Source organism: Heterodontus francisci, chromosome 8 (genome assembly GCF_036365525.1).
Source record: "Heterodontus francisci isolate sHetFra1 chromosome 8, sHetFra1.hap1, whole genome shotgun sequence".
NCBI classification, from domain to species: domain Eukaryota; kingdom Metazoa; phylum Chordata; class Chondrichthyes; order Heterodontiformes; family Heterodontidae; genus Heterodontus; species Heterodontus francisci.
The window spans coordinates 70,358,711-70,430,799 of NC_090378.1; the positions used below are offsets into that span (position 1 = coordinate 70,358,711).

Consider the following 72,089-nt stretch of genomic DNA (forward strand, 5'->3'; position numbering starts at 1 on the left):
GTGAATTAGCTGGGGCCCAAACACTGATCCCTGCGGTACCCCACTAGTCACTGCCTGCCACCCGGAAAAAGACCCCTTTATTCCTACTCTCTGTTTCCTGTCTGTCAACCAATTCTCAATACATGCCAGTATATTACCTCTAATCCCATGTGCTTTAATTTTGCACACTAACCTCTTATGTTGGACCTTATCAAAAGCTTTCTGAAAATCCAAATGTACCACATCCACTGGTTCTCCCTTATCTATTCAAATAGTTACATCCTCAAAAAACTCCAGTAGGTTTGTTAAGCATGACTTCCCTTTCGTAAACCCATGCTGACTTTGCCCAATCCCATTTATGCTTTCTAGGTGTTCTGCTATCACATCCTTTATAATATACTCTAGCATTTTCCCCACTACTGATGTAAGGCTAACTGGTCTGTAGTTGTCTGTTTTTACTCTCCCTCCTTTTTTAAATAGTGGGGTTACATTTGCCACCTTGCAATCTGTAGGAACTGCTCCAGAGTCTATAGAATTTTGGAAGATGACCACCAATGCATCCACTATTTCCAGGGCCACTTCCTTTAGTACTCTGGGATGTAGATTATCAGGCCCTGGGATTTGTCAGCCTTTAACCCCATCAATTTCCCTTGCACTATTTTTTTGCTAATACTGATTTCCTTCAGTTCCTCCCTCTCATTAGACCTTTGGTTCCCTAACATTTCTGGAAGGTTATTTGTGTCCTCCTTTGTGAAGACAGAACCAAAGTATGTGTTTAATTGTTCTGCCATTTCTTTGTCCCCCATTATAATTTCCCCCATTTCTGACTGTAAGGGACCTACATTTGTCTTCACTAATCTTTTTCTCTTTGCATATTTATAGAAGCTTTTACAGTCAGTTTTTATGTTCCCCACAAGTTTACTCTCATACTCTATTTTCCCCCGCTTAATCAACCTCTTTGCCCACCTTTGCTGAATTCTAAACTGCTCCCAATCCTCAGACTTGCTGCGTTTTCTGGCAATTTTATATGCCTCCTCTTTGGATCTAATACTATCCCTAATTTCATTTGTAAGCTAGGGTTGAGCCACCTTTCTGGTTTTATTTTTGCGCCAGACAGGAATGAATAATTGTTGTAATTCCTGCACACGTTCTTTAAATATTATCCATTGCCTATCCACCGTTAATCCTTTTAGTAAAGTCCCCCAATCTACCATAGCCAACTCGTGCCTCACACCTCCGCAGTTTCCTTTATTTAGATTCGGGACCCTAGTTTCGGATTCAACTACTTCACTCTCCATCTTAATGAAGAATTCTATCATGTTATGGTCGCTCCTCCCCAAGGGACCCTGCACAAGATTGTTAATTATTCCTCTCTCATTGCACAATACCCAGTCTAGGATAGCCTAGTTGGTTCCTCAACGTGTTGGACTAAAAAACTGTCACATACACAGTCCAGGAAATCCTCCTCCACAGTAGTATTGCTAATTTGGTTTGACCAATCTATATATAGATTAAAGTCACCCATGATTACAGTTGTACCCTTATTGCATGCATCTCTAATTTCCTGATTAATGCCATCTCTTACATCTGGGCTACTGTTTGGGAGTCTATCAACAACCCCCACCAACGTTTTCTGCCCCTTGGTGTTTCTTAGCTCCATCCATACAGATTCCACATCATGATTTTCCAAGCCAATATCCTTCCTCACTATTGCATTGATTTCTTCCTTTACTAACAATGCTACCCCTCCTCCTTTCCCTTTTTGCCTGTCCTTCCTAAATATTGAATACCCCTGGATGTTCAGTTCCCATCCTTGGTCACCTTGCAGCCATGTCTCCGTAATCGCGACTATATCATAACCATTTATATCTATTTGTGCTGTTAATTCATCTACCTTATTGCGAATGCTCCGTGCATTAAGACACAATGCCTTTAGACTTGTCTTTTTAACATTGTTAGTCATCTTATCTTTATTTTGCACGACGGCTCCATTTGCTTCTTGCCCTTGTTTTTTCCGCCTTCCACTTTTGCTTCTTACCTTTCTGTTTTTCATTTCTATCCTTGTTTCCTTCTTCTCTGTCCCCCTGCTCAGATTCCCAACCCCTTGCCATTCTAGTTTTCACCCTGCCCGGCAGCACTAGCAAACACCCCCTCCCCAGAGGAAATTGGTCCCGGTCCGGTCCAGATGCAACCCATCCAGCTTGTACCTGTCCCACCTTCCCCAAAACGGGTCCCAATGTCCCAGGAGTATATGGCTTCCACAGTAGAGAGTTTGGCGAGCTGCGTGGCGAGTCTGGTTGACCACTCGAGCCATATGCGATCTGACCTGCACTCCATCACTGTTGCCGTGGGCTCCATACAGCAGAGTCTAAGCAAGAGGGGGATGAGGAACCTGGACCTCCCTCCAGGTGCTCCTTTCCCTCAGGGAGACAGGCAAATGCCATCATGCACCCAGATGGAGAAGCGCGTGCCAGCTGTCCTGAGGTCATCTGCTCAGGACACCCCCAGGGTAAGCGGTGTCTTGTCCTTCCCCCTGACATTGACCCCCTTACCTCCAGCAGGTGAGCACACGGGGGATACTCAAGCACCATTGCTGCAGACCCCCAGTAAGATGGAGCCATCAAGGCCCTGTTTCGCCAGAGGACACTCACCACGGGTCATCCACAGCAATGGGACAGTGCACTGAGCAGACTGCCTCCATCTCAGCTGCTAATGTCAGGGTAGCAACGAGATGTAGTGGCAGAAAAAGGAATTTGAAACAATTTGATGACGAAGGTGGCACAGGTGCTGTACAAATTGTCACAATTGAAAAGATTTATACATTTTTATTTCATGCAAAATTTGATCCACTCTCAGTAATGTTTCTCGCCCTTGTTTTTTCCGCCTTCCACTTTTGCTTCTTACCTTTCTGTTTTTCATTTCTATCCTTGTTTCCTTCTCCTCTGTCTCCCTGCTCAGATTCCCATCCCCTTGCCATTCTAGTTTTCACCCTGCCCAGCAGCACTAGCAAACACCCCCTCCCCAGAGGAAATTGGTCCCGGTCCTGTCCAGATGCAACCCATCCAGCTTGCACCTGTCCCACCTTCCCCAAAACGGGTTGCAATGTCCCAGGAGTATATAGCTTCCTCAGTAGAGAGTTTGGCGAGTTGCGCGGTGAGTCTGGTTGACCACTCGAGCCATATGCGATCTGACCTTGGTTACAGATGGATACAAAAAGGTTTTGTGGTGGCCTATGGCAGGAACACAATTATGTTTGCAAAGCATCTCAGGAAATGTCCAGTGTTCATATCTCATTGGAATTTGAACCTTCAATCTTCAATGATGGCTGTTTTCCTATTGATGATTAATAACTTTTTCCAATACAGTCATGCCTTACTTTTGTTTTCTACAGTCAGAACTTAACACTGCTTGCAGTGGTGTGCAGTCACATTCATCGTAGCCCATGGGTGATTTCAAATGCCAATCACATGAATGGGCAGCCACACTTGGTTAAGATTGCAGCGATGAAAATGACCACAGGCGTATGTGAATTTCTGTGGGGAATTGTTATGTTTCTCCTCCCAACGTTCCTTGATGATGTGGCTTATTGTTGGCTGAAATGTGCATTAATTAGGTTCTCCCTGATGTCCCTTGCATGTCTCTCCATGGCCCTCATATCGATGACGGCATCATTATCATTGTTGTCCTCCTCCTCACCCTCTTCATAATCTTCCTCATCTGAGGAGGACAGGTTCCTCCGCCTACAGAATGTTGCCGCGTTTAACTGCAAGGTTGTGCAAGGCACAGCAGACAACGATTATTCCTGACATGCTCTGTGACACATACTGAAGAGCCCTTCCAGACGAGTCAAGGCAATGAAATCTCATTTTCAGCATGCCAATGGTGTGCTCAACGATGGCTCTGGTGGATGTGTGAACAACACTGTACCGCTCTTCAGCAGCACTTTGGGGATGACGTACTGATGTCATCAACCATGTACAAAGGGGGTAACCTCCTCCCATTACCATGCACAGTGTAACCATCAATGTATTCATGCCACCCCTTTCCCCTATTTCTATTCCCAGTACTATTGACATGCTGACTCCTATCCTTGAACCTCCTCACATCAAAATGATAATTGTTGCCAAGTCCCACTCCCCTCCATATGAAGCTATTTAATATCCACCCATTAGTCTTGAACATCTCCCCAAAGAATCTATTTGCTTCCATTTACTGTGGCCATTCCCTCTGCTGGCCAGTACCCTCAATTTTCCCCACAGCTCCCCGACATTGACATAACTCATCCTTCTCTTTAGGCCCTTGCAAAATATCCTTACACATTACTGATCTAATCTACATCCCCGCAGCCGATAAAATAAAACCTCGCCATCAACATCAACGATTCAACACACTGGATGCTCCACTCCACCCTGCCCTGCTCCTCCATGCACCCGATCAACCCCACCCTTTCCTTCCCAACTACCCTGCCCTGCTCCTCCAAGTAGCCCCCACCCATGCTATTGCCGCCATCCCCTGAGATGATTCACTCTTACTGATGCCGAGCCTGGAGGCAAGCATCCATTCCAGTGCTGGTGTTAGTTTAGTGGAAGTGTGAAAGAGAGAAGAGCGCAGTCCTGAGACTCAACTGCACATATCCGACTGCTGCACACCATGTTGAAACATTCGTGAACTGGGTGGCACTGGAATAGCACACGCCGTTCACTTAATCTGGCAGGTAGGACTAAATTGCAACCATGCATAGGGTAATGAGGATTCATGTTATTTAAATGAATGCAAAACTGCAATCTGCCACCATGCTGGGGAAAGTGTGCTTCTCAACACTAAGCAAATGGATTCTGTCCTTGCTCCTTCAGAGACATCCCCTCATTCCAACACTACAATGTCTTCCCTAATCAGTACTGCCACCCCACCTCCATTTTTTCTTCTCTATCTTTTCTGAACGCTTTATATCCTTGTATATTAAGCACCCAGTCCTCACCATTTTTTAGCCACGTTTCTGTTATTGCCACTACTACATATTCCTGCTATTTGTGCTTGGAGCTCACCAATCTTATTCACCACACTTTGCCTTTACATACATGCATTGTAATCCGGTCTTTGCATTCCTTGTATAATCCTTCTCAATCCACTCCTATCTATTATGGAACTATTCCATTCTCTAGTACAGTCCAAAACGCTCACATTATGCACCTTATTCCTCTTTTCTACTTCTATATGCTGGTGCCCACCCCCTGCCAATTTAGTTTACACCCTCTGCAACCCCACAAGTGTACCTTCCCTCGAGGACATTGGTCCCAGTCCTGTTGAAGTGCAACCTGTCCCTTTTGAATGGGTGCCTTCTGGCCCAGAACTGGTCAAAATACCCCAAGAATCTGAAGCCTTCCCTCCTGCACCATGCTTCAAGCCACGCATTAATCCTCCCTATCTTCCTATTTCTACTCTCGCTAGCACGTGGCACTGGGAGTAATCCAGAGAAATACTACCTTCGAGGTCCTACTTTTTAATTTCCTCCCTAGCTCCTGAAAGTCTGACTGTAGGACCTCAATACCTACCCTTTCTCTGTTATTGGTACCAACATGCACCACAACATCTAGCTCACTCCCTCTCCCCTGCAGAATATTCTGCACCCTCTCAGTGATCTCCTTTACCCTGGCACCAGGGAGGCAACACACCATGTGGGACTCACGATAATGGTTACAGAAATGCCTATCTGTCCCCCTGACTATGGAATCACCTATAACAGCTGCATTTCTGTACTTTGCTGCTCCCTCCTGTCCCATGCCCTTTGGTGCCATGGTCTGGACTGCACTCCTTCAAGGTGTCATCACTCCCAGTCTCCAAAGCTGAGTACCAGTTTTGGGAGTGGCACACACCCCGAAGACTCCTGTATCTCCTGCCTCTTCGTAATCTTCTGGATGGCTACCCACCTATTATTCTGAACTCTTACTGCCTTTCGGGTGACTATCTCCTGGAATGTACGATCCAGGAAACTCTCCTGCTCCCTGTTGCTCCGCAATGATTCCAGCTGCCCTTCAAGCTCGGAAATCCTGAGATCCAGCTGAAGCAGCTGGAGACACTTCCTACATAAATGGTCACCCAAGATAGGTGAGGTGTCCTGATGTTCCCACATGGTGCAGGAATTGCAAGCAACAGGCCGCAACTGCCCATCCATGATTTAAAATGAAAACTCTCTATTCCCTTTTAAACTATTTAATACCCTGTTTAAACTATTAATTTTAATATTTCTAGTCCTGCTCTGTGTTTATGCTCTTACTACAACACTTACTGTTACACTACCCAATAGAATATTTTTTAATTTCTCAGCTCCTCATTTGAACCAATACCCTTCCTGCTGGTTTTGCTCTCTCTCTATGATAAATTATAAAATCTGTCTCAGTTTTTAGTTTTGATACTAATGAATCAATCAAGTCTTATTTTATATTTGATTAACTTAGATTACATTAAAAGTTTATTAGTATAGTCACAATGGCCTTACTTTCTGTTTCCCCGAACTCTCTGTTGATTGTCACATCATCTGATGTCCCTTTTCAATTTTTGATTTGGCTCCCCAGCTTAGCTTCTCTCCCGCAGCTTCTCTCCAGCCTCCAAGCTTTTGGCGTGTTTTTTAAATCCTTTCCTCTCCTGTTGTTTCTCTCTGATAATACATGCTTAGAGGCACAGGACGAGGCTAAAATACTTATTGAGTATTTTGTATCAGTCTTTACTAAGGAAGAAGAATCTGACAAAATATCAGTGGAAGCGGAGAGAGTAGAGCCAATGGTTAGGGTAAAAATTGAGAGGGAGGAGGTACTGGAAAGGCTGGCTATGCTTAGGGCAGATAAGTCACCTGGTCCAGATGGCTTGCATCCCAGGTTGCTAAAGGAAGTGGGGGTGGAGATAGCAGAAGGACTTGCTGTAATCTTTCAATCTTCCCTAGATATGGGGGAGGTGCCAGAGGATTGGAGAGTGGTAAATGTGACACCCTTACTCAAGAACAGGTGTAAGGACAGTCCTAGCAACTACAGGCCAGTTAGTTTAACATCAGTGGTGGGCAAGGTTTTAGGAACGATAATCAGGGGGAAAAAAATCAACAGGCACTTGGAGTGGTTTGAGTTAATTAAGGATAGCCAGCATGGATTTATAAAAGGCAGATCATGCTTGAATAATCTAATTGAAATTTTTGATGAAGTAGCAGAGATGGTTGATGAAGAGAATGCGGTGGATGTAGTCGATATGGATTTTAAGAAATCGTTTGATAAAGTACCACATAAAAGGCTGGTTAACAAAATTGAAGCTCATGGAATAGGAGGGTCAGTGTCCAATTGGATAAAAAAAATTGGCTTAAGGATGGAAAACAGCAAGTCATGGCAAATAGTTGTTTTTCAGACTGGAGGATAGTAGATAGTGGTGTTCCCCAAGAGTCTGTGCTAGGACCACTGCTTTTTGTTATATATAGAATGGATCTTGGACTATAGAGTAGAACTTCAAAATTTTCTGATGATACCAAACTTGGAGGAGTGGCAAACAGTGAGGATGATACTGTTATGAATGCTGGACTTTGTGGTATAGTTGTGTTTAAAAACTGTGGTCTGTAATGCAGTGTAAAATGGATTTGGAGGAAACATGTGACTTCACACCAAGTCTGCCCAGAGATAAGCCAGGGATCTTGCTTACCATAAACACAAGGAACCCAGATCAAAGACCCTTTTGAAAGCAGGGTGCAACATTGTAACACCTGAAGGACAATGGGTTTCACTCTCCCAGACTGTCGGATTGTAAACAGGGAGTCAGGGGCTCTGAAAATGCAAATTCGAGTTGCAATTGTTAACACCTGGAAACAAAGGAAGGCCCAGGTGGTTTTGCTATGGTCAGACTAATGGACTCTGAAAACTGTAAAAGGAAAACAACTATTGACTTTTTGTTTTGTATAAATTCAACAGGCTTTCCTAGATAAGGCTCGCTGTAAGGAAGGACCAGCAGTTATGCAGCCTCAAAAGAGAGAGAGAGAGAAACAACTGCTCTCAGATTACCATACAGGGAAAAGGCTGCTGGGCTGTATCCAGAAAATATTTGTTTGCTGCAAAAAGTACATGGTAGGTAAAATGAAATGGAAGGGTTGTGAGGCAACTCACTCCTGTATTGAAGGAAACTGATCTTCTTTGTATTGTTGACTTGGTGCTGTTTTTGAACTGTTTTGTAATGTATTTTTTTACAGTTTTTTACGAATAAAGTATATTTTGGAAATAAAAAAAAGACTTGAACCTGATGCGAAAGTTGAGGTTTGTGGAGGAGAAAAGACCAACAGGGTCACCAGAGATTGCCTTATCAACGTAAGGCCAGTCGTACGTGCTCGGGTAAAGTGAGCGAAGAGGCTATTGGTTTTGAGAAGGACTGAGAGATCCAAGCCATTGAAACTAGGAGGAGTTTGGGATTTTTAACTGCAAAGATACCGATTCAATGAGGACTGTGTAATGTATATAGTGTGGGGTTTTCAAGTGTTTTAATAAGTTAGTGGACAATATCTTTCTCTGTGATTTAGTGCATTAGCTACCTATTAAGTACTGTTCAGTTAATGTTGATTTTTAGTTTAGTTATTATAGTAAAAGTCTTAAAATGTGAAATCTTCTGTAATTCTTTAAACAGTCTGGGAAGCTCATACCTTTTGTTTTAAAGTTAATGGTCTCTACTGAAGTCGTCACAGATATGAACTGCCTGCAACAGGCCATGGATAGCTAGCAGAATGGGCAGACAAGTAACAGATGGAATTTAATACAGACAAGTATGAGGTGATACATTTTGGCAGAAGGGATAGGGTGAGGCAATACAGACTGAATGGCACAGTTCTAAAGAGTGTGCAGGAACAGAGGGACCTGGGAATGCATGCACATAGATCTTTAAAGGTAGCAGGACCTATTGAGAGAGTGGTTAGTAAAGCATATGGGATCATGGTCTACATAAATAGAGGCACTGAGTGCAGGGAAGCAGGGAAGTTATACTGAACATTTATAAAGCTCCTGGTTGGCCCCAGTTGTAGTCAGCACACTTTAAGAGGGACGTGAGGGTCCTTGAGAGGGGTCAGAGGAGATTTACCAGAATGGTTCCAGGGTTGGGGGATTTTAGTTACAAGATTAGCTTGGAAAAGCTGGAGTTGTTCTCCTAGGAGCAAAGGAGATTGAGGGGAGATTTGATAGAGGTATATGAAATTATGACAGGCTTTGATAAATTAGACAAGAAAAAACTGTTCCCATTAACTGGTGGCACAAGAACTAGGGGACACAGATTAAAAGGTTCTGGGCAAGAGATGCAGGGGGAATGTGAGGAAGAACTCTTTTACGCAGCAAGTGGTAATGACCTGGAACTCGCTGCCCACAAGTGTGGTGGAAGCGGAGACAATCAATGATTTCAAAAGGATTTTGGATGGTCACCTGAAGGAAATAAACTTGCAGGGGTACGGGGATTGAGTGGGGAAGTGGGACTGATGGGATTGCTCCATGGAGAGCTGGCATGGACTCAATGAGCCGAATGGCATCCTTCTATGCCATAAATGACTCTACGACCTCACACCTTGCAGCACTGCTCGCTATGCCCTGCCAGTAGCTGTCAAAGTCACTGTGGCCTTGAACTTTACCTCTGGCTCCTTCCAAGGATCAGCTGCAGACCTTCGTGGCATCTCACAAGTGGCTGCGCACCACTGCACCTCGCAGGTCACTGATGCCCTATTTGCAGAAGCTGGACATTACATCCAATTTCAGACAGATGGGCCCTCACAGGCACAATGGTTTTGGATCCATCACTGGATTCCCCCAGGTGCAGGGCATCATCACCCATGTGGCCATCAAGGCACCAAGTGACCGGCCAGTGAGATCCATCAACAGTAAGGGCTTCCACTCCCTCAATGTTCAACTGGTCTTCAACAACAAGAGCTTCAGGCATATGTGTGCTCACTTTCCTGGCAGCTGCCATGACTCCTTCATCATCTGGCAGTCCAGGCTTCCTTCATTCCACCCCACAACATATGTGGATGGTTTCTGGGGGACAAAGGTTGCCCCTTTAAGAGATGGCCACTCACCCCTTTACGTGACCCTGAGATGAAGCCACAGAAGCACTACAACCAAAGCCGTCTGCTCACAAGGACCACCATCGAGCAGGCCACTGGGCTTCTGAAGATGCGGTTCTGGTGCCTGGACCGGTTGGCTGGCACCCTGCAGTACACTCCTGCAAGAGTCTCGCACAGTGGTGGTTTGCTGCACTGTCCATAACATGGCCCTCCAGAGAGGTGTGGACCTTGAAGAGATTGATGCACTGAAATGATACAGCTCATCAGAGGAGCAGGAGGCGGAGGAAGAGAAGGAGGATGAGGAGGAAGATGCAGAACACAGAGTAGCCCTGGCTGCACAGGGAGGTGGCTAGGTCCGGATCAGGACTCGAGGGTCTCATGAGGATGCTGTCAATGTCAAGGATCATCTGATCTAGGCACATTTCAGCTGAACCTTTCTAACCCAGGAGGATGGCATGCTCTGGAAACCACTTTGAGATGTCCATGAGAGCACTTCCATTGAAGATGCAGCCTTGAATAGATACACTTTTACTGACAATGAATGATGTAGATCTGTCCAGGGGTCTCACTGCCCCCCTTCAAAAACCTTTGTTTCCCATCACCATTTCTCCCCCCTTTTCCAGTCTCACCATTCAAGAATGGAAGCTCACACGTCTGGCGACATTTATAGTGTGTTCATAAAGTGAAAAAGTGCACATTTACATGTGAGGCAAACCCCAGTGAACCACTCAGTGCTCTGCCCGATGAGGTGGCCTCTGCTCTTGGCCACTTCTATGCAGTGCTCCCCTTGTAGCCTCAGATGAAGTGCAGACAGCCTGTGCTCGTGTCTTTGCTTGCAGCTGAGATTCAAGTGGCGGTCGTTTTCGTCATGCCAGTGGGAGCATCTCCAGAGGCTATTACACTGGTGTCAATGCAGGGGCAGCTTCCGTTACAGGGTCCTGCTCCATAGATGGTCCCTCAGTCAGAGGGGCCAAGGACGCAAATGATGATGATGATGGTGCCCCTTGTGGGGTCACCCTCATCCTCTTCGGTGACTGCCTCAGCCTTTGGCTGGCACTCTGGATGACTGGAGGGGAGCACCAGTTGGGGCGCAACTGGCATCCACTTCAAACATCTATGCACCAACAGTGCCACTGACCGATCAATGCTACAGAGCGTGGCATGCATTCTGTACATATCAATGAGCTGCTTCTGCCTCATATGGCTCTTCAAGAGGTTACCCACTCTGTCAATGGAGGAACTTATTCATTCAAAGCCCTGAGCCATGGTGGCGCACGAGCTAAACGGACTCCTCCATTCTCAGCCTATGACTCTGCCTCAGGGAACTCTGACATGTGGGTAAACATCTGTTCTGCTGGTCTAAGTACAGCCTCCTTTCCTGTGACTCCTTAGGTCTTGCATCTGTGCCCAGTTGAGCATTGCTCTGTCTGTCCTCCAACCTCTGAGGGGGATTACACACAGCTGCCTCTGCCTCTCTCACCGTCTCCTGCCCACTAATGCCATGCTCTTCACCCAGAGCCATCCAATTTAATGGCACACAATGTGTGTGTATCTGTGCTGGAGGAGGGTGCGCTTGTAAGATGTGATGCTGCTGCCTCTGCTATCTCGGTTTCTTGTAAGTGCCCCGGTGCCTTCACAGGACTCTGGCATTCCCCCTCCATGTTGGAAGCTCTGGGAGATGAAAGAGATAATGAGAACCATACTTTGAGAGCAGAAGCCTCTGCAGTGCTGAGGCTTCTCAATGCAGCTGAGTCTTTGGCATGCTGTTGGATGTGGAGGAGTGCACTCCACCCACTTCATCTATAGATATCAATATCTTTTCACCGTCTCTACCAGGAATGCCCATCTGACTTGCTCCTGTGGGGCCACCATTGCAATTTCCATGGCTCCCTCCTCCATGGTAGCGACCATGTGGAGATGGGGCACTCCTCCGCCAGTCAGAGTCCTCTCCATGGCATTGTGAGCCTTTTTCTCCCCCAAGGACAAAAGAGAGCTAAGGCATTGATGGCCTTACTGACCTATGTCAGTGGCTCATATACATAGGAAGCTGCATGTATCAGTGCTGGCAAGTCCTCCATAGTGCTAGGGCTCTGAGCCTTGCTGAGGTGTCAGTAAATACCCTGCATGTACCTTATTCCCATGTTCAGAAGCAGCATGCATCCTCAGGCTCCTCAGCTGGAGTGTCTGCTGGAGGTTGAATAAGAGGCCTGTCATCTCACTCAGTTTGCCAGAGTGAAGAAAGTAATTAAACGTTTTACGGCATTGGATCCAGTTCCTACGGACCACACTTCTGCTGCTGACGGTCTCAGTCACCTGCAGCCATGTCAGCTTTGTTTGGGTGGGCGGCCTTCTCCGTCCACTCTCGGGAAAGCAGACAGCCCTCCTTTCCCTCACAGCCTCCAGAAGGAGCTTGAGGCCAGCATCCTATCCTCGGTGTCAAAACTGGGATTTTCCTAGCCTGATACAAAAACAAAATATCCCACGCTAGAAATATGAAAATAGAAAATTCTGGAAATACTCAGCAGGTCAGGCAGCATCTGCAGAGTAAGAAACAGAATTAATGGGTGGAATTTTGTGCAGGCAGCAGGGGTCTCAACGTCAGGGAAACTGACGCTGAGATCCCTGCATCAGCTCTTGTACGGAAGGCCTGTTGAATTTAGTGTCAATCAGACACTTAACTGGACAGCAGCGAGCCTTCCGTATGATTTAGGACCACGCCATCGGAAGCCCCAACCTTGCAGAGCTGCTGGCCAATCAAAGGCCGGCAGCGGCAGCGCCACCGCAGAGGCAATGGTTGGTGCTGTAACTGCTTACACCAGACACCGAGGAGCAGTGGTGGAACCAGACTCAAGGTTGTTCAGAGCATGAGGGGTTTCGCGGGTGGGGGTCACGGGAGGAGGGTGGAGAGGCGAGTCGGCAGCAAGGGCCTTTGAATGAGGGGACCCCCCCCCCCCCCCCGCAGCTGGGAAGCAGCCCGCACGGTTTGTTATGCCATGCTTCCTTTGTGCCGACAGGCCTGCCCACCACATCAGTAATTGCAGCTGTGGCAGGAAAAGACCCTTAATTAGGGGTTAATTACTCAGTTAAGGGCCTCAATTGGCAGACTAAATTTTGGTGGAGGCGGGATGGTGGTGGGGTCCCCCAGTCACCAACCCACCCGATTTTATGCTCTCCCCACCTCCAAACCCACCTCGGGTAAGAGCATAAAATTCCATCCAATGTTTCTGTTCTAACTGAAGGTCAAAGGACTTGAGAAAGATATACAGAGGGTTTCACCAGGGGTCGGTCCAGTGCAATCACATCCTTTCTATAGTGTGGTAACCAGAACTGCACACAGTACTCCAGCTGTGGACTAACTAGCATTTTATGCAGCTCAATCATAACCTCCCTGCTCATATTCTATGTCTCGGCTAATAAAGGCAAGCATCCCATATGCCTTCCTAACCACCTTATCTACCTGTGCTGCTGCCTTCAGTGATCTATGGACAAGTACACCATGGTCCCTCTGTACTTCCTAGGGTCCTACCATCCACTGTACATTCCCTTGCCTTGTTAGTCCTCCCAAAATGCATCACCTCACACTTCACGATTAAATTGCATTTACCACTGCTCCGCCCATCTCACCAGCCCATCTATATTGTCCTCTAATCTAAAGCCTTCCTCTTCACTATTTACAACACCACCAATTTTCATGTCATCTGCAAACTTACTGTTCATACCTCCTATATTCACGTCTAAATCATTAACGGACACTACAAACAGCAACAGTCCCAGCACCGACCCCTGCGGTGCACCACCTGTCACAGGCTTTCACTCGCAAAAACAACCCTCGACCATCACCCTCTGCCTCCTGGCACTAAGCCAATTTTGGATTCAATTTGCCAAATTGCCCTGGATCCTGATGGGCTTTTACCTTAACCAATCTCCCATGCGGGATTTTATCAAAAGCCTTAGTGAAGTCCATGTCGACTACATCAACTGCCTTACCCTCATCTACACATCTAGTCACCTCCTCGAAAATTTCAATCAGGTTTGTTAGATACAATCTCGCCCTGACAAAGCTATGCTTACTATCCCTGATTAATCCCTGCTTCTCCAAGTGGAGATTAATCCTGTCTCTTAGAATTTTTTCCAATAATTTCCCTACCACTGATGTTAGACTCACCGGCCTGTAATTACCTGGTTTATCCCTGCAACCCTTCTTGAATAATGGTACCACATTCGCTGTTCTCCAGTCCTCTGGGACCTCTCCCGTGGCCAGAGAGGATTTGAAAATTTGTGTCAGAGCTCCTGCTATCTCCTCCCTCGCCTCACATAACAGCCTGGCATGCATCTCATCTGAGCCTGGGGATTTATCCACTTTTAAGCCTGCTAAAACAGCTAATACTTCCTCCTTTTCAATGCTAATTTGTTCAAGTATATCACAATCTCCCTCCCTGATCTCTACACCTAGATCGTCCTTCTCCATAGAGAACACAGATGAAAAGTAATCATTTAAAACCTCACCTACGTCCTCCAGCTCCACACACAGATTGCCACTTTGGTCACTAATGGGCCCTGCTCTTTCCTTAGTTATCTTCTTGCCCTTAATAAAACACCTTGGGATTTTCCTTTATCTTGCCCGCCAGTGTTTTTTCATCTCCCCTCTTCGCTCTCCTAATTACGTTTTTAAGTATTCCCCTACACTTTCTATACTCCTCTAGGGCCTCTGCTGTTTTCAGCACTCTGAATCTGCCATAAGCCTCCTTTTTTTTCCCCTTATCCAATCCTCTACATCCCTTGACATCCAGGGTTCTCTGAACTTGTTGGTCCTACCCTTCACCTTTACGGGAACATGTTGGCTCTGAACTCTCACTATTTCCTTTTTGAATGACTCCCACTGGACTGATGTAGACTTTCCTACAAGTAGCTGCTCCCAGTCCACTTTGGCCAGATCCTGTTTTATCATATTGAAATTGGCCTTCCCCCAATTCTGTACTTTTATTTCCAGTCCCTCTTTGTCCTTTTCCATAACTACCTTAAATCTTACAAAGTTATGGTCGCTATCCCCGAAATGCTCCCCCACTGACACTTCTACCACTTGTCCAGCTTCATTCCCTAGGATTAGGTCCAGTATCGCCCCTTCTCTTGTAGGACTTTCTACGTGCTGGCTCAAAAAGCTCTCCTGTATGCACTTTAAGAACTCTGCCCCCTTTAAGCCTTTTGCACCAAGACTATCCCAGTTGATATTGGGGAAGTTGAAATCCCCTATTATTACCCTATTATTTTTACACCTCTCTGAGATTTTCTGACATATCTGCTCCTCTATCTCTCCCTGTTTGGAGACCTGTAGTACACTCCCAGCCAAGTGGTTTCCCCCTTTTTGTTTTTAAGTTGTACCCATGTGGCCTCATTTGAGGAACCTTCTAAGATATCGTCCCTCCTTACTACAGTAATTGACTCCTTGATCAGCAGTGCAATGCCACCTCCTCTTTTACACCCTCCCCTATCACGCCTGAAGATTCTCTACCCTGGAATATTGAGCTGCCAGTCCTGCCCTTCCCTCAACCTCTCAGACACAGCCTGCAAAAGCCAGAAAATTAAAGGCATAGACTGCAAAGAAAATTAAAGACACAGTCTGAACAAATAGCAAAAAAAACTGCCTTCCGCTAGCTTCCTCTCCATCTAAGAAAAAGGTGACCAGCAAAATTAAGCTACCTCCATTTATATCTAAGAGTGCAAAGAAGAAATTTGTAAGAGAAATTTCCAACAGGCCCTCCCCTATTCGGCATTTCTAATCCGCGATCTCCAATTTTGCGACTTTTTTTTTCTAAATTAAACTGACATTAGTTTTAACTGAAATTCATGTTAGTTTATAGTGCTATTTAGTAATTTCCTTGCCTTTTTATGCCTTTGACCTTTCCCTGAATGTTTGTAAAGTTGCGTGAAGTTAAACCCCTCCCTGAGTTTAAGAGAGTGCAAATAAATCCTAATTCTGGGTTTAAGAGAGGGAAAGAAATTCAATCACTAATCTATTTATGGACAGGCAGCTGGAAAAACAGGGAAATTTGTTCAGAGGAAAAAAAGATTAACTACCTCGTAACAATGAGAATTAGTTAATTGATAGTCAATTAGGTTGCTTTTAAGCCCTTTCTTATGCATCTTTTGTAATGAATCATTTGACAAACAGCAAGAAGTGAAACTATTTTGTGTTAAAGATTGTGAGCAAAAGATTCAATCTGATTCAAGTTAAAGCTTGCGATACAAGTGACCTTTTTCCACCCTCAAAACCCTCTCTATAGCATTTTTTCTTTTTTTCTATTGATACTATTATGGTCATTACTCCTCTGAACTTTACACTTGTTTCTCCTTCGCTCAGACATACTGTCCTACCCTTTTGCCTTATGGATTATGGAAGTTTAGGCTGAGCTAGCATACCTTGAGAATCTGGGTTTAAATAATCTAGACTGATGTAATGCAAATCTTGTCACTATTGATACAAAGGGTCCAAGTAAACAGAGTTTGGGTCAATGTGAATTCAGCTCCTACTGAGCAAGAACCCACAGCATGGAAATAGCAATGAATTGATACAACAGTAAATAATGTGGGAAATGGAAATGCCGCACTGGTAACAGGGCAGTTGAGGTTAAGGCACATTGTTAGAACAGAATAAATGGGGTTTTAATCTGCATCCAACCACATACCTGACTTTGGAATGCTTGATATCTCAGTGTTGAAATGGGAAGATGCTCCATTTCCCACAATTAACATCCCTTATTTAGATATACAAACAATTCACCAAATAAAAAAAAATCTATGTTTGCATTTTATTCACATACATTTAAATTCAAACACAACTATATAGGAATCAACTACAGACATCAACCTAGTTCATAGTTTTACAATTAGCTTGTTAATTTACATTGTATACAGTGAAAAAGTATTGAAAACTTATTGACAATAACATTCAGTAAACAGTTCACATACAAAAGTTTAAAAGTAGTTTGTGATGTTTGAAGCTTACAATGTTCCCACAGATATAATAAACTTCAACCAAAGGAACCCTATTTAACAAAAAAAACCTCCTCCCATAAGTTTTCAACTTTTTTTTTTTAAAAACTTAATTTGTCAAATAAGCCATAAATTTGAAAAGATCAGTAATCAATAGGCCATTCTTGAATGCTTTATTTATATCAACTGCATAATGGGAAAGTTAATTAAACAGGTTTGTTTCTAACAGTGCAATATTTAGTTAAAGCAATCTGAAGGCGAGGGAGTGATTAGAGATCTGTGCTGTCAGCATACCAATTAACAGTGCCAATTATTTTGCTCACTATATTTGAGATTTAGTTTTTATATAATAACAGAAGGCCAACATTATTTAAGATATGCAAACTCTTCATTCCCAAATGTACTGTACAATTGACATTAATATCTGATAATAATTCAACTATCCCAGAAAACAGGACTATGATTTAAGACATTAAATAGACAAAAGTTATAGTATTATCGAAAAGATAATTCACTTCAGAATGTTTTACCCCAATTAGATTTTGGTTGTATTTTGAAGGCAAGGCCAGAAATTACTGTTGGCAATATTAATACATGAACACAATGTGTATACTTTGATCACAGTCCTGTTATTTTAATAGAGACATCAATTCATTTTAAAATGGGTAATGCCTACATTAAAAGTACATATCATGCAAACATATTAGGCATTCACCTAATATCACCAAACTCTAGCCTTTAATAATTGGATGCATGTCATACTGTATTGTGAAAAATGTGTAGTCAAAGCTTCCTTGTAGAAAGAATACATTGCATGGCTTTGGCTACAAGTTACCAGGTCACTCCGGAAGTGGAGAAAGCAAATGCAGAAATTGGCGAGATGCCCACATGATCTAAATTTTTTTTTCTTTTGTTCCATGTTAAAAGGCAAAGTTGAAAAAAACACAGCAAATGTTATTTCATCTATACCAATTGGCAAAGCATGGTGGCAATGCTTTGAGCGAATATGCAATACTACAAGCATGGCATTCAAAGTCACATCTGTAAGTCGTTCTTTGGGCTTGGCTTAATGCTGAAATTAAATCATTTGTCAAGGGTACACAGTAACCAAACGCTGAGGCAACTACCATCCATAATTCATTGCCAAATTATCACTGTTTGCAAGCAACACACAATGCAGTATGTCCATTTTTCATCATCCCTTCACATAAATTTCAGATGCTTAAGTACGTACACCTGTATGAGCTGAACAGCACATTCCTAGTGCAGAGATTCCCCTCACATAACATTTAATGTAGATACACTGATGAAATGATACATGTCTGTACTTATTCAAATAATCTCTTCAAAATATGAGTCAGTATCAGAAAGGGTAGAACATTCTATTAATACGTTACTAAAAGTGTCCAGAAGTTTTTTTTCTTGAGTAGTGCTTCCATTACTTAACATTTCAAACCCTTTGACTGGCATATAAACACTAAAGAAAAAAATCCTGGGGATTTAAGATGCACTGCATTTTGTTTAATAATACAATCTGGCTCTTGAAGCATTACAGATCTTTACACAAGCATCTCAAAATGGCACAGACTGAAGTTTCTAAAGGTGTAAACACTAGCATTCTATTCACTGGAAAGGATGTATATGGTCACACAAGATGCATTGAAAAGGTTTTGACACCAGGATACATGTTAAGGTTAATAGGTGGATCTGTGCAAAGTGTATTACCAGGTCAACACTATTCAATGTATGCTCCTTTTCCTAAATGGAGGCAGCACAAATAACTGTCTCATGGGAGTTATATCTCTGTATACCTCCAGAGTGGGCCAGTCGGATAAATCACAAGTCAGTTACAATCAGTATGAGTAAGATACAGATCACATATCACAACTCATCAGGTTTTTTATTTATACAATGCATTAAGTAAATTTTAATTTTAATTTTAAAAAGGGAATTGAAATGGCGCAAAGATTTAAAAATGGCCCTAGGGACTTTTCTCTCCTCTCAATTGTAGCTTTGTTGCCACAAAATACAAAAATAACATTTTGCGAAGTTGATGGCATCAAACACCATGTAAATAATTTTGTTCACTGGTCTATACAAATAACTATTTGCATATTCCCATTTTCAGTTCAAGTAAAATTGCCATTTTGGAGATGTGACAGCTTAGTAAAGACCTAGGTAATGAAATCATTAAAATACAGTAACAAACCTTGGGTTTTAATGCTTAGTTAACTGTAAATGCAGCATTGTAAAATAGTGTGTTGTATACTGCACTTTAAGGTTGGAGTTTTAGTAATACAATTCAGTTTCAATGCCAATCAAAGGGTCGTCATATCCATGTTCCTTCACAACACTACCACTGCTCCCAGCTAAAGTCATCACCTCTACCAAATACTAGGAAAAAGCCCAAGATGGTGAGGAAGATTACTGCATTGCCGGCCAAAACAAGTCCACAAGCTCCCCATTGGATCTGAAACATGAAACACAGGATAGAAATCTTAACATAGTAGTCTTATTAAAAAAAACAGAACATTGTTTGCCCCGTTCTACAATGTGCACATTCAGTTAGACCGAAGTATTTTACTTGCTGCCCACAAGGCTGTCATTATATGCTAGCTGGGGTCAGTCCTCTTACGCTCCCTGTATGGCTCTCCATAATGAAGGAAACAACTCCAATGAAGCAACATTGAAATGACTGACAGATTAAATAAACTGTGATTTTTAAGCCAATCAAAAAGGGCTGCCCAGATGGAACATATTACCTAATTGATAACCCATGGATCCAAAGAAAGAACGAACATTGTTGGATAGTTACAGTTTGTATCAACATATGAATTAAAGTACATAGCAATCCAAACAACTGGTTATGCATGTTCAATTTTTTCTCCTTAATCCAGAGGGTGGGGGCTTCAATCCTTCATTTTTTCTTTTGTCTTTTGCAAGTGATGTTCATGAGACTTTAGCCAAATTTTCTTTTTGCAAAATGGAGGTGTACAAGACATGAGCAAAGGGAAATACACCTAATGTTGGGGCTGCATGATCTATAAAATATAGGATTGGGTACTTAAATCACCCACTCTTCAGAGTCCCCAGTTTTCAACAATGCTGCCATAGGGATGGTACAGCCAGAGGGCATGATGGAAGAATAAAACAAATAGAATTCTTTATCAGGCTTCCATCACATTTCTCTGGTGGTCCAGCCAAGGGGCACATATATTTATTTTGTTTGTGCAAAGTTATTTTTGTACGTGTATTAATTAGTAGACCTGCCCCATATTAGAAACTGTTTCAGTGAAAGATAATTGAACGATAAATTGCAAACTATAAAACAAACATTATTACAAAACTCACATGAACATTCAACAAATATTTCCTTTAGTGGACATACGCTGAATAAAATGTTAAAAATGCATTCTACTTTGTAGAAAAGATTAGTTAAGTTACGGTACTGTTACTTCTGGAGTCCCTTAAGCAACTACCCTTGGCCCCTTCCTATTTCTCATCTACATGCTGCTCCACATTATCATCTGAAAACACATCAGATTTTGCATGTACGCTGACAATACCCAGCTCTGCCTCAACCACCCCTTCACTGTTGCTAAATTATCAGACTGCTTGTTCAACATCCAATACTAGATGAGCAGAAATTTCCTCCAGCTAAATATTGCGAAGACTGAAGCGACTGCCTTCAACTCCTGTCACAAACACTATCCCCAACCACCAACTCATCTCTCGCCCTGGCCACTGTCTGAGGCTGAGCCAGGCTGTTCACAACCTTGGTGCTGCCTCTGACCCACAGATGAGCTTCTGACCATATATCCAAGTTATCATTAAGGCTATCTACTGCCTCTTCATAACACTGTCTGGTTCTACACCTGCCTCAGCTCATCTGCTGCTGAAACTCTCGGCCATGCTTTGTAACCTCTAGACTTGACTATTCCAGCACACTCCTGGTCAGACTCCTATCTTCCACCTATCATAAACATCAGCTCATCCAAAATTCTGCTGCCTGTATCCTAACTTGCAACAAGCCCTATTCACTCATCACCCCGTGTGCTCACTGACCTATACTGGGCCTGTATTAAGCATGGTCTCGATTTCAAAATTCTTATTTCTGTTTTTAAATCCCACCACGACTTTGCCCCTATCTCTGTAACCACCTCCAGCCCTACAACGATCCAAGGTATCAGTGTTCCTCCAATTCCGGCCTCTTGCACATCCCCTATATTAATCTCTCCAACATTGGCAGCCGCGCCTTCAGCTGCTAAGGACGGAAGCTCTGAAATTCCGTCTAAACCTCCCAGTTCTTTGTTCCTCCTTTAAGATGCTCCTTAAAACCTACCTCATCTGCCCTAATATCTTATGTTGCTCGGTGTCAAATTTTGTTTGATAATGCTCCTGTGAAGCACCTGGAGATGTTTTACTGCATTAAAGCAGCTATATAAACAAAAGTTGCTTTAAATTTGATTTTTAATGGATAAGAGGAAAAATTATGAATGATACAGATCAGGAATAAAATCAATAAAAAGCTTTGGAAAAATGTGCAATTTTAGTTAGAATCTTATAGGAAAAGATAGGTTAACGTTTTGGGTGAGTTCAGATTAAGCATGCCACCCCAAAGGTTGAACCATCTTTCTTAATGACTAAAGGGTGAATGAACCTGCATATATCGCACCTTTCAATATCTCAGGATACTTTACAGTCCCAACATACTTTACAGCCAATGAAGTACTTTTGAAGCGTAGTCATTGTTGAATATGCCATGCATTTCCAGCATTTTCTGAGTATTCTTTAACTTTGTGTTCAGAAGGTTTACAGATATATATTGGGCAAATTAAAAATTCTGTAAACCACCAACTGCAAGGATCATGTCCTGTAAAGCTACACAGACATGGAAATGAATGATGTAATGGAATTAGTCAATCAGAAATTAAAAACAGTAAAGCTTTATGCAAATGAATTAAAACCAGGAAAAAACATAGCTGGCCAAATTGTTCCTGCTGGAAAACTCCACAAACAGTGGCCACCCTCCAATATTTTGACAACTTGGCCATTCTTCAAGCGTAAGCTTAGACAGAGAGTGTGGGTCTGTCATGACTATATTAACTCACATGTCAATTTGCCAGTCTCAATTGAAAAAGAAGAATCTATCTCGTGGGGACGTAAAACAAAAACACAAACCCAAAGGTGGCAAGCAAGCTTTTCCATAAAATCGTGACAGCACAGGCGGCCATTTGGCCCGTCAAGTCTGTGCCAGCTCTCTGCAGCAGCAACTCAGCTAGTCTGACACCCATGCCCTTTCCCCATAGCCCTGCAAATTTTCTCTCTTCCGTTGCTTTTTTAATTTCCTTTTGAAAGTCCCGATTGTATCTGCCTCCACCACAGTCTCGGGTAGTGCATTCCAGATCCTAAACACTTGCTGAGAAAAGAAGATTTTCCTCATGTCGCCATTGGTTATTTTGCCAATCACCTTAAATTGGTGCCCGCTGGTCCTCGACCCTTCCACCAATGGGAACAGTTCTCTCTATCTACTGTGTATACCCCTCAAGACTTTTAACACCTCTATCAAATCTCCTCTCAACCTTCGCTTTAAGGAGACAACCCCAGCTTCTCCAATCTACCCACATTACTGAAGTCCCTCATTGCTGGAACCATTCTTGTAAATCTTTTCTGCACCACTCTAAAGCCTTCATGTCCTTTCCAAAGGGGGTACTCCAGTTGAGTTCTATAAAGGTTCATCAGAACTTCCTTGCTTTTGTACTCTGTCTTTATTTATAAAGCCCAGGATTCAGTATGTCTTTTTAACCACTTTCTCAACCTGCCCTGCCAACTTAAATGATTTATGCTCATATTCCCCAGGTTTCTCTGTTCCTGCACCCCCTTTAGAATTGTGGCCTTTATTTTATATTGCCTCTCCTCGTTCTTCAAACCACTTCACGCTTCTCTGCATTAAATTTCATCTGTCACGTCTGCCCATTCCACCAGCCTGTATGCCCTCGAAGTCTCTCACTATCCTCCTCAGAGTTCACAATACTTCCAAGTTTTGTGTCTTCCGCAAATTTTGAAATTGTGTCCTGTACCCCCAAATCTTAGTCATTAATATAGATCAAGAAAAGCAGCGGTCCTGGTTCTGACCCCTGGGGAACACCTTGCTCGCTCCTGTCCAAAAAACAATCGTTCGCCACTACTCTGTTTCTGGTCACTCAGCCAACTTCACATCCATCTTGCCACTGTCCCTTTTATTCGATGGGCTTTAACTTTGCTGACAAGCCTGTTATGTAGCGGTTTATCTACCACCTTTGGAAGTCCATGTACACCACATCAACCTCATCACCCTCATCAACGAACTAGGTTGCCTCATCAAGAAACTCAATCAAGAAATATGTGCTGGCTTTCTTTAAATAATTCAGAATTGTCTAAGTAACTGTTAATTTTAACCCAGATTATCATTTCTAAAAGCTTTCCCACCACTGAGGTTAAAATGACCAGCCTACAGCTGATGGGCTTATCCTTACAACCTTTTTTGGACAAGGGTGTAACATTTGCAATTCTCCAATCCTGTGGCACCACCCCCACATCTAATGAAGATTGGAAGACTATGCCTGATAACTCCACAATTTCTACCCTTACTTTCCTCAGTATCTTCAGATGCATTCCATCCAGTCTTGGTGACTGATCAACTTTAAGGACAGACAGCCTTTCTAGTGTATCCTCCATCAATTTTTAGCCCATCCAGTATCTCAACTGTGTCCTCTTTCCGTATGATTTTGGCAGCATCTTCTTCCTTAATAAAGACAGATGCAGAGTACTCATTTAGTACCTCAGCCAGGCCCTCTGCCTCCATGTGTAGATCCGCTTTTTGGTCCTTAATTGGCCCCTCCTCTTACTACCCTTTGACTATGCATATGCTCCTAGATAACATCACTATTGTACAGTTCTTGCACCCCTCTGAAATTTCTCTGCACATTTGATTCTCTATATCTTTCCCAGTCAGTGGCCTATAGAATACACCCAGTAGTGTAACTGACCCTCTATTGTTTCTTAACTCTAACCAAACAGATTCAGTCCTTGACACCTCCAGGACCTCTCCTCTCTCCAACACCGTAATATTCTCCTTAATCATTACAGCCACCCCTCTTCCTTTCTTTCCTTCCCTATATTTTGAACAACTTGCATCCAAGAATATTTAGTACCTGATCTTGCCCTTTTGAATCAGGTCTCCATTATTGCCATGACATCAAATTCCCATGTGGCTATTTGCAGCTGGGTGCTCATGAATTAGCAAAGGCCTGTGAATAATTAATCTGTCTTCCCATTCCTCAGCTGGGGAAATGGTTTATCATTTGGGATAAGAGGATGAACTAGGTAGGATTTTGGTCAACTAGTTATTGGTGTATCCTTGAACTCTCTTTACTATGCATCAATTATTTATTTTTCCCCCTTTGGTATTGCTGGTAGAAATTCAAGCACAAACTTTTTTTAAGTTCTAAATTTAAATTATTTAACACCTCAAATACCCTACTTTTGACATACAGAAAATTACTAGGTGGTGATAAAACTGAATAAGAAGGCATTTGCTGGTTGGTGTTTGAAGTAAAACTTACCACTGAAACTCGAGCAAGAATTATTGGGAGCCCAAAAGCAGAAACAACGATCCCTGTGGTGAAGAAATATGCAAGTTCACGACAGGCGCTGCTCGCTGCATCAGTGTCATCCCCCAATCTTCGTGCAATAAAGCTCGGGATAGGTGACAGGAAGTAAAATATCAGCACAAACAATGGCCAGTAAACACTGCGGTGGGATTAAAAATAAGAGAAAAATAATTAAAATGGTAAGATGATTGTTAAAGGCCTATAATAAATTCTACTGGAACAATCATTTGTATTTGTTTTTGATGAAAGCAGGAATTGATGTTTACACAACTCCCATTTCATAAAACTGTTAAACTTCCAAAGCTTTTTAACAGAAGGACCCAAGTTAACAGCCATAATGTTACTGAAGTTGAAAAGTAGTAAAACGCGATGAGACATTTAAGCAACAAGCTTGGGATTTAAAACCTGCAAACTGTAGGAAAAAGGCACTCTAGTGAGGAAGATGGAATACTGAAATAAATTTTCATTTTGTGACAATGCAAAAATGCGTCAACAAGAAATTCTGGGAATGATAATGTTTCACTTTCTAATTGGTGGTGTCCTAACATCTGTTTATTTAATCATAATTTCCACTCCATCCGTCTGGAATGCCAATTCTTTGACAGCAGAAGTCTCTTGTGTAATGTAACTTATAATGCTCAGACAACCTCTGAATTATTTTTTGTTTAGACTTAAAAGGGATGTCGTGAAATTATAAACTCAGAAAAATGGAAGGAGGGGAGAGTCATGTAGCAGGGCGATGGAGAGGATGTGGGAATGAGAACAGAAATGAGCTCAAACAAAAGGACGTGCAAACCAAAGGGAGTGAGGAAGAGCACAACAGGAACTGACTAACAATGGGGAAAGCAATAGGAGCTATGGACTGGTCACGGAAGAACTTAATAGTTTGAAAAGTGGTAAAGCAGTGGCAGTTTGGGTTCCATTCTCCTGGAACCCCCTCAAAACTGATAGAGCTTGACCACACCCCCTCCACCTTCCACATAATGCCAACTCCCAGGAACCCGTTAATATTTCCAGACTCCATCCCCTCCAATGATCCCAACCCCTCTCCCCAGTTCTGTAGGACCCCTAGAATAGTCTGCCCAAAACTCCAAGATGCCAGAACATTCACAGTGTTCTCTGATCTCAACATTGCCAGACCCTTGGATCGCCCTTCCCAATGGCCACAGGTCTAATACCCCTCTCGCATTGTCCCAGCTACTGCTCTGTTCCTAGAATTTCCTCCTTCTACGCTCCCAGACCGTGGACCTCCCCTCAAGGTATTGCTAGGTTCAAAAAGGCTATCTGAGTACTACCAAAATCTAGACCACATTTCCAGTGCTCCAATATCCTGGGATTGCCCCCAGTAATGAAAATCAGTCTCCCGAATACTACTGCTCAACATTGCTATTGAATAATCAGGAACTCTGGCTGGTTTTTCTCTTTCCTAACCTCTGGGTGCTAAAGTCAGGGAAATCATGGGCCTTCAGCACCACATTGATCCACTTGGGAAACTGTACTTGTATTTGAGTTTTTTTTTTATGTTTAAAAAATCAACATTAAGTTTATGAGGATTTCATCATTAGGATGTTTTTGGGCCTGTTTCCTGTGCAAATTTGATAGCAAAAGAGCAGCAGAGTGATAACTGATCAAGCAGTATGACTGGTTAGAAATAGTCCTGTAAAAGTGCTCAACTACTCTCAGAGACATGACTAAACAATGTATTAAAGAAGATATTTTTTTGTGCAAATTGTGGTTTTTATCAATGCAGAAGTGAAAGTCAGAATCTTACCCATATTGTTCGAGAGCACAGCCTAACATGAGGAAGGTCAGGCCGATGGCACCACTGAAAGATAAGCCGACCAGAGCTGCAACAAAAATGAGAAAAGAGAAAATTATAGTAATGTACCCAGTATAGTATTTACATTCAAAATTATTTACATAATAATGGGATACTTGATCTTGTTCCTTGCACTTGACCGGATGCAGAAAGTAGTTACTGATAGTTAATTCCTCTCTCAACTTTAACCGCTCTCTCCTTCAGAGTTTTTGCCATCCCATTTTATTTTATTAATAGCACAATAGTTTGCATTACTTTCCTTCCTTTTCTGCTCCTCCTGCGCACCATTCCTCCTCCTCGTTGTATTGAATAGAGGCTAACTAACCATCTCCTGTTCTAACTCAATTTTTGTCAATTTCTTAAAACTGTATTCTGCATTCTGCAATCCACAGGCTCTTGAACCTAAGCTAGTATTAGCTAACTTTTTTGATTTCTTTCCTCTTTCCAACCTTGCTGTGGCCTACACTATGAGACTTGGCCTTTCACTGAGGTTCACAGTGTATGCTGCTATGCCATTGAACATTTTTCAAAATATTGTGGTTTTACTTAATGAAACAGCTCCTATGTTAACTGTATTAGCAATATTCCAGAATAAATGTCTTCTTATATCAACCTGCATTATTAAAATACATGCCTCTGAAGCAGTGTCACTTTCTGGTTGGTCCACAGGAAACATGTTATCCATCCTTCCCTTCATTAATTAATGGGAACTGCATGCTAACTCTTCCAATCAGACAGTTCCTCAGAAACCACGCAAGCCCTGTGTGCGCGACTCAGCTTACTTCTTTTACAGTAATGGCTGCTCTTCTGCTTCTTTGCCATCTCTACCTCACTGATCTGAAGCGACCGGATCTCTATGTGCCAATGATCTGATTTTCCCTGGCCTTTTGCCCCTCACTTTGAGTCCCCTTTGACTCTGTGCTCAACACAACACTCATCCCCAGCAAGTTGCAAAAGGACCGTAATTCAATCAATCTCTGCTCACCCTTCCCTAAGTCAGCAATGTCAAGATCAACTGCAGCACCCATCTCACATCAGCTAATTCAGCATGCTTGAGACAGAAGGTGTGGTACTAAGCCCCCTCCAGAACTTGAACATAGAGTGGATATTTCAGTACAGCACTAAGGAAGAGTTGCATTGTTGGAGGTCAGAACATGAGAAAAGATCATTCAGCACTTAGCTTGTTCTACCATTCAGCTTGATCTTAGCTGATCGATCCTTCAACTCCATTTACAACCATATGGCCCATCACGTCTATGCTGGCTGAGGGATAAACACTGGCCAGGCCACTGGTGATAACTCCCCTGCTTTTCTTCGAAATAGTGCCATGTTCAACAAGCATATGGACTCTCGGTTTAACGTCTCATCTAAAAGAGGGCAGCTCGAACAGATTAGCACTCTCTCAGTATTGAACTGGAATGTCAGCCTTGATTTTTGTGCTCAAGTCTGGCTCAGAGGCAGGAGTGTTACCAACTGAGCCCGGCTGACACTAATCAGACAGGTGATCAAAAGCTTGGTCAAAGAGATAGGTTTTAAGCAGCGTCTTAAAGGGGGAGAGGTAGCGAGGTTTGGGGAAGAAATTTCAGAGCTTAGGGCCTCGACAGCTGACAGCACGGTCACCAATGAAGGAGTGTAAAATTGGATGCGCAAGAGACGAAAATTGGTAGGCAGTTGGGCTGGTGAAGGTTAGAGACAGAGAGGCCATGGAGCAGTTAGAAAACAAGGATGAGTCATTTAAAATCGAGCTGTTGCTTGACTGGGAGTCAATGCAGGCTAGCAATCACAGAGATGACGGTTGAACAGGACTTGGTGCGAGTTAAGATACGAGCAGCAGAATTTTGGATGGAGTTGAGTTTATGGAAGATGGGAGGCCAACCAGAAGTGTGTTGGAATAATCAAGTCTAGATGTCACAAAGGCATTGCTAAGGGTTACATCAACATAGGCAGTAGTAGATTTAGGCTGAGGTGGAACTAGACAGTGATGCTGCGGATGTGTGATATATTAATTATATCTGGGGGTATGGACAGTTTTATGGGCAGGGCTAGCTCCAGCTCAATTTTGTTTTAAAACTAACATAAAAGATCACAGAAATTCAATTTGCACTGGGTCTAATTTGTGCTTAAAATTCTGTGATGCTTTGCACTGCTTGTGTCAATTTTGGGCAAATTACACAAAAAATACCAGTGTAACCAAGCAGAAAGGCCAGGCCCTGATAGTCGCACTCGAGGCTTACAGATAAAGCACGGTCACTTGAGCGAAATGCAGGAAGTTCTCTGGTTATAGTGGGACTGTACCTCAGCATGCTTCAGTACACAAGTGAGAAAAGTGTGAGGAGGGAAGAAATATGAAAGTCAGAAAATGCCACTTTATCAGCCTGCACCCATTTCCCTTCAAGAAACATCTTGAATCTGACAAATCCCCAGGACCTGAAGGCCTACATTCTAGGGTTCTAAAAGAGGTATCTGCAGATAATGGATGCCTGGTTATGATTTTCAAAAATTTCATGGATTCTGGCACAGTTCCAGCAGATTGGAAGTTAGCAAACACAGCTATTCAAGAGAGCAGGGAGAGAGAACACAGGGAACTACAGGCCCGTTAACCTGACATCAGTTGTCGGGAAAGTCCTGGAATCTATTATTAAGGAAGACTCAACAATGTACTTAGAAAATCATAGTATGCTCAGGCAAAGTCAACATGGTTTTACAAAAGGAAAGTCATGCTTGACAAATTTTCTGGAGGATCTAACTAGTACGGTAGATAAAGGGGAACCAGTAGATTTAGTATACCTGGATTTCCAAAAGGTTTTTGATAAGGTACCACACAAAAGGTTACTATGCAAGATAAGAACTCATGGAGTACATATTAGCATGGATAGAGGATTGGTTAAAGGACAGGAAGCAAGACTAGTTGAGTGCCACAAGGATCAGTGCTGCGGCCTAAGCTATTTACAATCTATATTAATGACTTAGAAGAACAGACAGAGAGTAATGTATCTAAGTTTGCTGATGATACAAAGGTAGGTGGAAATGCAAGCTGTGAGGAAGACAGAGAGAGGCTGCAAAGAGACATAGGCAGGTTGTGTGAGTGAGCAACAAAGTGGCAGATAGAGTATAATGTGGGGACGTGTGAGATTATTCACTTTGGTCATAAGAATAGAAAAACAGAAATGTTTTTAAAAGGTGTGAAACATGTAAATGTTGATGTTCAGAGAGACTTGGGGGTGCTTGTACAAGGAACACAAAGTTAACATGTAGGTACAGCAAGCAATTAGAAAGGAAAATGGCGTGTTGGTCTTTATTGCAAGGGGATTGGAGTACGAGAATAAAGAAGTCTTGCTACTATAGTATGAGACCACACCTGGAATAGTGTGCACAGTTTTGGTCTCCATATTTAAGAATATACTTGCATTGGAGGCAGTGTAGTGATGGTTCACTAGACTGATTTCTCAGATGAGAGGGTTGTCCTATGATCAGAGGCTGAATACATTGGGCCTATATTCTCTGGAGTTTAGAAGAACATGAGATGATCTCATTGAAACTTATAAGATTCTGAAGGAGCTTGACAGGGCAGGTACTGAGAGATTGTTTCCGCTGGCTGGGGAATCTGAAACACGAGGGCACCGTCTCAGAATAAGGGGACAATCATTTAGGACTGAGAGGAGGAGAAATTACCTCACTCAAAAGAGTTGTGAATCTTTGGAATTCTCTATCCCAGAGGGTAGTGGCTGCTCTATCGTTGAATATATTTAAGGCTGCGATAGATAGATTTTTGGTATCTCAGGGAGTCAAGGGATATGGGGAGGGGATGGGAAAGTGGAGTTGAAGCCCAAGATCAGCCACGCTCATACTGAATGACGGCGCAGGCCCGATGGGCCTTAATGTCTACTCCTGCTCCTATTTCTTATGTCATGTTCTTACCATGCTAGCAGCTCACACATAAACTGAATAACCATTGGAGAAAAAAAAACAGTAATTGGAATTAAATGCAAAACCAGGCAAGAAAGAGAAAGCAAGTGTGCTTAGCTCCAAATAGAGAACTTGTATCAGTCTTCCTTGGCGTGCTTCTTTAAAAGAAGAAAAATTCAGCAAACCAAGCAGAAAGGACATTCATGGAATAATGCAGGAGGAAATGTGGCTTTTCAAGAATTGTATATTCAAGAGAGAAAATGTCAAAAAAAGCTGTAGTGCAGTACCATCTAGTGCCCAACTGACATAATCAAGATATTCAACAGCTATTCAGAATCCTACCATTTCCACCTCCTCTAGAAACAACTTTTGTTTTTTTTATTGTCCCTTTTACTACTCCCTTTGGCCTTTCACCATGAAACCTGTTGTCATTTAATCTCTCCTGCCCTCCACCCTATCAGACCACTCCCTTTTGTTCTTCTTCCCACCCTCCTCTCTTTCACTTGCTTAAAACCTATTCCAAATCTAACTTTTTCCAGTTCTGATGAAAGGTCACAGACCTGAAACGTTAACTTTGTTTCTCTCTCCAAAAGATGCTGCCAGACCTGAATATTTCCAGCATTTTCTGTTTTTATGACATAATCAAGAATCTGCCAAGCATTAGTTCCAATGGGAACAAAGTGCAGTGCAGCAAAAGAAACACCCACGCCTTTCCAAACTTCTCTGGTGCTTAGGAATTTCATTTTATTTCACTAATCCCATTTAAATTTGCAAGTCTTTGTTTTTAAAAATAAAGTTGAAAAGAATACTGGGAAAAGATTCCTTGAACTGTTTGAAAAGTACACCTTATTAGAAATTTATTTTAATGAAATAAATGTTGGGACATGGTAACATGTGGCTTTGAGGGAAAGAGGGAAGGAAAAGGATTCAGCAAAGTCTTGGCAATGGAATGTCATATTTGTGCCCAAACCTCAGAATCACTGAAGAGATGATGGCCTCAAACTAACTGCCAAACACATTTTTATGGTCTGTCTGGCAGGAATAAACAGCAGTGCTAGAACAACCAGTCTAATATGTCCGCATGCCTCTTACTTAATGTTCCTGGTACTTCTACTTTGTTTTAAACTCAGAATGTAGCTTTCCACTCTGTATTAACTAGATTGTTTACATTTTCAGTCAACAAAACACAGGCGATGGAGACTTTTTAACTGCATTCAAAATTCAATTAATTTAGGGTTTTGTGAGTGAAGACATTTTTCAGCTTAATGCAGTTTCTGAAGTTTACAGAACATAGAAAAAAACCTACACTTTTGTAATCAGTAGTGTTTCTTCTCCCACAAAAGGAATGCATTAAAGGCACAAAAGACAATTTAGTGCATGAATTTAATCATGCGTACTTTGTTTATACCCTTTTTTGCATTTTAGAACTTGAGAAAAAAATAGCAAAGGAAAGAAAAGAAAGAACTTGCATGCATAAGGCATCTTTCACAACCACAGGATATCCCAAAGTGATTGCAGCCAATGAAGTTTTTTTTTGTAGTCACTGATTTAATGCAGGAAAAACAGCAGCTAATTTGTAAATAGCAAAGTTCCACAAACAGCAGTGAGATAAATCCCATCCTTGTTGTTACTTGGGCGGCACAGTGGCGCACAGTGGTTAGCACCGCAGCCTCACAGCTCCAGGGACCCGGGTTCGTTTCTGGGTACTTTGCAAGTTCTCCCTGTGACCACGTGGGTTTTCGCTGGGTTTCCTCCCACAGCCAAAGACTTGCAGGTGATAGGTAAATTGGCCATTATAAATTACCCCTAGTGTAGGTAGGTGATGGGGAATATGGGATTACTGTAGGGTTAGTATAAATGGGTGGTTGTTGGTCGGCACAGACTCGGTGGGCCGAAGGGCCTGTTTCAGTGCTGTATCTCTAAATAAAATAAATAAATAAAAAATAAAATGGCAGATCATGTTTTCAGGTGTTGTTTGAGGGATATATGCAGAGATAAAAATTTATAATGGAAAATGTTGACAAATATATGACCTAAAAAATGACAAACAGGAAGGAAAGTTTGGTAGAAAGTAAGTGCATATCATGTATCTCAACTTTGAACTGCAGGAAGATCTTAAGGTACAATTGTAAATTTCATTCTTCCAAGTTCATTTTGACATGTGTAACATTATGACAAAATTCTAGTCTTTACAGGTTTATTGTGGAAAGTAACAGATACAATCTGATTTGCTGAATTAAGAGCCTCACAAACATTGAAGTATATGGCATATGATGCAACCAAAGTTTGGAAGATTAAAATTTGCAATTGTACCTACAAGTTTTTTTTTGCAGTTCAACTGAATGTACATCTGATCTGGTGACAGCAATGGCAAGATATATGGTTTTGAATGTACTATGGTTGTTGTTACCACTTACCAAAATGGAGTCAAAACAGAGAATCATAGAAATTAAAGCAATGGGAACAATTAGACCCATCTAGTTTGTCAATGTTAACTCTTAACTGGAATTAGATGTGTAAATATAGAATCAGGGACTGATTAGAAGAGGCGGAGGTATTGGAAAAACAAATGTAGAGTCTTTATTTAAAAAGAGTTCTTGGAGTGGGGATGTTGGGGTGGCGGGGGGGGGGGGGGGGGGGGGGGGGGGGAGGAGGGGCAGCACAGGTCGGAAGGTGAGATTAAGCTATCAATATGCCAGTCAGTCTGACATCAGGATCAGGGAGAACTACAGAATCGCTTAAGAGATGTAAAGCAATTGATTAAGAGTGATTGTGGATGTACAGAAGGGAAGTCATGTCACAATAATTTAACAGAATTTTTTCATCAAGAAAAGATGTAAATAAGGGAAATAACATAATCCATTCTTGGATCTTAGTAAAGCTTTTACCAAGATATTTCAGAAAACTAGTTCTGAAAATCGCAGTCATGTTACTACCAGCAGTAGGCGGAGATGGACTGAATTGTGGCTGAGCAATAGGAGACAGAGGATGTGTAAATTTGAAGTATTCTGGATGCAAGGTGCAGCGAGTGAAGTCTTGCAGGTCTTGGTGTTAAGATCAGTACTCCAAAGTTTTCATTAATGACCAGAAAAGGGTACCTGTAGCCTCATTTTACAGTTTGTACATTATATCACAATAGGAGTGGTTAATATAGTGGACGATGGCACCAAACCACAAGAGGACTTAGAATAGGGAAGTGAGTAGACAATTGGCAAATGCAACGTCATGTAAACGCAGGTGTAAAGTCATACATTAAGAACATGGAATAGGCAGAGATAACAGGAGTTAAGGGGAAAAAAACTGACCAAAATAGATCAAGAAAAGGGACCCAACTGTCATAGTGTATAGGTCCCCTCAAGACAATGTTGCATATTTGTCAAAAAAGCTAATGGGATGTTTGGATGCATAAAAATAAATGGACTGTTAATGAAGTGCAATAATCTTGCCGTTTCAGAGCACCTAGAGAATTGTGTGCAGTTTCTGCATCCACATGATAGAAAGGATGTATTCTGAGCTAGAACAGATCGAGAAGAACTTAAAAAAAAATAAGAGGACTGGAAAATAAAACACGAGGATTGGCTCTAAGAACTGGAAATCTTCTCATGGAGAAAATACTGAGGTTTGCAAATTGAGGCTTCAGAATGCAGAGGATCAGTTAGGACTATTTCAATTAGCATGATACAGCTGAACAATGGGATCCAAATAAATCCTGAGAATAGGGAGATTCAGGCAGAGTGCAATGGGATGGAGTCGATGGTGAGTGTACAGAATTTAGAGCAAGTGCCACAACAGCCTTCATTCGTCCCAATGTTTAGCTGGAGGAAACTTAGGCCTATCCAAGCCTGGAGATTAGATGAGCAGTCTGAAACATAGTGGAACGGTCAAAGGAGATGGTGGAGAAATAGAGCCAAGTGTCATCAGTTTATATATGCAGATGACGTCAACAACAGGAAGCATGTGTACGAGGAAGACAGTAACGATGGCTTCTTGAAGATTCTTGAGGTGACAGTGCTGAGAAGAGAAGCCACTGGTAGAGATGCACTGGCTACAGTTGGACAGGTAAGAGTGAAATCAGGCAAGGGCAGTCCAACTGAACTGCAAAATGGAGAGGCACTGAAGGAGGATGGCATGATCAACCTTGTGAATATCTGTGGAGATAGTGCACCACAGTAACAGAATGTCAGCTAGCATAGGAGCTAGGAAGGAAAGTTGGATAGTCATAGTCGCGTGGAAATGGGAACAAAGGAACAGGAGGTGGATCTCAGAGACAAGACTATTTCAGAGAGAGTATGGAAGTATGAAAGAGAAATTAGAGACAGACAGAGAGATTCAGGACTATGATGTGAACCTGGGGGAGAGATTCGTATTGCTGAAAAAGGGAAGAGGACTGGGGGAAATCTGAAGATGCAGCTGTATAGATGGTCTCTATCTTAGAGACCAAGTAATCCATGAGCCCCTCCCACTTGCTGTAGGAGGTGGTGGTAGGAAACAGCAGATGGCAGTGCAGAAAAGAAGCTGGTGGTAGGGTGGGGTGGGGGAATCTTTGCTCCCCAGGATGAGCCAAGAGTAATGGCTGCTTTCAGAAGAATAGTCAGGTCCAGTGGAATATTGCATTGTTCATCCAGATCTGGTAATAGAACACAAGAACTAGGAGAAGGAGTAGACCATATGGCCCATCGAGCCTGCTCCGTCATTCAAAACGATCATGGCTGATCCTCGGTTTCAACTCTACTTTCCCATCCGCTCACCATATCCCTTGATTCCCCGAGACACCAAAAATCCATCTATCCCAGATTTAATTTATTCAATGGGGCATCCACAACCCTCTGGGGTAGAGAATTCCAAAGATTCACAACCCTTTGAGTGAAGCAATTTCTCATTGCAGTCCTAAATGATCGGCCCCTTATCCTGAGATTGTGCCCACGTGTTTTAGATTTTCCAAGCAGTGGAAATAATCTCTCAGTGTCTACCCTATCCAGCCCCTTTAGAATCATATATGCTTCAATTAAATCACCGCTCATTCTTCTAAACTCCAGAGAATACAAGCCCAATTTACTTAGCCTCTCATCATAGGTCAACCCTCTCATCCCAGGGACCAATCTAGTGAACCTTCGCTGTGTCGCCTCCAATGCAAGTATATCCGTTCTTAAATATGGAGATCAAAACTGCACACAGTATTCCAGATGTGATCTCACCAAACCCTTGTATAATTGTAGCATTACTTCCTTATTCCTGTACTCCAATCCCCTTGCAATAAAGGTCAACATCCTATTTGCCAACTTAATTGCTTGCTGTACCTGTGTGTTAACTTTCTGCATTCCTTGTACAAGCACACCCAAGTCTCTTTGAACATTGACATTTACAAGCTGCACATCTTTTAAAAAATAGCGCTTTACTATTCTTATGACCAAAGTGCATAACTTCACACTTCCCCACATTATATTCCATCTGCCATCTTGTTGCCCACTCACAACCTGTCTATATCTCTTTGCAGCCTCTGTGTCCTCCCCACAGATTACCTTTCCACCTACCTTTGTATCATCAGCAAACTTAGATACATTACTCTCTGTCTCTTCATCTAAGTCATTAATATAAATTGTAAACAGCTGAGGCCCCAGCACTGATCCTTGCCACACCAACTTGAAACTGCCCCATTTATGCCCACTCATTGCTTCCTGTCTGTTAACCAATTATCTATCCATGCTAATATATTACCCCCAACTCCATGAGCCCTTATCTTGTCTGTTAAGCTTTTGTGTGGCACCTTATCGAATGCCTTTTGGAAATCCAGGTATACTACATCTACTGGTTCCTCTTTATCTACCCGACTAGTTATGTCCTCAAAAACTCTAATAAATTTGTCAAACAGGATTTCCCTTTAGTAAAACCATGTTGACTTGTTCTAATTATACTGTGCTTTTCTAAGTGCATTGTTAAGACGTCCTTAATAACAGATTCCAGCATTTTCCCAATGACTGATGTTAGGCTAACTGGCCTGTTGTTCCTTGTTTTCTCTCTCACTCCTTTCTTGAAAACTAGTGTAACATTTGCCAACTTCCAATCTGATGGAACCGTTCCCGAACCTAAGGAATTTTGGAAAATCATAGCTAGCACATCCAATATTTCTGCAACTATTTTAGAACCCTAGGGTGTAGGCCATTAGGTCCTGATTATGGTCAAGTCAGTGGACACCAGATATGCTAAAGTCTGTTCCCCTTAAACTTGAGATAGTAAGACAGTGGTCATACCAGGGAAATGGCTGTTAGGAGAAAGTGAAAGTTTCACTGATAACATCATGAGTAGAGGTCAGGGACTCATTGAGAAAATTAGCATCTTTGAAGTATTCTGGAGAATGGAAGGCCAAGAGTTCAAATGCTGGGGAATGGAGTTTTAAGTGACAGATTTTTTCCAGGAGAACATCAGGGTGTGTGGGCAGTGAGGGACATATGAAGTAGTTGGAGATAGTCTTGTCAGTGATCGAGGCCAGAGTGGTGAAGTACTCATAGATTCAGAGAGATACAGCACTGAAACAGGCCCTTCGGCCCACCGAGTCTGTGCCGACCAACAACCACTCATTCATACTAATCCTACATTAATCCCATATTCCCTACCACCTACCTACACTAGGGGCAATTTATAATGGCCAATTTACCTATCAACCCACAAGTCTTTGGCTGTGGGAGGAAACCGGAGCACCCAGTGGAAACCCATCCTGTCAGAGGGAGAACATGCAAACTCCGCACAGGCAGTACCCAGAACCGAACCCGGATCGCTGGAGCTGTGAGGCTGCAGTGCTAACCACTGCGCCGCCCCTACTGTCTCTGCATTGCACAGTTCTTTTTGTTCATTCATGGGATGGGAGTGTTGCTGGCATGTATTTGGAGCCCATCCCTCATTTCCCTTGAGGTGGTGGTGATGAGCTGTGTTCTTGAAGTGCTGCAGTTCATGTAGTGTAGGTACACCCACACTACTGTTAGGGACAGAGTTCCAGGATATTGACCCAGCAACAGTGAAGGAATAGTGATACAGTTCCAAGTCAGGATGCTGCGTGATTTGGAGGGGAACTTGCAGGTGGTGATGTTCCCATGTGCTTGCTGCCCTTGTTCTTCTAGGTGGTAGAGGCCAGGGATTTGGCAGGTGGGGTTGACGGAGACTGGGCGAGTTGCTGCAGGGCATCTTACAGATGGTACACACTGCGGCCACTGTGCATGTGATGGAGGGAGTGACTGTTTAAAGTGGTAGATGGGGTGCCAATCAAGCAGGTTGCTTTGTCCTGGATGGTGTCAAGCTTCTTGAGTGTTGTTGGAGCTGCATTCACCCAGGCAAGTGGAGAGTATTTCATCAAACTCCTGACTTATGTCTTACAGTTGGACAGGCTTTGGGGAGCCGGGAGGTGAGTTACTCACTACAGAATTCCCAACATCTGACCTGCTCTTGTAACCTCAGTATTTACAAGGCTGATCAACGGTAACTCCCCAGGATGTTGAGGGTGGGGGGATTCACTGATGGCAATGCCATTGAATGTCAAAGGTTAGATTCTCTCTTGTTAGAGATGGTCATTGCCTGGCACTTGTGTTACTGCCAATTATCAGTCCAAGCCAGAATGTTGTCCAAGTCTTGCTGCATCTGGACACCAACTGATTTAATATCTGAGCTGTTGCAAATTGTAACACTGCAACAATCCATACTCGGTCTAATGTAGCTTCAGCAGGTTAGCACCTCACTGTTGCCTCACCTCTGAAGTTCAGTTCTTTTGTTCACGTTTGGACCAAGGACTTAATGAGGTCTGGAGCCAAGTGGCCCAGGCGCAACCAAATTGAGCATTGGTGATGAGCTTATTGCTGAGTAAATGTCGCTTGATAGTGCTGTCATCAACACGTTCCATCCCTTTGCTGATGATAGAGAGTAGACTGATGGGGCAGTAATTGGCTGGATTGGATTTGTCCTGTTTTTTGTGGACAGGACATATCTGGGCAATTTTCCACATGGTCAGGTGGATGCCAGTGTTGTAGCTGTACTGGAACAGCTTGACTAGGGTCGTGGCTAGTTCGGGAGCACAAGTCTTCAGTACTGCAGCCGGAATGTTGTCAGGATTTTTGCTGTATCTAGTGCGGCCAGCCATTTCTTGACATCGCATGGAGTGAATTGAGTTGGCCAAACACCAGCATCTGTGATGCTGCAGACCTCAGGAGTAGGCTGAGATGGATCATCCACTCGGCACGTCTGGCTGAAGATGGTTGCAAATGCTTTAGCCTTGTCTTTTGCACTGACGTGACTGGCTCCCCTGGCCAGTTGTTTAATTGTACACCACCATTCATGACTGGATGTATCAGGACCGCAAAGCTTTGCTCTGATCTGGTGGTTGAGGGATTGCTTAGCACTGTCTATGACATGGTGCATCCACTGTTTAGCATGCATATAGTCCTGTGTTGTAGCTTCAGCAGGTTGGCACCTCCTTTTTAGATACGCCTGGTGCTGCTCGTGGCATACTCTCCTACCCTCCTCATTGAATCAGGGTTGATCCCTTGGCTTGACGGTAATGGTAGAGTGAGGGATATGCCAGGCCATTAGGTTACAGGTTGTGATTTCATATAATTCTGCTACTGGCGATGGCTCACAGCACCTCATGGATGCCCAATTTTGAGCTGCTAGATCTGTTCTGAATCTATCGCATTTAGCACAGCATATATTTCCATTAAAAAAGATAGAAGTCAATATCAAAGAACAAAGAACAGTACAGCACAGGAACAGGCCATTCGGCCCTCCAAGCCTGCGCCGATCTTGATGCCTGCCTAAACTAACACCTTCTGCACTTCCGGGGCCCATATCCCTCTATTCCCTTCCTATTCATATATTTGTCAAGATGTCTCTTAAACGTCGCTATCGTATCTGCTTCCACCACCTCCCCTGGCAGCAAGTTCCAGGCACTCACCACCCTCTGTATAAAGAACTTGCCTTGCACATCCCCTCTAAACTTTGCCCCTTGCACCTTAAACCTATGTCCCCGAGTAACTGACTCTTCCACCCTGGGAAAAAGCTTCTGACTATCCACTCTGTCCATGCCGCTCATAACTTTGCAAACCTCTATCATGTCGCCCCTCCACCTCCGTCGTTCCAGTGAAAACAATCCGAGTTTATCCAACCTCTCCTCATAGCTAATGCCCTCTAGACCAGGCAACATCCTGGTAAACCTCCTCTGTACCCTCTCCAAAGCCTCCACGTCCTTCTGGTAGTGTGGCGACCAGAATTGCACACAATATTCTAAGTGTGGCCTAACTAAGGTTCTGTACAGCTGCAATATGACTTGCCAATTTTTATACTCTATGCCCTGACCAATGAAGACAAGCATGCCGTATGCCTTCTTGACTACCTTATCCACCTGCGTTGCCACTTTCAGTGACCTGTGGACCTGCACGCCCAGATCCCACTGCCTGTCAATACTCCTAAGGGTTCTGCCATTTACTGTATACCTCCCACCTGCATTAGACCTTCCAAAATGCATTACCTCACATTTGTCCGGATTAAACTCCATCTGCCATTTCTCCGTCCAAGTCTCCAACCGATCTATATCCTGCTGTATCCTCTGACAATCCTCATCATTATCCGCAACTCCACCAACCTTTGTGTCATCCGCAAACTTACTAATCAGACCAGCTACATTTTCCTCCAAATCATTTATATATACTACAAACAGCAAAGGTCCCAGCACTGATCCCTGCGGAACACCACTAGTCACCTCCCTCCATTCAGAAAAACACCCATCCACTAATACCCTCTGTCTTCTATGACCGAGCCAGTTCTGTATCCATCTTGCCAGCTCACCTCTGATCCCGTGTGACTTCACCTTTTGTACCAGTCTGCCATGCGGGGCCTTGTCAAAGGCTTTACTAAAGTCCATATAGATAACATTCACTGCCCTTCCTTCATCAATCATCTTCATTACTTCCTCAAAAAACTCAATCAAGTTAGTAAGACACGACCTCCCCTTCACAAAACCATGCTGTCTCTCGCTAATAAGTTCGTTTGTTTCCAAATGGGAGTAAATCCTGTCCCGAATAATCCTCTCTAATAGTTTCCCTACCACTGACGTAAGGCTCACTGGCCTATAACTTCCTGGATTATCCTTGCCACCCTTCTTAAACAAAGGAACAACATTGGCTATTCTCCAGTCCTCTGGGACCTCCTCTGTAGCCAATGAGGATGCAAAGATTTCTGTCAAGGCCCCAGCAATTTCTTCCCTTGCCTCCCTCAGTATTCTAGGGTAGATCCCATCAGGCCCTGGGGACTTATCTACCTTAATGCTTTGCAGGACACCCAACACCTCCTCCTTTTTGATAATGAGATGACTGAGACTATCTACACTCCCTTCCCTAGGCTCATCATCCACCAAGTCCTTCTCTTTGGTGAATACTGATGCAAAGTACTCATTTAGCACCTCGCCCATTTCCTCTGGCTCCACACATAGATTCCCATCTCTGTCCTTGAGTGGGCCAACCCTTTCCCTGGTTACCCTCTTGCTCTTTATATATGTATAAAAAGCCTTGGGATTTTCCTTAATCCTGTTTGCCAATGACTTTTCATAATCCCTTTTAGCCCTCCTAACTCCTTGCTTAAGTTCCTTCCTACTGTCTTTATATTCCTCAAGTGCTTCATCTGTTCCTAGCCTTCCAGCCCTTACAAATGCTTCCCGAAACTTGCCAAACTTGTCTTTCTTCCTCACAGGAACATGCTGGTCCTGGATTCTAATCAGCTGACGTTTGAAAGACTCCCACATGTCAGATGTTGATTTACCCTCAAACAGCCGCCCCCAATCTAAATTCTTCAGTTCCTGCCTAATATTGTTATAATAAGCCTTCCCCCAATTTAGCACCTTCACCCGAGGACTACTCTTATCCTTTGCAATCAATTTGTAAAAGTATTAGAAAGGCTTTATGAATTGAAACAGAAATGCTGTGAATATCCAATTGAATTAATTTTCATGTTAATTGTTCCCTTTACATAAACCTCTTGTTAATGACAGTTTTTAATTTTAAGCTAGATATGTTACATTCATAGGTCTTATTATGGAATTAACAACAAATAAATAGAACAGTTGGTCAATGCACCAGTCCAAAGATAAAATGAGCTTTTGAATTTTATGCTAAAGCCATCAGGTATTTTTTTCAAACTTAACATGGGCGGCACAGTGGTTAGCACCGCAGCCTCACAGCTCCAGGGACCCGGGTTCGATTCTGGGTACTGCCTGTGCGGAGTTTGCAAGTTCTCCCTGTGTCTGCGTGGGTTTTCGCCGGGTGCTCTGGTTTCCTCCCACATCCAAAAGACTTGCAGGTGATAGGTAAATTGGCCGTTGTAAATTGCCCCTAGTGTAGGGAGGTGATAGGGAATATGGGATTACTGTAGTGTTAGTATAAATGGGTGGTTGTTGGTCGGCACAGACTCGGTGGGCCGAAGGGCCTGTTTCAGTGCTGTATCTCTAAATAAATAAAAAGGAAGATGCAGATTTCAATAGTTCATATTAAAACTGCAGAAATGCAAACTCAAAAGGAAAAAAAGGAAAATCTGCAAATACTGGAAATCTGAAATAAGAACAGAAAATGTTATAACTACATAGGAAGATGGAACTGTTCTCTTTAGGGCAGAGAAGATTAAGGGGAGATTTAATAGATATGCTCAAAATTATGAAGAGTTTTAACAGAGTAAGTAAAGAGAAAATGTTTCCACTGCCAGGAGGATGAGCAACCAAAGGGCTGTGAATCTTTGGAATTCTCTATCCCGGAGGGTTGTGGATGCTCCATCGTTGAATACATTTAAGGTTGGGATAGATAGATTTTTGGTCTCACAGGGAATCAAGGGATATGGGGAGCAGGCAAGAAAGTGGAATTGAAGCCCAAGATCAGCCACGATCGTATTGAATGGCAGAGCAGGCTCAATGGGCCATATGGTCTACTTCTGCTCTTATATTTTGTGTTCTTGCGTAACCAGAGGACACTGATTTAAAATAATTAGCAAAAGAACCAGGTGGGAGATAGAACCACAGAAACCTATAGCACAGGAGGTGCCCTTTGGCTCATTGTCACTGTGCTAGCTCTTTGAAAGAGACCAAGTTTGAACCACACACCTGCTTTTTGCCCACAACCCTGTAAATTCCTCATCCTTAAGAACCTGCCCAATTTAGTTTTAAAATTATTTATGGAATTAGTTTCCACCACCTTTTCAGATAGGGTTTCAGATTCCAACCACTCTGTGAAAACATTTCTCATCCCCTATTTAGCCTTTTGTCAATGATTTTGAATCGATGACCGCCAGTTATTGACCCACCAATCAGAGGAATAATTTTGCTTCACCTATGCTATCCAAACCTCTTCTCTGGAAAACCTCAGAGGTCACCTCCTACCCTTCCCTCTTCCAAGAACAGTCCTAACTTTCCAACCTCCCTTCCAACTGAAATCCCTCATCCCTGGTAACACCTACCACAAGGAGTAGCTGAGGCAAAAGGCATGGATGCATTTAAGGAGAAGCTAGATAAGCACATGAGAGAAAGGAATGGAAGGAGAAATTGATGGGGTTAGTTGAAGGAGGCTCATGTGGAGTATAAATACTGGCATGGACGTGTTGGGCTGAATGGCCCGTTTCTATGCTGCAAATACATTGTGTATAATTGTGTGTGTAATATCCTGATAAGCCTCCTTTGTACCCTTTGTAAAGCCCTTGCATCATCCTAGGGTTCTAAAAGAGATAGCTGCAGAAACAGTGGATGCTATGACTTTCCAGAATTCCTTAGATTCAGGTATGGTGCCATCAGCTTGGAAGCTGGCAAATACTACACCCCTTTTCAAGAAAGGTAGAGAGAAAACAGGTAAATACAGGCCAGTTAGCCTATCAGTCGTTGGGAAGAATCTGGAAACTATTAAAGAAGTCTTGGAAAATCATAGTATGATTAGAAGTCAGCAGGGTTTTACTAAAGGGAGATCCTGTTTGACAAATTTATTACGAGTTTTTTGAGGATGTAACTCGTATGGTAGATAAAGGGGAACCAGTAGATGTAGTATACCTGGATTTTCAAAAGGCATTCGATAAGGTGCTACATAAAAGATTAATAAGCAAGATAAGGGCTCATGACGTTGGGGGTAATATATTAGTGTGGACAGAGGATTGGTTAACAGATAGGAAGCAGACAGTGGGCATAAATGAGGCATTTTCAAGTTGTCAGGCAGTGAATAGTGGGGTGCCGCAAGAATTGGTGCTGGGGCCTCAGCTATTTACACTCTATATTAATGACTTGGATGAAGAGAGAGAGAGTAATGTATCTAAGTTTGATGATACAAAGCTCAATGGAAAGATAAGCTGTAGGGAGGATGTAGAGGCTGCAAAGAGATATAGACAGTTTAAGTGAGTGGGCAACAGGATGGCAAATGGAGTATAATATAGGGAAGTGTGAAGTTGTTCACTTTGATTGTAAAAACAGAAAAACAGAATATCTTTTAAAAGATGTGAAACTGCAAGTGCCGATGTTGAGAGTTTTGGGGGTACTTGTACAAGGAACGCACAAAGTTAAAATGCAGGTGCAGCAGGCTATTAGGAAGGCAAATGGCATGTTGGCCTTTATTGCAAGGGGATTGGAGTACAGGAATAAAGAAGTCTTACGAAAACTGTACAGGGCTTTGGTGAGACCACGTCTGGAATATTGTGCGCAGTTTTGGTCTCCACATTTAAGAAAGGATATACTTGCACTGGAGGCAGTGCAGCAAAGATTTACTAAATTGGTCCCTGGGATGAACGGGGTTGTCCTATGATGAGAGACTGAGTAAATTGGGCCTATATTCTCTGGAGTTTAGAAGAATGAGAGGCGATCTATTTGAGACATACAAGATTCTGAAAGGGCTTGATAGGGTAGAAGCTGAGATATTGTTCCCACTGGTCAGGGAATCTAGAACACGGGGACACAGTCTCAGGATAAGGGGGCAATCATTTAGGACTGAGATGAGGAGAAATTATAACACTTAAAGGGTTGTGAATCTTTGGAATTCTCTACCCCAGAGGGTTGTGGATGCTCCATCATTGAATACATTTAAGGCTGCGATAGATAGATTTTTCGTCTCACAGGGAATCAAGGGATATGGGGAGGGGGCAGGAAAGTGGAATTGAAGCCCAAGATCAGCCATGATGGCCATGTGGTCTACTTCTGCTCCTATTTCCTGTGCTCTTTGTACATCATTCCTGAAGTGATGTCCAGAAATGTCCATAATACTTCAGCTAAGGCCGAACCAGTGATTTGTAAGTTCTATCACGATCACTCATATTTTCTGTCTCCATTTATAAACCCAAGTGACGCATATTTTTTTAAACCATCTAATCAATCTGGCCTGCCACCTTTAAGGATGTGTGTATATGGACACCAAGATCTGTCTCCTCACCTCCACTTTTCAAAATCATGCCATTTATAGTTTACTGTCTTTCCACATCAGTACTCCCAAAGTGCATCACTTCACAGTTCTCCGCATTGAATTCCATCTGCCATACTTCTGCCCATTTCACCCATCTTTTCTATGTCATCTGACAATAACTATCCTATACTTTGTCAAGCTTTGTATTATCTGCAATTTTATAATGCTGCTCTCTCCACCCATATCTAGGTTGTTTATAAAAATTTAAAAGAGCAATGGACCCAAAACTAACTGAGGAATGCAACGGCAAACTACCTTCCAGTCTGAAAAGCATCCATCCACTACCACCCTTTGCTTCCTCTCACTGAGAGGATTCTGAATCCATACTGCCACTTTTCCATCAATTCCAAGGGTCTCCATCTGCTTAATAAGCCTCCCATATGGCAATCTGTCAAATGCTTTCCAAAAATCCATGGACATTTCTACTCACTACCTTGATCAACTTTCTCTGTTTTCTGAAAGAATTTAATTAAGTTAATCAGGTATAATTTGCCTTTATCAAGTCCATGCTGACTCTCCTTGATTAATCCATGAATTTCCAAATGTAAGGTTTATTTTGTCCTTGATAGTTTCCAATAACTTACCCACCACCAAAGTTATGCTGACTGGCCTATAATTTCCTTGTTTATCCCTCTCCCTTTTGTAAATATTGGAGCGCAACCCTCCAGTCCTCCTCCTGCATCCAATGAAGATTGAAAGATTGTGACAATGCCTCTGCTATTTCTACCTATGCTTCTTTCAGCAATTGAAGTGTAATGGGTGTATTCCATCAGAACCACGTGACTTAGCAAGTTTCACTAATGCAAATGTTTAAGTATGTCTTCTCTATCTATTACCATCACATCCATAACTTCCCTCTGCTCTTTTGGTGCAACCTTCACATCATCTGCTTCCTTTGAGAATGTTAGCTATATCCTCTGCCTTAACACAAAGATTTCCCTTTGTGTCCTTACTAGGTCCAAATTCACCCCTAGCTAAACCCTTACACTTTATAGGTTTATAAGATGTTTCAGGGTTAAATGTAATGCTGCCTGCTAACCTCTTTTGATAAACTCTCTACCTCATAAAAAAAACTTTTTCAATTCTGCCCTGCATTTCCCATTATCATCCTGGTTATTGACAATGAAGAGAATTTTTAAAAAATATTGACAGTGAATTGTCATGATATTGAATGCACTACCTGAAAGAGTGGTGGAAGCAGATTCAATAGTAACTTTCAAAAAGGGAATTGCATATATACTTGAAAAGGAAAATTTTGTAGGGCTGTGGGGAAAGAGACTCACACAAGGAGGGCGGCACAGTGGCGCAGTGGTTAGCACTGCAGCCTCACAGCTCCAGGGACCCGGGTTCAATTCTGGGTACTGCCTGTGTGGAGTTTGCAAGTTCTCCCTGTGTCTGCGTGGGTTTTCTCCGGGTGCTCCGGTTTCCTCCCACAAGCCAAAAGACTTGCAGGTTGATAGGTAAATTGGCCATTATAAATTGTCACTAGTATAGGTAGGTGGTAGGGAAATATAGGGACAGGTGGGGATGTTTGGTAGGAATATGGGATTAGTGGAGGATTAGTATAAATGGGTGGTTGATGTTCGGCACAGACTCGGTGGGCCGAAGGGCCTGTTTCAGTGCTGTATCTCTAATCTAAAAAAAAAAGGAGCTGGCACAGGCACGATGGGATGAATGGACTCCTTTTATGCTACAAGAATCTTTTATCTGTTGTCCAGCTGGGTAGGCCTGCCCTAACCTGTTTCCATTCCTATCTATCCAGTCATAACAAACATATCTGCTGCAATGGTTTTGCTTCCTGCTCCTGCACTGTTATTTCTGAGGTCCTCCAAGGATCTATCTATCCATGCCCCCTACCATTTCTCATCTACATGCTGCCAAATTGACAAAAATCATTTGAAAACACACGAGGTTCCACACATACGCTGATGACACCCAGCTCTACCGCACCGCCACCTCTCTCAACCCTTCCACTGCCAGAATTGTCATTTGGCTTGTCCAACATTCAATACTGGACCAACAGCAATTTTCTCCAACTAAACATTGGGAATACCAAAGCCAGTCATCATTCTGCACCACAAATTCTGTTCTCTAGTCACCAACTCCACTCCTCTGCCTGGTTGCTATCTGAGGCTGAATCAGACAGTTCATAACCCTAACTCCCTTTATGTGATAAGCTTCCACCCTCATATCCACTCCCATCACCAAGATAGCCTACTTCCCCCTCCATAACATCACTTGTCTCTGCCTGTGCTTCAGCTTAATTGCTACCAAAACCCACATCTGTGCCTTTGTTACTTCTCAGCTTAACTATTCTAACACTCCCCTGGTCAGCCTCCCATCTTCAACTTTCCATAAACTTGTGCTGATCCAAAACTCTGCTGTCCCTATCCTAATTCACACACTACCCCTGTGATTAGATTAGAGATACAGCACTGAAACAGGGCCTTCGGCCCACCGAGTCTGTGCCGACCATCAACCACCCATTTATACTAATCCAACATTAATCCCATATTCCTACCAAACATCCCCACCTGTCCCTATATTTCCCTACCACCTACCTATACTAGTGACAATTTATAATGGCCAATTTACCTACCAACCTGCAAGTCTTTTGGCTTGTGGGAGGAAACCGGAGCACCCGGAGAAAACCCACGCAAACACAGGGAGAACTTGCAAACTCCACACAGGCAGTACCCAGAATTGAACCCAGGTCCCTGCAGCTGTGAGGCTGCAGTGCTAACCACTGTGTCGCCCTGTGCTCGCATTCTTGTTTTCAAATCCCTCCATGGCTTTGTCCTTCCCTTCTCCAGCCCTACAACCACTCCTGAGATCTCTGTTCTTCTCCAATTCAGGCCTCTGGTACATCTCCGATTGTAATTGCTCCACCATTGATGGCTGTGCCTTCAGTTGCCTGGAACTTGGGTTCTGGAATTCGCTCCCTAAACCTCTTCCTTTAATACTCAACAACTTGTATTTATATGGTATTTCTCTCCCCTCTTCTTTCCCTTCACCCCCGCCCGGCTTCTCGCTCCTCCTTCCCCAGTTACGCTCCCAGAAAACCCTCCACACCCTCAAATCCCCCAGGGCAGGCCCCACCCCCAAGCTCAACCCCAGGCCCCACCCACAACCCCCAAGCTGAACCCCAGGCCCCACCCACAACCCCCAAGCTCAACCCCAGGCCCCACCCACAACCCCCAAGCTCAACCCCAGGCCCCACCCACAACCCCCAAGCTCAACCCCAAGCCCCACCCACAACCCCCCCACCTTCCTCCAGTTCAACCTCCCTCCCACCACCGGGTTCCAGTCATCATCTTCTTCCAAACTGAGGCCTCGCCACAGTACTTGAAGCCGCGATTAGGCTACTCCTGACCACGAAATACAACGGCACTGTGAACCCCAACCCTACCTTTAATCCCCGCCATCTTCCTGCTACTCCGACTCTGCTCTCCCCTTCCGCCACCAACCGAGAGACAGCCAATCAGTAGCTCCACTACCGACGGACGGGCAGCCAATCAGTGACTCCACCACCAAATGAGAAGTAGCCAATCAGTGAGTCTATCATCGACCGAGGTCAGCCAATCAACAGCTCCGTCATATACCGTTATTCAGAGCACAGCTGTCGTGCTCGTTTACAACCAATCAGTACGGGCATACTGCAAAACCTCCAACCAATAGGCATAGACATCCTGCTGGGTAACTAGCCATTCATTACCACCCTGACAAACGGCTCACCAATCAGTCAATAGTTCCGGCTAGATAACCAATCATATGCAGGATCTGCTGCCAGTTACTCCAATCATCGGGACCGTAGAGCCTCTTGCTTGTCTATTCTGACCAATTGGCGACATCGTTGTGACCTACATAGGATGGACTGAGCCAAATGAGAGTCCTATCCACTACCCTCACTTACCGGCATAAAGGAATTATGATCCAAGCGAATGTTCGGCCAAAGCAAATAATTTGTAAGGAATTTTAGTTTTAAATATCTTTTCCAGCCTTGGAAAGTGAGCAAAAGCAAAATACTGGGGATGCTGGAAATCTGAAATAAAACAGAAAATGTTGGAAAGGCTCATCTGGCAACATCTGTGGAGAAACAGAATTAATGCTTCAGGTCTGTGAACTTTCATCAGAACTGGAAAGTGAGCAATTGATATCCTTCTTTAAACAAAGGCATAGTGGAAAGAGTAAAGAGACACAAAAATACATTTTCTGATCCTTCTGCCACTGGAAACAATTTCTCCTCATTTACTCCATCAAAATCATTCATGAATTTGAATACCCCTTTCAAATCTCCTTTTAACCTCAGCCCCAATTTTCCAGTATCCCCCATAACTCATCCTTAGTACCATTCTAGAAAATCTGTTCCCTCTTGGTGTGTTTCCTAAAACGTGGTGCCCAGAATTGGCCGAAGTAACATAGCTGAGACCTAACCATTGTTTTATAAAGATTTAACATAACTTCTTTCCTTTTGTACTCTTATTGCTGTATTAATAAAGCTAAGGATCCCATATGCTTTCTTAACTGCCTTCTCAATTTGGCCTGCCACCTTCAAAGATATGTGTACATAGACCTTCAGGGCTCTCTGTTCCTGTACCCCCTTTAAAATTGCACCATTTAGTTCTTCAGAATCTTGCTTCTCTCTCCATAGATACTGCCTGACCTGCTGTTTATTTCCGGCATTTTCTGTTTTTATTTCAGATTTCCAGCATCCGCAGTATTTTGCTTTTATATGACCATTTAATTCATATTACCTCTTCTCATTCTTCCGACCAAAATGTGTCCCTTCACATTTCTCTGCCTTAAATTTCATCTGCCATGTGTGTGCCCATTTTACCAATCTCTCTGTCCTCCTGCAGTCTGTTGCAATCCTCCTAACTGTTTACTACATTTGAGTTTAATATCATCTGCAAACTTTGAAATTACACAATCAGAATTGTTACAGCGCAAAAGGAGTCAATTCGGACCCATCTTGTCTGCACCAGCTCTCCAAATACTCAAGTCCATGTCATTAATTTTTATCAAAAACAGTTAATACCGACCCCTGGAGAACACTACTGTATATTCCTTTCTGGTATGTAAAACAACTGTTCACCAATACAATAAAAGCAAAATACTGCAGATGCTAGAAATCTGAAATAAAAACAAAAAGTGTTGGAAATACTCAGCAGGTCTGGCAGCATCTGTGGAAAGAGAAGCAGCGTAATGTTTCAGGTCAGTGATCTTTCATCCTGAAATGTTAACTCTGCTTCTCTCTCCACAGATGCTGCCAGACCTGCTGAGTATTTCCAGCACATTTTGTTTTTATTTATGCTCACCACTGCACTCTGCTTGCTGCCCGTGGCCAATTTTCACATAGAGTCATTGAGTCATTTACAGCACAGAAAAAGGCCATTCGGCCCATTGAGTCCAGGCTGGCTCTCCATGGAGCTATCCAGTCAGTCCCACTCTCCTGCTCGATCCCTGTAGCCTTGCAAGTTTATTATCTTCAAGTGGCCATCCAATTTCCTCTTGAAGTCATTGATTGTCTTTGCTTCTATCACCATTATGGGCAGCAAGTTCCAGGTCATTACCACCCGCTGCATACAAAAGTTCCTCCTCCTATTCCCCCTGTATCTCTTGCCCAAAATCTTCAATCTGTTTCCCTTAGTCCTTGTACCATTGGTTAAAAGGAACAGTTTTTCCTTGTCTAACTTATATAAGCATGTCATAATCTTGTACATCTCTATTAAATCTCCCCTCAATCTCCTTTGCTCTAAGGAGAACAACCCCAGTGTTTCCAACTTAACCTTGTAACTAAAATCCTCCATCCCTGGAATCATTCTGGTAAATGTCCTCTGTACCCTCTCAAGGATCCTCACATCCTTCCTAAAGTGTGGTGACCAGAACTGGATGCAGTACTCCAGTTGGGGCCTTATCAAAGCTTTATAAAAGACATGGGCTTTAATTTTGTAAACAAGTCCATTGTGTGGTACTTTGTCTAACATCTTTTGAAAGTTGATATACATAGTAACAACAACACTACTCTCACCAACTTTTCCATTGCTTCATCGCATACTTCCCTCAGCAAACTAAAAAGATGTTAGATTCCACGTTGTTATGATCCTGTAGTTTTTTTATCTTTTCCAGGAAGTATGCGGTGTGCCTTTAAGGCTGTAAAAGGATCAGTACTGCTTTAAGAACGAGCAAGCCTCAGGAATTACTAAGAGGATGCATTTTGCTTTCCATTAGATACAGCCAAACAGAGAGGGAACCAACCAGCTTCAAAGAATGCATCTTGGTTATCCGGCAACAGCCATTTGGAGAACACGGACAAAGATACAACATTGCCGATTGCCTTTTAAAAAACTAGCTAAAAAACTGTCTTTTGACAGACACAGTTAACAGACAGACACAGACAGCTGTTTTGCCAGCATATACTGAAGGAAAGAGAGCTCTCCCTCGATTTATTTAAACCCTATTTATCATACTCTCAGAATTCTGATGTCAAACCAGATTAATTTCTTATAAGAAAATAACCAATTACTTTAACGACTGAACGGTAATTGCTGAATTCATCGCTGGAAAAAGAAGAGCATCACTTCAACTGGAACTAGATTACTGACTGTCCTACTGTTGAAGAACCTTTTTTTTCCCATCAGACAGCTGTGGGGACTTCAAGCAACCTTGGACTGTTCCACATTGTAAGATTTCACTTCGGCAGGAATGTAAATCTGTAAGGACACTATTTTTTTCTACTTTAAATTTTTTTTATCATAGTAGTATTTAAGAATTTAGTTTTTCTAATTAAACAGTTAATTTATTAAACTAAAGACACCTGGTTTGGTTAGCCTCATTCGGGGGTTAATAGATGGTCAATTTGGCTGTGGTTTTCTTTATTTAGAAAGTTTAAAGTGATATGTTAGGTGATCCGTGGAGTGGCGGGACTGATTTGACAGTGCATTGCTCCCACCGCAATCAGAATCAAATACTTTGATTGGGGGCTTTGTCTTGAGGTGTCAGTCGGAACATATTAATTGGGGGCTTCTCCAGGATTGAATCATATTTAATTCAGTGGCTCGCATCTGGGATCAGAATCAGACTAATTTGGAGGGTTCACATTTGGAATCATATTAACTACTCATCTCTGGGATATCTTATTTAAATTGGGGTCTTGCATTTGGCATCATATTCAATTGCTCTTGCATCTGGGATCATAGCAATTGAAAACTCGATTGTTGGGATCTAAATCTAATGCCAATTACAAAGAAAATAAAAGAACTAGGTCTGTTGTATAATAAGGTACCTTTGTAATGGCATTAGTGGTTGCAGCAGAGCTTTTGGGAAAGCAGAATGTTTCCCTGAGTGACTGATAACTTTAACTAAGAACAAATTAAAAGAATTGGCAGCAAAATTGGGGTTGGAATTGAAATTAGGTGCCAAAAAAGCAGAGATAATTGATCTAATAGCTGAACATCTGGAATTAGAAGATGATAATAATGATGAAGGGCAATACGAGGAACGAGAAGGTAGTAGGTCCGAGTGCAGTGGCATTGGCTAGGATTGTTAGAAATGAAAAAAAATTGCGGCGGAAAAATAATTAAGAAAACTTCGGAGAGAGAGTGAAAGAGGAGAGGGAATTTAAATTAAAAGAGATGGAACTAAGACAAAGGGGTAGTCTTAAATCCAGGGAAAATTCAGGTCAGGAAGAATCTGCATTTAGCCCAGGACCAAGCAAAAAGTTGTTTAAATTTATACAAGCTCTTCCTAAGTTTAAGAAAGAGATGTAGAGGCATTTTTCATATCTTTTGAAAAAAATAACCAACAGATGAAATGGCTGAAAGAAAGCTGGACACTGCTTATACAGGGCAGATTGGTAGGCTGAGCTCATGGAGCTTGTGCCATGCTTCCTGAAGAGGCTCTGCAGATTATGAGATGGCAAAAAAGGCTATTCTCACTGCGTATGAATTAATATCTGAAGCTCACCATCAGAAGTTTAGGAACTTATGGAGATTGGCTGGGCAGACATATTTAGAATTTGAGAGGATGAAGCAAATTAACTTTGGCTGTTGGATACGGGCATTAAAGATAGAAACCACATATGAGAACCTTTGAGAATTGATTCTCTTAGAAGAGTTTAAAAATTCCATTCCTTCAGTAGTGAAAACTCATATAGATAACCTGAAAGTTTTGAAAGCTAGGCAAGCAGTGGAAATTGCTTATGATTTTGAGCTTGTGAATAAGTCAACCTATTTTGTCCGTCATCCCCATAAACCCGAGAAGGATAGAAAGTGGGAGAGTGAAAGGAAGGCCAAGTAGCCAGGGACAAGAAGGAATAGCTGCAAATGCCCCAGGATCACCTCCTCAGCTCAGAAAGGAAGGTGCTGAGGGTAGAAGTGAGGTTCGAAAGCCAAAATGTTATCATTGCAACAAAACGGGTCATCTTCGTTCAAAGTTCTGGAAATTGTTAGGTAAACCTATAGGACTTGTTGGGGTACGCAAAGCTAGTGCAAAAAAAAAAGACTCGGACTGAGAGTATAGCAGACCAGGCTATAGCTTTACCGAAAGCTGTGAAATCAGATACTAAAACTAAAAGGAGTGTAGAGGTTCAGAATAAAATACCCAAGGGTTATAATGAATTTTTGTCAAAGGGGAGAGAAACTCCATATCCTGTAAGTGGGGGTGAAAAACCTATCATTATAACGTTTCCACCAGCGAGCGCCTTGAATGCTAAAGTTTTAGTTCATGGAATTGGTGGGGAGTATATACCCATACCTTTGTATAAAGTACGCCTTGAGAGTGACTTAATATCTGGGATAATAACTGTAGGTGTTGTCCACCGTTTACCAGTGAAGGGAATTGATCTACTCCTAGGAAATGATTTGGCTGGATCAAAAGTATCAGTTTCTCCTATAGTTACAGAGGAACCAAGTGAAATTAAGGAAACAGAGCAATTACAGGAACAAGTTCTGGGAATATTTCCTGCGTGTGTAGTCACTCGAGCAATGGCTAAACACGCTCCATCGTCAGAGGTAAAAGGGGCACCACAAATAGAAAGCCTGAAACCTTATTTGGGCATTTAGATAATCCAACTGAGATGTTTAACAGATCATTTATCATTGCAGCACAGCAAGCTGATCCAGAGATATACCAAATAGCACAGACGGCTCTATCAGAAGCTGAGACAAAAGGAGTTCCAGAAGGCTATTATATGGCAAATGGGGTTTTTAGGAGGAAATGGAGACGGCCTCGGAGACCTGCTGATGAAGACTGGGCAGTTGTTGAACAGATAGTGGTACCACCTAAATAACGACCAGAATTATTAAGGTTAGCACACGACATTCCTTTTGCAGGACATAGGGGAATTCGGAAGACCAAATCACTTATAAGCCAATATTATTACTGGCCAGGTCTCACAAAAGATGTGAGATAATTTTGTAGGACATATCATACCTGTCAAATGGTGGGAAAACCACAACCTACCATAAAACCAGGGGATGATGTATTAGTGTTGTTACCATTACAGGAAGAACTATTAGAAGCACAGTTAAGTGGCCCATATAGAGTGATCAAAAGAGTGGGTAAGGTAGATTACTTGATTGACACCCCTGATCACCCAAAGAAGAACCGGTTGTGTCACATTAACATGCTCAAACAATTTTTACCACAGGGAGGAAGATAAGCCAGTACAGATATATAAGGTAATCGGGACTTTTGAGAAGGAAAAGGATAGTGAGGATGAGGCAGAAGCAGGTGTAAGAAATTCTCAGATTGAACCTCCAACTATCCAATTAGCGAATACAGAATGGCTAGGAAAATTAGACGATAGGCTTTTACACTTAGAGGCAAAACAGCATGAAGACCTAACCAAGGTTTACACAATGTTTCGATAAGTTTGTAGGGATAAGCTGGGGTGTACAACCTTAGCCACATGTGATGTGGGTATAGGGGGAACCATTCCTTTAAAACAACATCCTTGCCACTTAGGTCCAGACGGACAGGCCCAAGTGGAAGCAGGGGTACAATGCATGCTGAAGGGCATCTTAGTTGAACCTAATCAGGACAGCTGGAATTTGCAGGTGGTCTTGATGTCTAAACCTGATGGGTCAGCTCAAACTTGCGTAGGTTCTAGAAAAGTAACTACGGTAAAGAAGGCAGACTCCTACCCAAATTCTCATTTAACGGACTGTATGGACAGAGTGGGCAACATCATGTGTCTTAAAGAGACAGATGTGTTGGAGGGATACTGTCAAATTCCTTTGACACCCCAAGATAAGGAAAAGCCAGCTTGTTACCGGACAGGGTTTTCCAGTGTCAAGTGATGCCACATAGGATAAGGGGTACTCGAGAAATTTCTCAGAGAATAGTGAACCCAGTAGTGGTCAGTGCTTCTAGCTGTGCAGTTCACCTGGCTGAGGTGATGGACCATCGGGCCACTTGGAAGAAAAACACAAAACAACTGGAAGACAATGCTTGGAAATTTTAAATGGGCTAATTGGGACAACCTTTTGAAATTTTAAAGCCGAAAATGTTCTAGTGGAACTTGTTGCTTTAATCTTACCATTTTTAGAGAAAAGTATACGCCTGTAAATGCGGGAAAAAAAGTGTGCCAGCTTTTTTTTTCAATTTGCATTTTTTACACATTGTAATGAAATGCATTTTAGGAATGGTGTTTCATTCCGCCAGTTTTTTTTTCTTTTCCGGGAAGTATGCGGTGTGCCTTTAAGGCTGTAAAAGGATCAGTACTGCTTTAAGAACCAGCAAGCCTCAGAAATTACTAAGATGATGCATTTTGGTTGCCGTTGGATACAACCATACGGAGAGGGAACCAACCAGCTTCAAAGAATGCATCCTGGTTATCCGGCAACAGCCATTCGGAGAACAAGGACAAAAATACAATGTTGCTGATTGCCTTCTGAAAAACTAGCTAAAAAACTGGCTTTTGACAGAAACCGTTAACAGACAGACACAGACAGCCATTTTGTTCAGCATATACTGAAAGAAAGAGAGCTCTGCCTCAGTTTATTTAAACCCTATTTATTATATTCTCAGAATTCTGATAAGTCAAGCCAGATTAATTTCTTAAAAGAAAATAACCAATTACTTTAACTACTGAACTGTAATTGCTGAATTCATCGCTGGAAAAAGAGCATCACTTCAACTGGAACTAGATTACTGACTGTCCCACTGTTGAAGAACCTTTTTTCCCCATCAGACGGCCGTGAGGACTTCAAGCAACCTTGGACTCTTCCACATTGGAAGATTCCATTTCGGCAGGAGCGTAAATCTGCAAGGACACTAATTCTTTCTATTTTAAATGCTGTTTGTATCTTAGTACAAAGAACAAAGAACAAAGATAATTACAGCACAGGAACAGGCCCTTCGGCCCTCCAAGCCTGCGCCGATCCAGATCCTCTCTCTAAACATGTCGCCTATTTTCTAAGGTTCTGTATCTCTTTTCTTCCTGCCCATTCATGTATCTGTCTAGATACATCTTAAAAGAATCCATCGTGCCCGCATCTACCACCTCCGCTGGCAATGCGTTCCAGGTGCCCACCACCCTCTGCGTAAAGAACTTTCCACGCATATCCCCCCTAAACTTTTCCCCTTTCACTTTGAACTCGTGTCCTCTAGTAATTGAAACCCCCACTCTGGGAAAAAGCCTCTTGCTATCCACCCTGTCTATACCTCTCATGATTTTGTACACCTCAATCAGGTCCCCCCTCAACCTCCGTCTTTCTAATGAAAATAATCCTAATCTGCTCAACCTCTCTTCATAGCTAGCGCCCTCCATACCAGGCAACATCCTTGTGAACCTCCTCTGCACCCTCTCTAAAGCATCCACATCCTTTTGATAATGTGGCGACCAGAACTGTACGCAGTATTCCAAATGTGGCCGAACCAAAGTCCTATACAACTGTAACATGACCTGCCAACTCTTGTACTCAATGCCCCGTCCGATGAAGGAAAGCATGCCGTATGCCTTCTTGACCACTCTATTTACCTGCGTTGCCACCTTCAGGGAACAGTGGACCTGAACACCCAAATCTCTCTGGACATCAATTTTCCCCAGGACTTTTCCATTTACTGTATAGTTCACTCTTGAATTGGATCTTCCAAAATGCATCACCTCGCATTTGCCCTGATTGAACTCCATCTGCCATTTCTCTGCCCAACTCTCCAATCTATCTATATTCTGCTGTATTCTCTGACAGTCCCCTTCACTATCTGCTACTCCACCAATCTTAGTGTCGTCTGCAAATTTGCTAATCAGTCCACCTATACTTTCCTCCAAATCATTAATGTATATCACAAACAACAGTGGTCCCAGCACGGATCCCTGTGGAACACCACTGGTCACACGTCTCCATTTTGAGAAACTCCCTTCTACTGCTACTCTCTGTCTCCTGTTGCCCAGCCAGTTCTTTATCCATCGAGCTAGTACACCTTGGACCCCAAGCGCCTTCACTTTCTCCATCAGCCTGCCATGGGGAACCTTATCAAACGCCTTACTGAAGTCCATGTATATGACATCGACAGCCCTTCCCTCATCAATCAACTTTGTCACTTCCTCAAAGAATTCTATTAAGTTGGTAAGACATGACCTTCCCTGCACAAAACCATGTTGCCTATCACTGATGAGCCCATTTTCTTCCAAATGGGAATAGATCCTATCCCTCAGTATCTTCTCCAGCAGCTTCCCTGCCACTGACGTCAGGCTCACCGGTCTATAATTACCTGGATTATCCCTGCTACCCTTCTTAAAAATTTAGTTTTTCTAATTAAATAGTTAATTTGTTGATCTGAAGATACCTGGTTTGGTTAGCCTCATTCAGGGGTTAATAGATGGTCAATTTGGCTGTAATTTTCTTTAATTTGGGAAGTTTAAAGTGATATGTTAGGTGATCCGTGGAGTGGCGGGACTGATTTGACAATGCATTGCTCCCACCGCAATCAGAATCATATATTTTGATTGGGGGCTTTGTCTTGAGCAGTCAGTCGTAATGTGTACACTGATGACATCCAGTACTTCCTCAGTACCACCTCTCCTGAGCCTGCCACTGTCTCTGATTTGTCACACTGCTAGTCTGACATTCAGTATCATATGAGCAGAACTTTCCTCCAACTACATATTGGGAAGATGAAGCCATGGTCTTCCTCAGTCCCCACTGAAAACTGCATTCCCTAGCCATCGACACCATCCCTTTTGCTGGCAGTTGCCTGAGGCTGAACCAGACCATTTGCAACCTTGGTGTCGTATTTGACCCAGAGATGATCTTCCAACCACATATCCACTCTATCACCGTCACTTCTGCCTCCGTAACTGCTGGACTCTGCTCTTGTCTCAACTCATCTGCTGCTCACCTGGCTGACTGCCCATTTTCCACCCGCCATAACCTTCAGCACATCCAAATCTCTGCTGTCCATATGTTGACTTACACCAAGTCCCATTCACCTGTGTGCTCACTGACCTGTATTGGCTCCTGATCCGACAACACCTCAGTTTTAAAATTTCTCATTGTTGTTTTCAATTTTATCTGTGACCTTGCCCCTCTCTAACCTCCTCCAGCCTTTCAAGCCTTCAAGACCTGTACGTTTCCATTCTGGCATCTTGCACACCTCCAATTTTAATCACTCCACAACTGGTTGCCGTGCCTTTAGCTTCTAAGGCCCTAAGCTCTGGAGGCCTCTCTCCACCTCACACTCCTTAAAGCACTCTTCAAAACCTTCCAGTTTCACCAAGCTTTTGGTCATCTGCCCTACTATCTCATGTGGTTCAGTGTGACATTGATGTCAGAGCAGTTCTGACAAAAGGTCATCGACCTAAAACATTAACTCTGTTTCACACTTCACAGATGCTGCCAGACCTGCAGAATATTTATAGCATTTTTTGTTTTTGCTTGAGCTAATGTTTGATGCCTGAGGCGAAGGTAGATAGTGAACGTAGAGTGTGGATTGGGGATACAATTTGTAATGGAGGAGTTTGGAGTTGTTTCTTCTCTCCACGATGATCTCAGCACAGTAAGCAAAGAAAAGGAGGCCTTGAAGTGATGGGAACAATGTTGGATGGAATAACCAGGCTGGTTGTTCCAGCTTATAGCCATGTATATTGAGTCATGGAGGTGGCTGCTGTAACTGTGGGAGGTGTGGGGATGGGAAACTGTCTTTGAGCTGGTGGAAAGAAGTCCATGTGGAATAAGGAGCAACAAAGTTGTTGAGATGAAGAGACGTTCATGTTATCCAAAGCGAATTCAAGTTGGAAGATGTTAGAGCATGAGAAGGCTTGAGTATATTTTATTACAGAAATATTATGGTGGATGGGTCTCAGACAAGCAGTTATATATGCAGGCGAGCACAGTTGGGGAGTGATCAGCAAGCCCCATCGGTAATAAAGACATCAGAGGTGTCAAAGCGACATGTGGGTGGGATAACAATCAAGTGCGGTTGAAGGAAGTGGGGAGAGCAGCTGTGGTCAGTTTGGATATGTTAAGGTAGAGATTACAATTACTGAGGGTGAGGAGTTTCTGGCACAGACATTGAGTCAAGAGAAGAGAGTATTTAGATAGAAATCAAATTGGGGCTGTGGAAGTCGTAGATGAGGAAAATCCTGAAAGTGGGGGAGGGGGGGAAATATAGAGAGGAGAAGGTTTTTGTAAGTGGAAAATTAGTCAGAAGTATAGGTGTCATCAGCAAATTTGGATCTGTGGCTTTCTATCCCATCATCTAAGTTTGTTAATCAGTACAGCAAACAGCTGAGGCCCCAACGCAGATCCTTGCAGGACACCACATTAGAATTAGAACATTACAGCGCAGTACAGGCCCTTCGGCCCTCGATGTTGCGCCGACCTGTGAAACCATCTGACCTACACTATTCCATTTTCATCCATATGTCTATCCAATGACCCCTTAAATGCCCTTAAAGTTGGCGAGTCTACTACTGTTGCAGGCAGGGCGTTCCACGCCCCTACTACTCTCTGAGTAAAGAAACTACCTCTAACATCTGTCCTATATCTATCACCCCTCAACTTAAAGCTATGTCCCCTCGTGTTTGCCATCACCATCCGAGGAAAAAGACTCTCACTATCCACCCTATCTAACCCACTGATTATCTTATATGTCTCTATTAAGTCACCTCTCCTCCTTCTCTCTAACGAAAACAACCTCAAGTCCCTCAGCCTTTCCTCGTAAGACCTTCCCTCCATACCAGGCAACATCCTAGTAAATCTCCTCTGCACCCTTTCCAAAGCTTCCACATCCTTCCTATAATGCGGTGACCAGAACTGCACGCAATACTCCAGGTGCGGTCTCACCAGTTTTGTACAGCTGCAGCATGACCTCGTGGCTCCGAAACTCGATCCCCCTACTAATAAAGGCTAACACACCATATGCCTTCTTAACAGCCCTATTAACCTGGGTAGCAACTTTCAGGGATTTATGTACCTGGACACCAAGATCACTCTGTTCATCTACACTACCAAGAATCTTCCCATTAGCCCAGTACTCTGCATTCCTGTTACTCCTTCCAAAGTGAATCACCTCACACTTTTCCGCATTAAACTCCATTTGCCATCTCTCAGCCCAGCTCTGCAGCCTATCTATGTCCCTCTGTACCCTACAACATCCTTCGGTACTATCCACAACTCCACCGACCTTAGTGTCATCCGCAAATTTACTAACCCACCCTTCTGCACCCTCTTCCAGGTCATTTATAAAAATGACAAACAGCAGTGGCCCCAAAACAGATCCTTGCGGTACACCACTAGTAACTAAACTCCAGTATGAACATTTGCCATCAACCACCACCCTCTGTCTTCTTTCAGTTAGCCAATTTCTGATCCAAAGCTCTAAATCACCTTCAACCCCATACTTCCGTATTTTCTGCAATAGCCTACCGTGGGGAACCTTATCAAACGCCTTACTGAAATCCATATACACCACATCCACTGCTTTACCCTCATCCACCTGTTTGGTCACCTTCTCGAAAAACTCAATAAGGTTTGTGAGGCACGGCATATCCTTCACAAAACCGTGCTAACTATCGCTAATGAACTTATTCTTTTCAAGATGATTATAAATCCTGTCTCTTATAACCTTTTCCAACATTTTACCCACAACCGAAGTAAGGCTCACAGGTCTATAATTACCAGGGCTGTCTCTACTCCCCTTCTTGAACAAGGGGACAACATTTGCTATCCTCCAGTCTTCCGGCACTATTCCTGTCGACAATGACGACATAAAGATCAAGGACAAAGGCTCTGCAATCTCCTCCCTGGCTTCCCGGAGAATCCTAGGATAAATCCCATCTGGCCCAGGGGACTTATCTATTTTCACACTTTCCAAAATTGCTAACACCTCCTCCTTGTGAACCTCAATCCCATCTAGCCTAGTAGTCTGAATATCAGTATTCTCAACAACATTTTCTTTCTCTACTGTAAATACTGACGAAACCCCCTGCCAATTAAAGTATTGGCCCATTGACCCTACTCTCTATCTCTTTCTGCTCAGCCAATCTCCTAACCAGGCCAGTAATTGGCCTTCAATTCCATGAGCTTCAATTTTATTAACAGTCTGTTATGAGGGACTTTATCAAATGCCTTCTGGAAGCCCATATAAATAACATCAATAGATATTCCCCCTTCCACTACTTCATCACTTCTTCAAAAAATTCACTCAGATAAGATAGGTCAAGCATGACTTACTCTCTACAAATCCATGCTGGCTCTCTCTGACCAACTGAAAATTTTCAAAGATGTTCAATCACCCTGTCCTTAATTATGGACTCCAGCAACTTCCCAACAACAAATGTTAGACTAACTGGTCTGTAATTCCCTAGTTTACCTTGCTCACCTTTCTTAAATAGTGGCATCATGTGCAATTTTCCAATCTAAATGAACACTTCCTGAATCGAGAGAACTTTGGAAGATTATAGATGGGGCATCTGCAATATTCTCACGCACTTCCTTTAATACCTTCGGATGGATATAATCTGGCCACTCTTTAGTGGCATTATTTTATTCATTAGTTACTTTGCTTATGTTAATTTTGTTGAGTCCCTGTCCCTGATTCAATAATAGTTTTCTTGGGCTGTCTGGCACACTGACCTTTACTGTAAATACTGACACAAAAGTAATTATTTAGCATATCCACCATTATCTTATTTTCATTCACAATTTCACTGCTAGCAGTTTTCAATGGACCCACATTGCTCTTGACTACCCTTCCTATTCCTAATATAATTGTAAGAAATATGTTGATTTTGATAACTCTTGCAAGTTTCTTTTCATACTTGCTTTCATAGTTCTTACTGTTGGTTTTGTCTCCATTTGCTGTTATTTGCATCTTTTCCATTTGATCTGAGGATCTGTGATATTGTTTGTATTTTGAATGCTTTTTGTTTTAGTTTTATTTCATCTCTTTACTCATCCATGGCTTTTTAAAAAAAAACAAGCTGAGCTGCCGCCCCTTAGGGCTATAAACTGGTTCGGTAGGACCATTAAAGTACTTTTGAACACCTTCCACTAATCTTTTGTCATTTACCCATTAACAGATTTACCCAGTTTAGTATGGACAGTCTCTGCCTCGTTACATTGAAACCAGTCTTTCCTAAATCTAGAATCTTAGTAGCAGTTTCCCATTTCTCCCTTTCAAACACTAACTGTTTTGCTGTTTTGACATTGTTTCCTTGGTTTAAAGGTTGTATTTATTGCTTGATGCTGTCTTTATGCTTGTGTAAACAGTTTTAATGCTATGTGTAATGTTAAATCAATAAAGGTAATTTTGATTTTCTTTGGCTGGCTACTGTCCAGGTACATGGAACCACTGGGATATCTGTATCTCTTCAAATATCATCCATTGTCTAAATTAAAAGATTTTGTTCAAAAAGTGTTCTTTTGCAAATAGACATTTACTCAATAGTCACAGTTTGAGCAAAAAGCAGAAATCAATTGCAGTTTGATCTGTACAACTACAAAAGTCAACTTTCAGCAATACACATTTATGTTTATTTCATGTCAATTATAGCTGGTATTATGTACAAGTTGGAATGAAGACCATATTCTACAAATTACAGACATTTCAATAGCCACATTTCAAATAACTTGACGTCAGATGTAGCAAACACAGACTGCATTATAAACTCAACATTCTTTCAGTCTACCCCTCCCTTGCCTCCCCATCCTACCCCACAAGAAGACACAAGTAATAGATCAAGGTTAACATGACATTCCCTGGACTGTATATGCAGGCATAAAAATTACACTGTAAAGCTTTTATTCTGTAATAGTAATGATCTCCATGATTCACACATGATTCCTTTGTGAATGGACAATAAATCATTTAGCTGTTTTGCAATACCACAGACTGCAGAATAATAAAGCATCTTAAAAATGGAACATTACAACAAATCATATATAGTACATATGAACAAAATGGTGTATGTTTTAAATAAAACATTTGGAATAATGCTCTAGAGTTAAGATCTGAATTTTCCATTGAAGTAAATAAAAGCGGTCTGAAAAATGGTCTTCTATCTGTACAAATGCTCATAATACAGCGTAGAGCTCATTGCAGCCACTGTTCAAGATTTTCTGTTCTATGTGTCTTTTGGCTTTCATTCATAGCCTGCCTGTTTGTGAGATGTTGATCTTCCAGGGAATCAACGATATTCCTTTTCGTTATTAACTTCAGCAAAAGAAGCCAATGGAATGTTACTGGTTACTTCAGCTTCCGTACAGCAGGTGAAAAGATTCCATGAAAATGTTAAGTAGAACTACTGGTCCTACAGCTTTTTTTTCTCCTGTTCGTGTGGGGCTGCACATGTCCTCCAGTTGGCAACTGCTCACAATGGCATTATTGATATCTGGGAGCTCAATTGTGGCAAAACGGAGCCACGGCATCTTATTTCACAAAGCAGCATTGCAACTACCCCGAGTGACCCTTAGGCCAGACACTGACCGAGATCGCTAGTGAGTAACACTGATCAATACTATCAGGAGATGATTCTAGATATGATATTGTAAGCTCACCACTTTACCTTGAGAATTGTGTTTTCTTTTATTTACAGACCCAGCGATGTTACATTGTCCAGCAATTAGTAACAGTCTCAACTATATTATTATACCAATATCAAATGGGGGGAAAAAAACAAGTGCAGCTGTAATGTGATGAATTTGAAATCACATGCAATACATTTCAGAGCAGAGAGAAAAGGTGTGTGTAGAGATAGGACTTAGGCAGTATGTTACATGATGCATTGCAAACAAATTTAGAAATCACAAGGAAAGGGGGTCAAATGTCCCCTTTATCTCAAAAATATTCCTATGTTTTCCATCTTATGTTTCGGTGTTCAATAAAACATGAGGGTTTGTTAATACAATGAGCAGTATGTCCTATCACAAGAGTTCATTAGTCGAGAGTGGCATCTAAACAATTAATGCAGTAAATGAGTGCCTGTATACAGATTTACCAAAGGAAAGCAATACACATCAACGTTAAAAGCAAAAAAACACATTTAGCACAGGTACAGAGAGTCAACTGTAAACACAAGCAAGTAGTTTGCATTAAATTAATACAGAGGCTTTTGACCTTGACTTTCAAATTCTGACCAGGCATCATTCAGTTCCATGAATATCATCTTGGCATATTGTTCATATGGCTGACCAGTGGCCTGTAGGGATAAAGTGAAAATGTATTTATCAATTAGTGTGGAACATGATATTGAGAAACTATAACTAGCTAAACATTATAGAGTCATCCCACGTGCTGAATTTTGATGCTACCACTTCAACCTAGAACACAAAGTAAATAGCTCGAGCAGATGGCTACATAACAAACTATGAGACAAAGGTGTAAACAATGATTTCATACATACATACTTCAAAAGAAGAAAATATGGAAAGATAAGAAGACATTAGAGCCTAATCAAGCCAAGTCCTTTCATTTACAATCTATCCTACCATGGCATCTACTCAAATGCAGTCTATTTAATCTCCTGACAGACAATACTTCAACATACATTTATTCCTAGTTTCAGCCCCACAGGATAATTAAGCATAACTTCACAATATTAATTTGCACATGCACTACTTTTGTTTTAACAGTAACTGCATATTAATTGATTGTTTAAGTAGTATTCTGGGAAATTTGACAGATGTGAAGAGGTGCTATTATAAACACAAGTCTTTCTTTCAAGTCAAACCAGTTAACTTTCCCACAGATGACACTTCCACAGCCCCAGCAGTAGAGTACTATTGTGATTTTATATCATGTCTGTCTATACTTCCTCTAATATCTTTCAATCCCATTAATGACCAGATATTTATCCAGCTCTTTTGTAAAACCATAAACATTTAAGGAACTTCATCACATGGAGAGAATGAAAGTAAAACTAAAAGACAGTAACTGTTCAGTGAACAGATCATGAATAGTAAAGAGGATGTACTCTTTGTATAAGCAAGCGTTTTTTAAAAACTAAAATAATTCATGCAGGTAACTAAAATTATAAAATCATTATGACAATGGATCTGAATTTGTAATGTTAATCTAGACTTTGTTGTGTTGGCACTACCATATGCTAAATAGGATAGATTTCAAACAGGCCTAGCAATACAAAACTGGGCATCCATGAGGTGCTGTGGGCCATCAGCAGCAGCAGAACTGTACTCAATCTGTAACCTCATGACCTGGCATATCCCCCACTCTGCCATTATCATCAAGCTGGGGGACCAACCCTGATTCAATGAAGAATGCAGGAGGGCATACCAGGAGCAGCACCAGGCATACCTCAAAATGAGGAGTCAACCTGGTGAAGCTATAACCCAGGACTACTTGCATGCCAAACAGTGTAAGCAGCATGTGACAGACAGAGCTAAGCGATTCTATAACCAATGGATCAGATCTGCAGTCCTGCCACATCCAGTCGTGAGTGGTGGGAGACAATTAAACAACTAACTGGAAGTGGTGGCTCCACAAATATCCCCATCATCAATGATGGGGGAGCCCAGCACATTAGTGCAAAAGACAAGGCTGAAGCACTTTCAACAAGTGGCGCAGTGGTTAGCACCGCAGCCTCACAGCTCCAGGGACCCGGGTTCGATTCTGGGTACTGCCTGTGTGGAGTTTGCAAGTTCTCCCTGTGTCTGCGTGGGTTTTCGCCGGGTGCTCCGGTTTCCTCCCACATCCAAAGACTTGCAGGTGATAGGTAAATTGGCCATTGTAAATTGCCCCTAATGTAGGGAGGTGGTAGGGAATATAGGATTACTGTAGGGTTAGTATAAATGGGTGGTTGTTGGTCGGCAAAGACTCGGTGGGCCGAAGGGCCTGTTTCAGTGCTGTATCTCTAAATAAAAAATAAATAAATAACAATCTTCAGCCAGAAGTGCCGAGTGGATGATCCATCTCGGCCTCCTCCTGAAGTCCCCAGCATCACAGAGGTCAGTCATCAGCCAATTCGATTCACTCCGTGTGATATCAAGAAACGGCTGAAGGCACTGGATACTGCAAAGGCTATGAGCCCCGACAACATTCCGGCAACAGTACTGCAGACCTGTGCTCCAGAACCTGCTGCGCCCCTAGCCAAGCTGTTCCAGTATAGCTACAACACTGGCATCTACCCAGCAATGTGGAAAATTGCCCAGGTATGTCCTGTGCACAAAAAGCAGGACAAGTCCAACCCAATTACCGCCCCATCAGTCTACTCTCAATCAGTAAAGTGATGAAATAAAAACAAGAAATGCTGGAAATACTCAGCAGGTCTGGCAGCATCAGTGGAGAGAGAAGCAGAGTTAACGTTTCAGGTCAGTGACCCTTCTTCAGAACTGGCAAATATTAGAAATGTGAAAGGTTTTAAGCAAGTAAAACGGGGGTGGGGCAAGAGATAACAAAGGAGAAGGTGTAGATAGGACAAGGTCAGCGAATAACTGACCAGAAGGTCATGGAGCAAAGGAAAACAATATGTTAATCGTGTGTTGAAAGACAAAGCATTAGTACAAATAGAGTGTTAATGGACTGAAAATTGAACAGCCGCAAGTACAAATAAGAAAAAAAAGTGGATAAGCAAACTGAACAAACCAAGATGAAATAAAACAAAAAAAAAAATATATATATATATATAGAAAACGAAAAAAATAACTAAAAATAAAAGTAAAATGGGGGCCTGTCATGCTCTGAAATTATTGAACTAAGTGATGAAAAGTGTCTTCAACAGTGCTATCAAGCAGCACTTGTTTAGCAATAACCGGCTCAGTGACGCTCAGTTTGGTTTCTGCCAGGTCACTCAACTCCTAATCTCATTAATGTTCAGCAACATTCGTGACTCCTCAGATACTGAAGCAGTCCGTGTAGAAGTGCAGCAGGACCTGGACAATATCCAAGCTTGTGCTGATAAGTGGCAAGTAACATTCATGCCACACAAGTGCCAAGCAATGATCATCTCCAACAAGATAGAACCTAACCATCTCCCCTTGACATTCAATGGCATTACCATCGCTGAATCCCCACTACCAACATCCTGGGGGTTAACATTGACCAGAAACTGAACTGTAGTAGCCATATAAATACTGTGGCTACAAGAGCAGGTCAGAGGCTAGGAATCCTGTGGTGAGTAACTCTCCTCCTGACTCCCTGAAGCCTGTCCACCATCTACAAGGCACAAGTCAGGAGTGTGATGGAATACTCTCCACTTGCCTGGATGGGTGCAGCTCCAACAACACTCAAGAAGCTCAACACCATCCAGGACAAAGCAGCCCGCTTGATTGGTACCCCATCCACAAACATTCACTCCCTCTAACATCGACCCACAGTGGCAGCAGTGGGTACCATCTATAAGATGCACTGCAGCAATGCACCAAGGCTCTTTCAACAGAACCTTCCAAATCCATGACCTCCAGCACCTAGAAGGCCAAGGACAGCAAATGCATGGGAACACCACCACCTGCAAGTTCCCCTCCAAGTCACACACCATCCTGACTTGGAACTATAATCGCTGTTCCTTCACTGTCGCTGGGTCAAAATCCTGGAATTCCCTTCCTAACAGCACTGTTGGCGTACCTACCCCACATGGACTGCAGCAGTTCAAGGCGGTAGCTCACCACCACCTTCTCAAGGGCAATTAGGGATGGGCAATAAATGGTGTCCTAGCCAGCGATGCTCACAACCTATGAAGCAATAATTTAATAAAACTATGTATTGTTCACGGTTGCTGGGACAAAATCCTGGAACTCCCCATCTATCTGTGGAAATACCTTCACCACAAGGATTACAGCAGTTCGAGGCACCTCATCACCACCTTAAGGGCAATTAGGGATTGAAAAAAATCCCAGCCTTGCTAGTGATGCCCATATTCCCAGAATTTCTTTAAGTGTAGTGATCAGCACTTGACAAACCTAAAAAATGCCAGTAGTTTTCCAACATGCAAACTGTAGTCCAAATGTGGTACAGCACAGATGCATAATATGATCGATGGAAAAAGCAAATCTATTTGTGGAAGAAGAAATCTATTATATGGATTTGAATGATTGTTTCATGCATGCATACTTTTCTACATTACAATTAGATCCAAACCCAAAGAACAGAGAAAAATGGCTAAAACAAGGATGGAGTTCACGACAATAGTATACTTCTATCTACATCTATTGTTCTTTAAAATTTTAAAGACCTAGATCATTTCTGCCTAGAAATTCTGTAGGTCTCCCCTCACTAGGTTAGAGCCCCAAGCCCTTACACCATCCTGGTTATTCTTCTTTGAGCCCTCTCCACTACATCAGTGCTCTTTTAAGAGATAGAGGTCCCGAAATTCTGGGGGAAGGGGACCAGTCCACTGGTGGAAAAGTGGTGCAGCAAAACCTCCTAAACACAAGCTTGGACTTTAGCCCTATCCCAAATGCTGAGAATGAGGCCATTTGCATGATTAGCGAGTAGGGTTGCCAGATTCTGTAAGGACACATCAGCAGCATCTGCCCTAATCTAGCCTTGTAAAACAGAACAGCCCACAATCACTTTGGCCAGAAGATTAACTTCACGAGACTTCAACTCCAGAAAGTAACCATTTTGCTTCAAACAAAAAGGTGATCAAAACTCTCCTTGTACCATTTGCTTCAAGAGACAAAGTACCCCCAAAACGTTCCTCTTGATATAAGGAGCTACTGGCCACTGTCATCCCATACCCTAGAAAATGGCTGCAGTTAAGAAAATAAAGGTGGAACCCAGGTGTAAATTGGTTCCATTTCATTCTCTAGTCCCTTGGCCAGAGATCAGCCCCAGTTGCAGAATTTCAGGCTACCCAAAATAGCTGGAACCTTTTAAATCTACATCCCAAGTTACTGTGAGAAGCGAGAGAGGAAATAGTTGGGGCCTTAACAGATATCTTTGCAACATCCTTAAACACGGGTGAGGTCCCGGAGGACTGGAGAATTGCTAATGTTGTCCCCTTGTTTAAGAAGGGTAGCAGGGAAAATCCAGGTAATTATAGACCGGTGAGCCTGACGTCAGTGGTAGGGAAGCTGCTGGAGAAGATACTGAGGGATAGGATCTATTCCCATCTGGAAGAAAATGGGCTTATCAGTGATAGACAACATGGTTTTGTGCAGGGAAGGTCATGTCTTACCAACTTAATAGAATTCTTTGAGGAAGTGACAAAGTTGATTGATGAGGGAAGGGCTGTAGATGTCATATACATGGACTTCAGTAAGGCGTTTGATAAGGTTCCCCATGGTAGGCTGATGGAGAAAGTGAAGTCGCATGGGGTCCAAGGTGTGCTAGCTAGATGGATAAAGAACTGGCTGGGCAACAGGAGACAGAGAGTAGCAGTGGAAGGGAGTTTTTCAAAATGGAGACGTGTGACCAGTGGTGTTCCACAGGGATCCGTGCTGGGACCACTGTTGTTTGTGATATACATAAATGATTTGGAGGAAAGTATAGGTGGTCTGATTAGCAAGTTTGCAGACGACACTAAGATTGGTGGAGTAGCAGATAGTGAAGGGGACTGTCAGAGAATACAGCAGAATATAGACAGACTGGAGAGTTAGGCAGATGGAGTTCAATCAGGGCAAATGCGAGGTGATACATTTTGGAAGATCCAATTCAAGAGTGAACTATACAGTAAATGGAAAAGTCCTGGGGAAAATTGACATACAGAGAGATTTGGGTGTTCAGGTCCATTGTTCCCTGAAGGTGGCAACGCAGGTCAATAGAGTGGTCAAGAAGGCATACGGCATGCTTTCCTTCATCGGACGGGGTATTGAGTACAAGAGTTGGCAGGTCATGTTACAGTTGTATAGGACTTTGGTTCGGCCACATTTGGAATACTGCGTGCAGTTCTGGTCGCCACATTACCAAAAGGATGTGGATGCTTTGGAGAGGGTGCAGAGGAGGTGCACCAGGATGTTGCCTGGTATGGAGGGCGCTAGCTATGAAGAGAGGTTGAGTAGATTAGGATTATTTTCATTAGAAAGACGGAGGTTGAGGGGGGACCTGATTGAGGTGTACAAAATCATGAGAGGTATAGACAGGGTGGATAGCAAGAAGCTTTTTCCCCCAGAGTGGGGGATTCAATTACAAGGGGACACGAGTTCAAAGTGAAAGGGGAAAAGTTTAGGGGGGATATGCGTGGAAAGTTCTTTACGCAGAGGGTGGTGGGTGCACGGAACGCATTACCAGCGGAGGTGGTAGACGCGGGCACGATAGCGTCTTTTAAGATGTATCTAGACAGATACATGAATGGGCAGGAAGTAAAGAGATACAGACCCTTAGAAAATAGGCGACAGGTTTAGATAGAGGATCTGGATCGGCGTAGGCTTGGAGGGCCGAAGGGCCTGTTCCTGTGCTGTAATTTTCTTTGTTCTTTGTTCACACATTAGATTAATTCACATCCACATTTTCTCCACCAATACTAGAACTAATCCACAAAGAATTTTATATATTAACTCCATCTTTATTTCCTGTTTAGATAACATAAATCCTTATAAAATTAGTAATAATTTGCATTACAAACACAATACATTCCAAAGACTCAGATTATCCTTCATAGCTCTACTGATAAAAGGTTAGATAACTCACGGGACACAACTCAATACACTGGAGACTTCAGAATGTATATTCTGTTTGAGGACAAGTTTGTGTAGAAACCTTTGAACAGTCATGGACAGCAACAGAAAAAGCTTCAATTTTCTAGCAGAACAAAACTGTATACAACTTCTTAAAATAAGTTCAAATTCAAAGAAAAAGGAACCTCGTAAGTTACATCAATTCCCTTTCGTAAAGAAAACAAAATCAAAAAACGTGTGAAGAATATGCAATTTTGCAAATTTTCACCATACCAGTTTTCTTTAGGTTGGGAATGTAGATGTGGGAAATAGCTATCATAAGTTACTGAACTTGACAGCATGAGAACACTGAATTATTGGCAGAAATGCAGTCAACAACACAATGCGTTGGCTGGAAATTATTCCCTAGCCTGAAAGTGCAAAGGATCTGGATTAATATCACGAGAGGTGGTCAGTAACACAGAATACTTCCTGGCAGGTGTAGTGTACTGTTTGTTTAAGGCCACAGTACATGCCTGATGTAGCCACTAGAGGGAGTCAATAATAAAGTTACAGGTTATAGCAGTAACCCACAAGGTAGTGTCATGTGTTTCTTCCAGAGATTTACAATAGCAGATCTACAATATGAGATCTTACAATGGTTATGAGGTTGGAATAATTTACTTAATAGCCAGTTATAATTCTCCACACTCGTAGCTGTGAACTCCAAGTAATGCAGATTGTCAAATACGGACAGTGTTGGGGTTTGTGCACAGCAGGCCTTGCATTAGCTGCAGTCGTTTTATCTCATACACCAATGCAAAGGTACTTTGGTCTGCTTAAATCTTGAGAGAAGAATTTATTGCAGGATTGTTGCACCCCATGAAATGTACATTTGTTTCTTTCACCTGCCATTATTACTTTTGATGACTTCTGAGTGATTGTGTCTGTGGAACACTATCCTGGATCCTTGATCACAGCACTGATGATCAAGATGGTGAGAGCTATACCCAACCTATCACATTTTGACGTGCATTCTGAGCCCTCATTTGGTTTCCTTCGTTGGCAGAAGTGGCTGGGATTATTCCAGGGTGCAATGTGGGCTTTGGAATCACCAATAAGAGAAAAAAGGCCTTACTTCTCTACGATGGAGTTGAGAAACTGGAAAATATTTGAGAAACTTATGCCTACACAAGACCACTACGACTCAGCAAAAATTGCACTACTCATTTCATGCCCAAGAAT

The 72,089-nt window shown here is 42.6% G+C and overlaps 2 protein-coding genes across 2 annotated transcripts in view; both read right to left on the bottom strand.

Annotated features, from left to right (window-relative positions):
• Positions 1–16,818: 16,818 nt before the first annotated feature.
• Positions 16,819–48,355, bottom strand: LOC137372892 (leptin receptor gene-related protein). Its single transcript, XM_068037300.1, has 4 exons — positions 48,257–48,355; positions 26,450–26,525; positions 24,631–24,817; positions 16,819–19,496 (listed from the first exon to the last, which is right to left on the bottom strand). Exons 1-4 carry the CDS (start codon positions 48,270–48,272, stop codon positions 19,380–19,382), a joined length of 396 nt encoding a protein of 131 aa, XP_067893401.1. The 5' UTR covers positions 48,273–48,355; the 3' UTR covers positions 16,819–19,379.
• Positions 48,356–62,838: 14,483 nt separating this feature from the next.
• Positions 62,839–72,089, bottom strand: part of dnajc6 (DnaJ (Hsp40) homolog, subfamily C, member 6) — a 174,579-nt gene continuing 165,328 nt past the window's right edge. Inside the window, 1 exon segment of the mRNA XM_068038062.1 lies at positions 62,839–64,492. Within this exon segment, the coding sequence (XP_067894163.1) occupies positions 64,391–64,492 (102 nt within the window). The 3' untranslated portion in view covers positions 62,839–64,390.

Excerpts from the sequence above, each read along its gene's own strand:
- LOC137372892 (XM_068037300.1), bottom strand. Across the intron at positions 24,818-26,449 it reads TGTGCTCTCGAACAATATGG|TGTTTACTGGCCATTGTTTG; the intron begins GTAAGATTCTGA and ends ATCCCACCGCAG. Across the intron at positions 19,497-24,630 it reads TTCTTGCTCGAGTTTCAGTG|ATCCAATGGGGAGCTTGTGG; the intron begins GTAAGTTTTACT and ends TTCATGTTTCAG.